Below are 72089 nucleotides of genomic sequence, written 5' to 3'. Positions count from 1 at the left end.
CAATTTTCTACACTTGCTGTAAAAACCTTGCAATATCTGTTACCAACAGCCTCTGACAAGTGAAAAGTTTACTCTTGCTTTAGAAAGAAGGGGAGCTATGTCTCTAATTCAGACAAACCTTCGCCAAGGAAAGATTTCATTCGTAGAAGGGGGGTTACTATTATAGGCATGAAAGAGAATGAACAAAATGCGCTCCCCTAGTGTAGAACCTCCGATAATGTGAAAACAAAGAAAAAAGGTGGGTAATTTACACTCACCAATGTGGGTTGTGCAATGAGTAAGCACAAAGCACTGAAGAGTTCAAACAGTATTTCCTTTTAAGGCTAGGATTCCACTGAGGTTTTTTCTCACCAGCAAAAACGCCAAAATAAAACTTTTTCCTGCATTTTGGCAGTTTTTCTGGCGTTTTTTCTGGTGTGTGGGAACAGCCAATTTTGTACCCTGTGGTAGTTTTTTCACTGCCTTCAGGGTACCACTCTGTGGGTCGGATGCTGAGCATCCATTCCACAGAGTGTAAGGAGGTGAGGAGTGATGTATAGCATCACTACTCCCCTCCCCCCAGCCGTATAGTATAGCCGTATAGTATACAGGGGTGCATAGTGTACCTGTGTATACTATACAGGAGCTGGGAATCCAGTCACTATACTGACAGGACTCCCTGCTCCTATAGCCTCTTTGGGAGGTATACAGTATATACAGCTATCTATAGATAGCTGTATATAGTGTATAAAGAAGCCAAAGTCCACTTACCTCCCTGGCTTCTCTCCCTGCTGATTCTGTGTAGCTCCGCCCCTTAGTGCACAACTCAATAAGGGTTTAAGTGAGCCAGCAATGTGTATACTATGTAGCTGCGAGCACAGCGGAGTCCCAAAATTCACATCACTGATTCATATTTGCCGCTCAGAGCAGTGATTGGCCAGATAGTGCCAGCCAATCACTGCCCTGAGCGGCATATATGAATCAGTGATGTGAATTTCTATTCACATCACTGGCCGGCCGTATAGAACAGAGAGGCAGAGCGCAGCAGAGAGCCGCTCCGCATCTCAGGAATATAAAGGACATTCCCAACAGGTGTCAGGAGTGACACCCGCTATGATCTGTCTATTAGTACAGGTACTACAGCTCCCAAAATGGAACCGTCTGTGCCATGCTTGGAGTAGTAGTACCTAAATAATGTATAAAGAAAAGAAAATTTAAAACAAGTAAAAATCACACACACTTTATAAAACACCTAATTAAAATACATTATTAATAAAAAGTTGTACAAAATGATTTAAAAAAATATTTTATTTTTACAATTACACAGCCCCTTTATATATTTTTAATATTGCCGGCTACATTTTTATGTCCCTGCCCGCTCACATAAATTGGTCCCTGATTGAAAATTATTAAAAATTTCGTAATAAAAATTATAAATTTAGTTCCTTACAATTTTTTCCATCCCTACAGTAACTTTTTTTTTTTTTTTTTTTTTTTTTATGGCAACCTACGAAATTTTATAAAAAAAGATAACTCCATCCCTTTTTTGGATCGCTAAAGTCCAAAAAAGAATAAAAACGCCAAAGTTAAAACCCACATGCCTTTTTTTCTTGGAAATTTTTCACTCCCATGGACTTCTATGGGAGAAAAACGCCAAGACTTTCCTGAAAAAACACCAACGTTTCAACAAGAGGTCGTTTTTCAAAAACTGCCAGGGAGCCCAAAATAGCTGAAAAACGGCCAAAGGATTAAAAAAAAATGCCAAACTGAAAAACGCCAAGTGGATATGGCATTTTGCAGTTCCCTTTTGACTTGCGGCTAACATCTGGCCGCTGCGTTTTTTCACAGAAAAAAATGCTGTGCGGCAGAATGAGCTTTTTTGGGGGGCATTTTTAAATGAAAAACCTCAGTGGAATTCCAGCCTAAGGGTTGCAACTATATCTGTTAAAGCGTGAGAAATGCACAATGCAGAATTATCTGAAAGAAGTTACAATGACTGGATTAAATCAGCGCTACCCGGAGCCACGGAGAACATTCAAAAGAATCCTTTATTCCATTTAAAAGTACAACTTCAGTTTCGGAACCATTATTGAAAGAGCTTTATTATCATTCAGTCATTACAAGTCATACAATAAATTACAATCACACAAAGCATGACAGTACAAAACACAGGAAAGGTTCCCTAAGTTATACATCGTTCAGCATGCAACTCTAACACTCCGCTCAATCCTGTAAGAGAAAAGCACAAGAAATCGACAAAACCAAACAATACAATCTGTGATCGGGGTAGGTGCGTGGGCTATGGGCGGAGCTGTGGGCATGGGTGAGTGGGTGACTGTGGGGGTAGTGAGGGGGCGGATCACAGGGCCAAACTACTGGGCTATAACTTCAGGGGGACACTCCTCCTCTTCATCGACAGCCGGGCTGTCCAAGATGGAATAGTCTTTCAGCAGGAATGAACCTGTGGCAGTGTCGGACAGACATGTTCTCCCTGTTGATCACGAGGTGGTTCCTGGCAAGCCAAGCAGTGTCCTTAAGACAGTTCATAGGGCGCCAGGCCTCCTGAATGGCCTTCACGTCATGGGTCCCAGGGAACAGACCGTAAAGCATCGAATGGTACAATAGGCAGTTCCTGGGTACAGAGTCCCTGAGTTCATGTTCCAGGGCATCCAACAGACCCTGCGCAAAGGAGCACTGCCAAAACACGGGCAACAATGTTTCCTCCACGTAGGGGCACCGGGGGCAGTACTGGGTTCTGCACAGGTTGTGGGCATGCATGAATGACCTAAGAGACAGTCCTCCTTTATGTCCATTGGTTAGCAGTGCTGAAGCCACGTTGGCCCAAACATTCTCTGCCATGGCCGCGGGGAGCCCTAGAATGAGCTCCAACAAGTCCTTAGCTCGAATGAGCTTGTAGATAGTCTTTGGCTTCCACAGGTCGGGTTTCATTCACTCCAGCTCGTGCTGCGGTCAACATCCCCATAGAACCAGGGAGTATTCCAGTTGTAAGGGATGGAGCTGTCCCACTTGTCCCAGCTGAGCCCCCTCCAGAGGGGCAAAAGAAACAAGGGAGAGATGGACCTGCCCGCTCAGCTAGTCTTTTTCACAAGAGCCCGCTGCACGCTGACACATGCAAAGGAAGCCCACAGCAGAGTGGGGATATTGGGAACTCCTTTGCTCCTTGTACATTACAGTCCACTTGACTCTTTCCATTTTGCCCCAGATGAAGCGAAACACTGTCCGGGTGATGGCCTTGCAAACGGTGGCGTGGGGAGGCCAGGCCTGTGTGGTGTACAGTAGCACAGGCAAAACTTTACTCCGCAAGACCAGTGTTTTGCCCTCCATCAAGAGCTTTCTGGAGCTCCACATTCCGATTTTAGAGTTCATTTTTGCCAGTTGGTCTTGCCAAGACTTGAGGGCCGCTCCTTCCTTCCCGAAGCAGACTCCGAGGATTTGGATGAAGTCTGGTTTAACAGTAAAGGGGAAGGGGACGGAAGAAGCCTGGTGCCACTCCATGAAGAGCATAGCCTCTGACTTCCCGTAGTTGACCTTTGCCCCCGAAGCTTTGCCGAAATCCTCGCAGGTCTGGATGTGTGCAGTAATCGAACTCCGATCAGCGCAGAAGATGGTCACGTTGTCCACGTAGAGCGAGTACTTGGCCTTGTAGCAATCTGGCCCCGGTGCGGTGATCCCTCTGATCTCTCCATTCTGCTGGATAAACTCTGCAAAGAGCTCTATAACACAAAAAAAGAAGAGTTGAAAGAGAGCAGCCTTGTCTGACCCCGGATAGAGGTCAGTCTTCCAGCCGTGCTGAAAATATCTAGATACATGACATTAACATAAGAGCAAAACATCTTACCCAGACCCAGCTTGTGCAAAACCCTGCCCATGAAAGCGTGAGAGACACGGTCAAACGCCTTCTCCGGATCCAGACTGACCAGGGTAGAGCAGGTTCGACGGTCCTGGATGTAATGGACCATGTCTCTCACAAGGACACAGCTATCGGCGATCCTGCAGGTCTGGTCCAGATGGACGATCTGCCCGATGACAGATTTCAGCCTGTTGGCCATCACCTTGGCGAGGATCGTGTAGTCCACATTCAGGAGAGAGATGGGATGCCAATTTTTCAGGTCTCTCCACCTTCCAGTTATACGAGATCATGATCATCCCTTCCCTCAATGACTGAGGCATTCTGCCCCCCTCAAGCATCTCCTTGGACACCTCCAACAGGTACAGACAGATCAGGTCCCCCAGCGCTACATTGAGCTCAGCCGGGAGACCATCATTGCCCCGAGTCCTAATGGTCTTAAAGGGGTACTCCGCCCCTAGACATCTTATCCCCTATCCAAAGGATAGGGGATAAGATGTCAGATCGCCGGGGTCCCGCTCCTGCAGCACCCCGCTATCATTACTGCGCAGAGCAAGATCGCTCTGCACGTAATGACGGGCAATGCAGGGGCCGGAGCATCGTTACGTCACGGCTCCGCCCCTCGTGACGTCTCGGCCCGCCCCCGTCAATACAAGCCTATGGGAAGGGGGCGTGGCGGTCATCACGCCCCCTGCCATAGACTTGCATTAAGGGGACGGGCCGTGATGTCATGAGGGGCGGACGCATGACGTCACTTCTCCGGCCCCTGTATCACCCGTCATTACGCACAGAGCGAACTCGCTCTGTGCAGTAATGATGGCAGGGTGCCGCAGCGGCGATCCCCGGGGTCCCCAGCAGTGGGACCGCAGCGATCTAACATCTTATCCCCTATCCTTTGGATAGGGGATAAGATGCCAGGGACGGAGTACCCCTTTAAAGGATTTAGCAACAGAGAGCAACACCCCCACCATCAAGGGATCGTCCATAGCCGTGGCACCTGCGGGATCAACATCATTAGCGACCCACACCAGTTCCTTCTTCAGGTACAACAAAAAACAAACAAAACAAATTCTTATTACTAAAATACCCAGCTCCCAACACTCCCTGTATACATTAGTGAGAGCTGTTAGTGAAATATGGAGAATACCTCTCACAGGACCTCAGTGCAAAAACAGAGTAGGAAATTCTGATTAGAAAATATAATAATAGTTGCACAAGGAAAAGTATCTGACTGATTAGAAAAAAAGAATAATAAATAATCTCATTTTTTAGTATGTTTTTTAGCACAGTTAGCAAAATACTTGACATTAAAAACTTAGCCAGTAGAAAAAGATTTAAAAACCGCATGTTCGTCTATTTTAATCCATTTTCAGCATAAACAATTTATGACATTGCATAGAAACAAACCTAGCCGACCATTATTCTTTTGTGCCATTAGATGAGAAGTGGTGTTATCATCTACGACCTCAGGTAGACAGCTAGGTGCAAGATGGTTTTTAATGTTTTTGCACGGCTATAGGTGATTTTCAGTTTCAGGGGCAACTTTTCACATAAAACAGGATCTCTTATTAATATAGGGCAGTAAGTGGATAAAATATTTTTAATCTTCTTATGAGAACAATGAAAACTCGTAATAAAAATTATCTTTAAAACCATCAATTTTCTATCTGTTTGATTTTTGGGGCACATTGTTTTTCAACTAGAACACATTGTGATGTTTTTTTTGTGATTTCTGATATGCATTTTTTAAAATCTTTTTCGGGTAACCTTTTTGTAAAAAACCTCCAAAACCTTGGATTGAACAGAAAAATCCATATCAAAGGTACAGTTCTTTTGAACACGTTGGTATTGTCCATAAGGGACATTGTATAACAAGCGTGGATAATGTCAGCTTGCAAATTCTAGAAAACTGTATCGGCAGTGGTGAAGTGGATCCACTGAGCCTGTGTGGATGATGGCGTGGGCCGTACCAGGGAGCAGAGTCAAAGGTGCCGCTGGTTTTCACCAGAGCCCGCCACAAAGATGGATGGACTTGTTGCGGCAGGCGGCACCCAGGTCGCAACCCCTTATACGAATCGTCCACACAGGCTGCCGAGGTGAAGCGTGACACAGGAAGGATAAGGCAAACTCGTAGTCAGGGACAAGCAGGAAGGTCAGGACAGGCGGCAGTGGAGGGTGGTCAGGAAACGTAGCAAGGAGGTCTGGTACACAGTAAGGCAGAACACAAGTATGGAACGCTTTCTCTAAGGCTGTGGGGCGCAAAGATCAGGCAGGAGTCAAGAGGAAGTGTGGGGTTAAATAATGTCAGGACCAGACAAACACCAATCAATGGTGTTCTGAAGCTTTAAATCACAGAAAGCCTGCGCATGTGCGCCCTAGGAGGCGTAGATGCATGCGCCGGCGGCCAGGGTCAGCGGGTCTGAGGTTCAGAGACGCGGGGAGGTGAGTGAAGGCCCGGCATTCGCATGCGGGCGCATCCAGCGATGCGAACCGCAGCGGAGCCTGCATGGAAGGACAGAGCAGGAGTGCGCTCCTTTTTAATTTTCCCCTTAAAAAATTTCCAAGTCTAAAAGTACTATAGAGTCCATAGAAAAATTAATAGTAAAAACTAGGCCCCAACATCTGTAGTGGGTAAGATTTTTGAGGGTTTTCTGAGAGATGCTATTCTGGAATATCTTAATGAAAATAACCTTCTAACAGAGCACCAACATGGGTTTATGTGGGATCGGTCCTGTCAGACTAATCTGATCAGCTACTATGAGGAGGTCAGTTATAGATTGGACCGGGGTGAAGCTGTGGATGTTATATATCTGGACTTTTCTAAAGTGCTTGATACTGTGCCACACAAAAGGTTCAGACATAAAATGAGGATGCTGGGACTGGGGGAGGACATATGTAAATGGGTTAGCAACTCGCTCAGTGACAGGAAGGTGAGTATAAGTGGAACTTACTCTGGTTGGTCGACAGTTGCAAATGGGGTACCACAGGGGTAAGTACTGGGTCCACTTCTTTTCAATATGTTTATTAATGACCTTGTAGAGGGATTACATTAAGAATTTCTATATTTGCAGATGACACCAAACTGGGGAGGGTGATTACCACAGAGGATGATAACATAATATTACAGAGGGATCTGGGGAAGCTGAAGGCTTGGGCACAGACATGGCAGATTAAGTTTAATGTGGATAAATGTAAGGTTATGCACTTGGGCCGTAACAAAATGTACAATTATATGCTGAATAATAAGACACTAGGTCAAACTTCTACCGAAAAAGACTTGGGGGTACTGGTGGACAGTAAACTCGGCAATCAGTGCCAGGCAGCGGCTTCCAAGGCTAACAAAGTCATGGGATGTATCAGGAGATGTATAGAAACTCGGGACAAGGACATAGTTTTGCCTCTGTATAAATCACTAGTCAGACCACATATAAAGTATTGTGTCCAATTCTGGTCAGCTGTATATAAAAGGACATGGGTACAGAGGAGGGTGACAAAGATAATTAATGGTATGGGAGGATTACAGGATCAAGACAGGTTATCAAGCTTGGGGTTATTTAGTTTAGAAAAAAGACATCTTAGGGTTGATGTGATTACAATGTACAAATATATGAATGGACAGTACAGAGATCTTTCTAGTGATCTTTTAATATCTAGGCCGGTAACCATGACAAGGCGGCATCCTCTATGTCTAGAGGAAAGAAGGTTTCACATCATCACAGACAGAGATTCGTTACTGTAAGAGCAGTGAGACTATGGAACTCTCTGCCCCAGGATGTTGTGATGTCTGACTCAAACAAGTTCAAGGGGGCCTGGATGTTTTGCTAGAGAGTAATAACATTACAGGTTATCGATACTAGATTTATGTGGATAGAATGTTGATCCAGGGATTTATTCTGATGGCCATATTGGTATCGGGAAGGAATTTTTCCCATTATGGAGCAATTGGCATCAGCCTCAAGGTTTTTTTTTTACTTCCTCTTGATCAACACAGTAGGGTTTAGGTTGTACTCAATGGACTCTTGTCTTTTTTCTACCTTGCAAAAGATGTTACTTGTTTGCCATGGTTTTTATATGAAGAAGTAGAGAAAATTCAATGAGGAAATTCTGCTGTGTGAACCCAGCCTCAGCAGAATCCCGCTGATCTCAATAGGATGGCAGTTCTGTAACAGAACGTCAGACACAGATACAGATACCGCTGAAAGAATGAACATGTACATACTTTTGGTGAAATTCCGCCCAGAAAGCCTATTATAAACGTGACTTTGAATTGCAGGGGTTAATTTTCACAGCAAATTCTGCACAAAATGAACTACGATTTCGGGTTGTGCAGATCCTCTAACTAAATTAAGCAACTAATTTCCTAGCTGTATTTTTGAAGTGTAAATTGCCATTAATGCAAAATTGCATGGAGCTTAAAGGGGTATTACGGGCAAAAACATTTTATCCCCTATCCAAAGGATAGGCCGTCACGCCCCCTCCCATAGACATGAATGGAGGGGGCGTGGCGTGATGTCGCGTCCCCAGTCCCAGAAGCCTGGAGGTTTCCGAAACTGCAGATTCAGCACCCGCATAGAATGCGGGTGTTACAGGGAGATCGCAGGGGGTCTCAGCAGCGGGCCCCCCCCCGTGATTAGACACCTTATCCCCTATCCTTTGGATAGGGGATAGAATATTTTTGCCCGGAATACCCCTTTAAAGTGCTCGATGGCATTTGTCATCTGTCCACTAAAAAATATATTTATATGAGGATAATATACACTTTAATATGTGCATCAGCTCACATTATTGACATCTGTTTTTTATTTCAGGCTGATATACGATCAAGAGAATTCTGTGTTAAAATAACCAATGAGAAGCAGAAGCCTCAGGACTTACATCAAGATTGTAAATCCTGTGAACAGCAGGACGAGAATTAAAAATGCAAGCCTGGTTCTAATGTATATCAGAAATGGGATTTACAGTATTTATTTTCTATATATTTTAACATTTTAAATAAAAATGTATATTCATGATATTTATTTTTGAATAAAGAGGTTACACCAGTCATTGACTTGTCTTTTTTGGTTGTTAGTTGAAAATCATCTTAATACTTCAATCTATTACCAGCTCTCATTGTAAGCATTTATACACTCTCTAACAAAATTCAGAAGCATTTCTAAACTAAGAACCCTAAAGGGGCAATGCTTTGGGCAAACCCTACTTATTAGGGTCTCATACAATAAGCTGACATTAAAGGTGTTGTCCCACCTTGCTCTTTCAGTTTTCCTTCCAGCTCCCACCTGTGGTGGTCAGAAAATCTGGAGCAGTCTAAGAGGGGAAGTAACACAATTTGCAGAACTCCTATTGACTTTAATGGGGGTTGTGCAAACAGCGTAGCCCCGCGAGCTACGCTGTTTACGTAATTCCAGGAGTTACGTAAACTGCGTGGTTCACAAATCTACACCATTTGCGTGACTCTTTATAGTAGCCAATGGAGTAACTTCCCCGTTTTGGCTGCTATGACTCTTCTGACTACCTCCTGCGGCAGCAGATATGCAGTAGCTCGATAGAAAACTGAAAGAGCGAAGTCGGACAACACCTTTATTGTTTCCCTGTTTCTGACTTAGCTCCATAAGATTCAGATGTATTTAGGGAATCATTTACAGATATAAAAATAGGAGAATATAAGTCACCATTTTGTCATTTCAGGCTAAAGCCAGGACAACAGGTATTTTGTGCAGATAAATTCATATCTGGCTCCTAATACCTGGATAAATGATTATTACAGGTATTATTATTATTCTATAGAGCAAGATATCAGAGATACCAAATCTACGAAAGACTGACTCTCAATGAAATTCAAAATCTTAATTTATCTACTGTACATTATGGGAGGGCTATCCTTCTATTGTATTATTTTGTAGATAAATAAAGATTTTGCATTTTATTGTCAATCTTTTGTGGTTTTAGTATATATGGAAGATTGACATGCTGAATTGTAGGATCTGGAAGATATCAGAGAGCCCATGTAATTTACCAGGTTTCTATGCAGTCGTTACAGGAAGTTTCACTATCCTGTTTCCCATTTGCCAGTGTGTCCTTGTTTGTACCCAGGGGTGTTGCTAGGGGGGGCTATAGCCTCGGGTATCAGGCCAAAAGCCAGATTTTTTTAATTTTTTAAAAATAATTATTTCTGTCTTAAAGCAGCGGTGGCTTCTGAGATGCGGCAGGACGTGATGTGCCGCGTGTAGGCATGTCAGATGCCATGCAGGAGCCTCCCTCTGGGCCATTACACCGGCCTCCAGGTCCCATGAGATCGGGCAGCTGCAAAGGCTGTTGGGAGCAGACTTGCCCTGCGCAGGCACACACGTCTGCTCATAGCCTGCAACTGTTGGTGTAATATAATTCCTTGCGTCCTGGACAAATCACACAAGCACCAAGTGAGGACAAGGAGTGATGATCGGCATAGTCGGCACTGCCTCAGACCCGATCCCCCAGATCCTGATGAGCAGTGGTGATCTCCTGGTCAGGAGGGTGAGTGTACTGGCGCATACACACGTGTGATGTCTGTATGTATTATAGATGTGTACATGTATGTATGTATGTATTTATGACATGTATGTATGTATGTATGATAGATGTGTGTATGTATAATAAATGTATGCATATATGATAGATAATTGTATGATAGATGTGTGTATGTATAATGTATGTATGTATGATAGATATGTGTATGATATATGTTTGTATGTATAATAGATGTATGTATGTACGATGTATAAATGACAATGTATGCATGAAAGATGTATGTATTATAGATGTGTGTATGTATAATAGATCTATGCATTTATGTTTCATAGATGTATAGAAGTATGTATGTAGGATAGATGTATGTATGATAAGTGTGTGTGTATGTATTTGTGTATGTGTGTCTGACATACATAGACCAGTCATTTACACATCTATCATGCATACATATCCACACACAGACATCTATCGTACACACATCTATCATACATACATTGATATGCACAGGACTTAGAGGTCTGGGGGAGGAGAGGAGTCTGGAGAATGACTAAAGGTTTGGGGGGGGGGTGAGTAGCCTGAGGGACATTTGGGTCGGGGGATGTAGGAAAAGGACAGAGGAATTTGGGGAAGCAGGACAGAGGAATTTGGAGGAGGAGGACAGAACAATCTGGAGGAGAAAAGAGGAACCGGGAGTAAGACTAAGGGGTCTGGATGAGGTGGACGGAGGAGTCTGGAGGTGGCAGACAGATGGGTCTGTAGAAGGTGGGGGCAGAGGAGGACAGAGGGGTCTGAAGGAGGAGAACAGAGGGGTTTGGAGGAAGAGAAAGAAAGGGGTCTGGAGGAGGAGGAGGACAGAGGCACCTGTGGAAGGGGGGGGGACAAGAATCTGGAGGAGAAGGATAGTACAAGGGTGGGATTCATCTGAACTAAGAAGGAACTGTGTGTGGCAGTATTACTATTATTAATATGCGGTACAAAGAACAGACAGTAGACAGCACTCACCAATCCAGAAGTCCGGTTTATTCAATCCAAGAACAAAATAGGTATGGGTGGGTGGAATGGGGGAGGCGGGGGAGAGGTCCGGGACAGAACAGTTTCGTGCAGTGACGCACTTCCTCCAGCCAGAGTATGGCTTCCGCTAGCGCTACTTCGTCATTTAGGGGGGATGTGCGGCGGAGCTCCATGGCAATAGAAGGAGCCAATTCGATGCGCGGCGGAGTTCCATGGCAATGGAAGGAGCCAATTCATATCCTGAAGTGTGAAGGATAGCATTAACTGCTGTATCCTTACAGTGTGGGGTTGAAATCTCAGAGTTAGTACTCGAGTAGCCAATTTCACAATTCAATAGACTTCTCTTTTAAGTAACATTTTTCTTCTGTTAATGTTACTTAATAGAGAAGTCTATTGGATTGTGAAATTGGCTACTCGAGTACTGCGGGGTCTAAACAGACGCCAAGATGTGTCACTACAGTGGGGGATAAAAGTTTGGGCACCCCAGGTAAAAAAGATGTATTAATGTGCATAAAGAAGCCAAGGAAAGATGGAAAAGTCTCCAAAAGGCATCACATTACAGATTAGACATTCTTATAATATGTCAACAAAAGTTAGATTTTATTTCCATCATTTACACCTTCAAAATAACAGAAAACAAAACAAAACCTGCCAGCGTCATGGATTGTTCTCAGTCATCATCTGGGAAACGAGGTGATGCCAATCTCAAATGTTTTAAATGCCCAGACTCATCTGACCTTGCCCCAGAAATCAGCACCATGGGTTCTTCTAAGCAGTTGTCTAGAAATCTGAAACTGAAAATAGTTGACGCTCACAAAGCTGGAGAAGGCTATAAGAAGATGGCAAAACATTTTCAGATGTCAATATCCTCTGTTCGGAATGTAATTAAGAAATGGCAGTAATCGGGAACAGTGGAAGTTAAAGCAAGATCGTGAAGACCAAGAAAAATATCAGACATAACAGCTAGCAGGATTGTGACAAAAACAATTCAAAACCCACATTTGACTTCACAATCCCTCCAGAAAGATCTGGCAGACACTGGAGTTGTGGTACACTATTCCACTATAAAGAGATACTTGTACAAATATGGTCTTCATGAAAGAGTCATCAGAAGAAAACCTATTCTACGTCCTCACCACAAAAATCAGCATTTGAACGTTGCAAATGAACATATAGACAAGCCTGAAGCATTTTTGAAACAAGTTCTGTGGACTGATGAGGTTAAAATTGAACTTTTTGGCCGGAATGAGCAAAGGTACGTTTGTAGAAGAAGGGGAACAGAATTTAATTAAAAGAGCCTCTGTCCAACTGTTAAGCATGGGGGTGGATCAATCATGCTCAGTGGAACAGGGAACATCTCACGAGTTGAAGGAAAAATTAATTCAATAAAATTTCAGCAAATTTTGGATGCTAACTTGATGCCATCTGTTAAAAAGCTGAAGTTAAAGAGAGGATGGCTTCTACAAATGAATAATGATCCTAAACACACCTCGAAATCCACAGGGGATTACATCAAGAAGCGTAAACTGAAGGTTTTGCTATGGCCTTCACAATCTCCTGACCTCAACATAATTGAAAATCTATGGATAGACCTTAAAAGAGCAGTGTGTGACAGACAGCCCAGAAATCTCAAAGAACTGGAAGACTTTTGTAAGGAAGAATGGGCAAAGATACCTCAAACACGAATTGAAAGACTCTTGGCTGGCTACAAAAAGCATTTACAAGCTGTGATACTTGCCAAAGGGGGCAATACAAGATATTAACTCATTCAAGATATTAACTCTGCAGGGTGCCCAAACTTTTGCAGACACCATTTTTTTGTTTTCTGTTATTTTGAAAGTGTAAATGATGATGGAAATAAAATCTAACTTTTGTTGACATATTATAAAAATGTCTAATCTGTAATTTGATGCCTTTTGGAGATTTTTCCATCTTTCCTTGGCTTATTTATGCACATTAATTCAAATTTTTACCTGGGGTGCCTGAACTTTTGATACCACTGTATATTATTAAAAACATGCTTTTTGTTTAAAATATTATATTTATAATATCTTTATTTTTTAATATGGTGTATTTTATATATTACATTATCCTGTATAGAACTTTGTGGTTTTTCCTCTGTGTTGTGCATGCATATATATATACAGTGGTCTCTCAACATACGATGGTAATCCGTTCCAAACAGACCATCGTTTGTTGAAACCATCGCATGTTGAGGGATCCGTGCAATATAAAGTATAGGACAGTGGTCTACAACCTGCGGACCTCCAGATGTTGCAAAACTGCAACACCCAGCATGCCCGGACAGCCGTTGGCTGTCCGGGCATGCTGGGTGTTGTAGTTTTGCAACATCTGGAGGTCCGCAGGTTGTAGACCACTGTTAGAGGAAGTTGTACTCACCTGTCCCCGCCGCTCCGCACCGTCACCGCTCGTCACCGCTGCCCGGGATGTCGCCGTCCATCGCTGTGGCCGCGTCCCCAAGGTGTCCCCGACGCTCCGGCAAGGCCTCTGCTTCCCAGGCATCCGCGCTCTGCGTCGCCGCCATCACGTCGCTACGCACGCCGCTCCTATTAGATGAAGGAACGGCGTGCGCAGCGACGTGATGACGTCGATGGAGAGGGTCGACGATGCAGGGATCCCGAAGAGGACGGGCCGGACCCCCGAGGACAGGTAAGAGACATCACAGGAGCTCACGGGGCACCGTAAACGGCTATCCCGCGGCAGCTGAAGCAGTCTGCGCTGCCGGATAGCCGTTTATGCGATGGCCCCGACATAAAAAAGCATTGTATGTTGATGCTGCCTTCAACATGCGATGGCGTCTGAGAGGCCATTGCATGTTGAAATTATCGTAAGTCGGGGCCACCGTAGGTCGAGGGGTCACTGTATATTTATCTGATATATATGTGTGTCTTTTTTGTGAATCCCAAGCTTTTGGCTTTCTCTGCATTATTAATATTCAAATGACTTTCTATACGTGTTTGTAAGTCTAGTGTATTCTAAACAGCAATTTACACTGTTATGTCTATTTACATGTGCGTGTGTTTTTATCACACGCGCATCCATACATATATTATCTGCTGTCTGCCTTCTTGCAGAATAGTTTAATTTCTTTTTTACAATTTATCTGTAAATTTATAAAACTAAATTATTACTTACCTCGCTATTTCAGAGTTGTGCAGACATTTTATGTACCACATTGCTGTTTTTACACATATTCTATGTTGCCCTGTTCTTTTGAGTACAATCATGGTTGCCATCGGCAAAGCAGCATGGCTAAAAAAGTTTTTACATGTAAGGAGTTAAGATACTGGATTGGCCCGCACTCAGTTCACCTGGGTGTGGGCAGATCCCGAACTCCCCACATGGATATATGTGTATAAATCACTCAGTTTTAAAATGTACGACTAAGGGTGCAAATGGACACCTGAAACGTGTTACTTTTTCCTGTTTGTTGGCTTTTATTCAATAAAGAAGATTTGGCACTATTCCTCGCTGGATAACCTATTTATCCGTTTTACCATTCTTCTTATCTGTTCTATACTCTCTTATCTGTTCTATATGAAAAAAAGGAAATAAAAACTTTCATCAGCATAAATTTTCACAAAAGCTACAGAAACAAGAGACAACATATTGATAAAAATAGATAAATTTAAGACCCATCACAGGTAACCAGAGAAATGTTATGTGTTCTCAACAAGGCTTCAATGTAAAGTTACTGATCATGTGTACACACCATTATATTTTGTGCACATTCCTGTTTCCATAGTTACAAATTGTGTCACATATCAGGAAGTATTATTTGGAAGGAAGTAAAAAGCCGGATGTTGCTCTTTTACAGCCCTGATCGGAATTCTCATGTTTTTTGGCATATTTCTTGCTGAAATCCAAACATATTATGCAACAAAACCTGAGCTTTACTGGCAGAGGGAAATTTTTTCCAGTTTTTTTTTTCTTGGATCAAAATATTTGGCTTTAAAAAATGGAAACTATTAGTCGCTGAATATTTTATACAATCCACAGTTTCTACTCTGTTCAATGAGTAATATTTGACAGAAGTTTAAAGCCCCTGTACAGAGAAGCCATCCTGATCCCCTCCCTGATCCCTCACCCTATCACCTGCTCCATCCTGGACATTACCAACAGCATGTAAATCCGGCAACCTGCACCTTACTGTCTGTACAGCGACTACAAGTACTATTCGGACAACTGGGTTTACCCCAGCCCCCCCCCCCCCCCAAAAAAAAAAAAATTTAAATAATTAAAAGATTATAAAGTGATAAAAAATCTTTTCCCCCAAAATAGTAAAAATAAAAAGGTAAACTTGTAACTTGTCCAGCAAAAAGTAATGAAATGTAAAACATGGGGGACATTTATGAAGACTGTCCTGGTGTACTGGTCTAAAACAAAAGCCCACCAGCACACAGGCTTGCTGAATTTTTGCAGGGTCCCCTCATACCTGCATCTCCTCAGCAGGAGGGGCTAACTAGAATAAACTGGTTTAAAGGAGTACTCCGCTGCTAGACATGTAATACCCTCTCCAAAGGATAGGATCTGTTGCGGGGGTCCGGCCACTGGGGATCTCCGCCTCAGCACCCCAGTAATCTAGTGCATGGAGTGAACTCCGTCCGCTCCATGTCGAAGGCGTGACGGCTATGTACTAGTGGTCCTGCCCCCTTCCATAGACATCAATGGAGGGGGCATGGCGAGACGTCACGATCACAGAAGCCTCAGGTTTCCTTGACCGCAACGCTGCAGCACCGGCCAGACCCACAGCAGCCAGACCCCCCCGAGATCAGACATGTTATCCCCTATCCTTTGATCTCCACAAGCCAAAATTGACCATACAGCAAGCTATTACCACATGTGGGGTATATTGCCATACTCAAAAAAATTAATGTGTAACACACTTTCTGTTGCCTCTTCTCCTTTATTTTTTGGTCAAATGAAAAACTTTAGGCTAAAAAGTACAATGTTTTTTAAAACAAATACAAGCATAAAGTAGACATATGGCAAATTAAAATGTGTTGACTAAGATTTACCACTAACATAAAGGACAATGTGTGAATAAGAAGCAACCTCAGAATCAAAAGCATTGAAAAGTTTCCCCACATACTGACAGATGTCAGTTCAAAAAAATGATACTGTGCCAAAAAAAGCCAAAATTGGCTGCAACGCAAAGATTTAAAAATGTGTGCAGCAACAAGACATAGGCATGAGAAGTATAAATGATACAATGGTCTCTGGCAGACTCTAAGCAGGATGTAGTTGAAGGGAACCAATAATCAGATTTTACCCTATATAACGCTTGGCAAAGCGTTATATAGGGTAAAATCTGATGATTGGTTCCCTTTAACTGGGCACTGTCATTAAAAAAAAAAAAAAAATTGCATATGAAACAGCAGGTAAAATAAATAAGATTTGTAATTTACTCCCAGTAAAAAATAATAATAATATATATATATATATATATATATATATATATATATATATATATATATTTATATTTATGACACTTCCATGGCCTTATAATTCTAGCCTCTAGGTGGTCTCCCTTCTTGTCCAGACCACATTCTGTCAGCTCAAAAGCACAGACTTTGGTCTCCTGCTGCTCCTGCCTGTGTATGAAACAGGGAGAGTGAGTGCTATTCACTGCCTATGGCCAGACAGTACTTCCTGAGTTTGGTCTCCTGCCAGTCCAGCAAGAGACCAAAATCTGTGCTTGAGCAGACAGAATGTGGTCTGGACCAAAAGGGAGACCCCTGGGGGCCAGATCTTTAAGGCCATGAATGTGACATAATTTTTTTTTTTTTACAGGGAATAAATTACAAATCTTATTTCTTGTACCTGCTCTATCATATACAAAAAAATTATTTTAACCCCTTCAGGACGGAGCCCATTTTGGCCTTAAGGACTGGAGCGTTTTTTGCACATCTGACCACTGTCACTTTAAACATTAATAACTCTGGGATGCTTTTAGTTATCATTCTGATTCCGAGATTGTTTTTTCGTGACATATTCTACTTTAACATAGTCGTAAATTTTTGTCGATATTTGCATCCTTTCTTGGTGAAAAATCCGTAAATTTGATGAAAAATTAAAATTTTCTAACTTTGAAGCTCTCTGCTTGTAAGGAAAATGGATATTACGAATACATTTTTTTTTTGGTTCACATATACAATATGTCTACTTTATGTTTGCATCATAAAATTGATGAGTTTTTACTTTTGGAAGACACCAGAGGGCTTCAATGGTCAGCAGCAATTTTCCGATTTTTCACAAAATTTTCAAACTCAGTATTTTTCAGGGACCAGTTCAGGTTTGAAGTGGATTTGAAGAGTCTTCATATTAGATATACCCCATAAATGACCCCATTATAAAAACTACACCCCCCAAAGTATTCAAAATGACATTCAGTCAGCGTTTTAACCCTTTAGGTGTTTCACACGAATAGCAGCAAAGTGAAGGAGAAAATTCACAATCTTCATTTTTTACACTTACATGTTCTTGTAGACCCAATTTTTGAATTTTTACAAGGAGTAAAAGGACAAAATTTTTACTTGTATTTGTAGCCCAATTTCTCTCGAGTAAGCACATACCTCATATGTCTATGTAAAGTGTTCGGCGGGCGCAGTAGAGGGCTCAGAAGGGAAGGAGCGACAAGGGGATTTTGGAGAGTACGTTTTTCTGAAATGGTTTTTGGGGGGCATGTTACCTTTAGGAAGCCCTTATAATGCCAGAACAGCAAAAAAAAAACATGGCATACCATTTTGGAAACTAGACCCCTCGGGGAATGTAACATGGGATAAAGTGAACCTTAATACCCCACAGGTGTTTCACGACTTTTGCAAATGTAAAAAAAAAATAAAAAATTTTACCTAAAATGCTTGTTTTCCCAAAATTTTTTAATTTTTAAAAAGGGTAATAGCAGAAAATACCCCTAAAAATTTGAAGCCCAATTTCTCCCGATTCAGAAAACACCCCATATGGGGGTGAAAAGTGCTCTGCTGGCGCACTACAGGTCTCGGAAGAGAAGGAGTCACATTTGGCTTTTTGAAAGCAAATTTTGCTCTGGGGGCATGCCGCATTTAGGAAGCCCCTATGGTGCCAGGACAGCAAAAAAAAAACCCACATAGCATACCATTTTGGAAACTAGACCCCTTGGGGAACGTAACAAGGGGTTAAGTGAACCTTTATACCCCACAGGTGTTTCACGACTTTTGCATATGTAAAAAAAAAATTTTTTTTTTTTACCTAAAATGCTTGTTTTCCCAAAAAATTTACATTTTTAAAAAGGGTAAAAGCAGAAAATACCCCCCAAAATTTGTAACACAATTTCTCCCGAGTACGGCGATACCCCATATGTGACCCTAAACTGTTGCCTTGAAATACGACAGGGCTCCAAAGTGAGAGCGCCATGCGCATTTGAGGCCTAAATTAGGGACTTGCATAGGGGTGGACATAGGGGTATTCTACGCCAGTGATTCCCAAACAGGGTGCCTCCAGCTGTTGCAAAACTCCCAGCATGCCTGGACAGTCAACGGCTGTCCGACAATACTGGGAGTTGTTTTGCAACAGCGGGAGGCTCCGTTCTGGAAACAGTGGCGTACCAGACGTTTTTCATTTTTATTGGGGAGGGGAGGGGGGCTGTGTAGGGGTATGTGTATATGAAGTGTTTTTTACTTTTTATTTTATTTTTTGTGATAGTGTAGTGTAGTGTTTTTAGGGTACAGTCACACGGGCGGGGGATTACAGTAGTTTCTCGCTGGCAGTTTGAGCTGCAGCAGAAAGCTCAAACTTGCAGCCAGATACTTACTGTAATCCTCCGCCCATGTGAGTGTACCCTGTACGTTCACATTGGGGGGGACATCCAGCTGTTGCATAACTACAACTCCCAGCATGCCCGTTGGCTGTCGGTGACTGCTGAGAGTTGTAGTTTTGCAACAACTGTAGGCACACTGGTTATGTATCACTGAGTTTGTGACCTAACTCAGTGTTTCACAACCAGTGTGCCTCCAGCTGTTGCAAAACTACAACTCCCAGCATGTACAGTGCATGGTGTACGGTGACTGCTGAGAGTTGTAGTTTGCAACAGCTGGAGGCACACCGGTCGTGAAACACTGAGTTAGAAAAAAAAAAAAAACTCTGTTTCACAACCAGTGTGCCTTCAGCTGTTGCAAAACTACAACTCTCAGCAGTCACCGACAGCCAACGGGCATGCTGGGAGTTGTAGTTATGCAACCAGCATATGCACCACTACAACTCCCAGCATGCACTTTAGCTGTTTGTGCAAGCTGGGAGTTGTAGTTATACAACAGCTGAAGGTACACTTTTCCATAGAAAGAATGTGCCTCCAGCTGTTGCAAAACCATAAGTCCCAGCATGCCCATAAGGGAATGCTGGGAGTTGTGGTGGTCTGCCTCCTGCTGTTGCATAACTACAGCTCCCAGCATGCCCTTTTTGCATGCTGGGAGCTGTTGCTAAGCAACAGCAGGAGGCTGTCACTCACCTCCTGCTGCTGCCGGCACACAGGTCAGTCCCTCGCCGCCGCCGCCGCTGCTGCTCCTGGGGCCCTGATCCCAACATTAACGCCGGGGATCGGGGTCCCCAGCACCCGGGGTGCACGTCCCTCACCCGCTCATCTCCTCCGGAAGAGGGGCGGAGCGGGAGTGACACCCGCAGCAGGCACCCTGATTGGTCGGCCGGTAATCCGGCCGACGAATCAGGGCGTATGGATACGCCCTCGGTCCTTAAGGACTCGGGATGCAGGGCGTATCCATATGCCCTATGTCCTGAAGAGGTTAATGTCAATGCCCATTTAGAAATCAATAACAAGGAAGTCATCAAGATGGAGATCAAAGAGCTTTATTGATCATTCAGTCATCATTACAAGTCATACAATAAATTACTATCACACAAAGCATGACCGTACAATATACAGCACTGGTTCCCTAAGCTATACACTATACCAGTGTTTCCCAACCCAGTCCTCAAGGCACACCAACAGTCCAGGATTTTAATTTTTCCCTGTTCTATTCCAATAAAGTAACTGAAAAGACCCGGAATGTTGGTGTGCCTTGAGCACTGGGTTGGGAAACACTGCACTATACCACATGCTACACTAAAATTCCACTTGTTATTGAAGAAACAAAGTCGCAAAACCAAAAAAACATTACAGTCTGTGATCAGGGAGGGGGTGGGGTCTATGGGGAGTAGGGAGAGGTGGATTACAGGGCCAAAAGTCCCAAATAACTGAGAGTGAATTGGTTAGTTGAGTGTGCATATCCCTAATACCTATTTAACTTGCAGGAACAGAGTTAAAAAAAAAATTCTTTATGACTAATCTGCTGGATGCAGATGTTATAGAGCAAGTGAAAGATTTAAAGGCGTTTCCTAAGGATATGACCATTTTCAAAGGGTTAGGAGTAAAATAATAAATAAGTTATACTCTACCTCGATCCCTGACAGTCCCATCCTTTATCTTAAATGAAGAGCTGGTCAAGGGTCCCTCACTTCTTGCTCTCCTTCTTCTGATGATGCCCCATTCTTCTGACTTCTGTTGGCTTGACTGCACGGGACTGCACGGAAGTACAGCTTGTAACTGGAACATGCTCAATGCAACCTTTCTACGGTCGCACCACACTGGTTGCTGCCACACTGCTCTGGTTGCTGCCACTTCTGGTGTTTTAAGTGCACAACTCCCATCATGTCCCTGGCTGTCCATACATGCTGGGATTTTAGGATTTGAGGCAGTTACAGACCCACAGGTTGTGGTGACACAGGGGGACATTTACTATTTTGTTTATGCCGTTTCCTGGTGGCAAAAAGGCGCATTCTAGGGCGCAGTGTGTTAATGCGCCTTTTTGATATATGCCCTTTTTAAAACTGACTGTGAAATCCTGCTGTGGTCACTTTCCAAAGTGGTGCATGATATTTATTATTTGCACCTTTTGGCAAAAGGGCACATAAAAAAGTGCATTGTCCTTAAACGAGCCACAAATTTACTCCATGTCGATGCAACCTTTTCAATGTGGATGGAGCCAGCAAAATCAGAAGGTTAAAACAAAAGGCTGCAACATTTATTAGGGCCATGCACCTTTATAGTAAATTTGAGGCATGACAGCCAAAATAGGCTCAACAAATTCTGTCAGGAAAAACGGCATCGTAAAGGCAACATCAATGAATGTCCCCCAGAGTGCTCAGCCTGTGAGCCTGCATTTGATGCAAAACTAAAACTTGTATCATGTCCTTGGCTGTCTACGCATGATGGAAATGTAGAGGTAATCAGATTATGTCGGAAATAAGATTTTTTTTTTCTAATTAAATGTTTACTGAGGAGTCTGGAAGCATATTTTCGAGATAAATGTTTAAAAAAAAAAAAAACATGTTTATTTTTTACTAGTTTTTGACTTAGTAGCAGGAGCCGTCTAATAGACGGCATCCGTTACTAAGCCAGGGCTTAGTGTTTACCCATAAAACAGCTAGCGCTAACCCCTCATTCTTAAAGGGGTACTCTGGTGGAAAACTTTTTTTTTTAATCAACTGGTGCCAGAAAGTTAAACAGGTTTGTAAATTACTTCTATGAAAAAAATCTTAATCCTTCCAGTACTTATTAGCTGCTGAATACTACAGAGGAAATTCTTTTCTTTTTGGAACACAGAGCTCCCTGCTTACATCACGAGCACAGTCCTCTCTGCTGACATCTCTGTCCATTTTAAGAACGGTCCAGAGTAGGAGAAAACCCCCATAGCAAACATATCCTGCTCTGGACAGTTCCTAAAATGGACAGAGATGTCAGCAGAGAGCACTGTGCTCTTGATGTCAGCAGAGAGCTCTGTGTTCCAAAAAGAAAATAATTTCCTCTGTAGTATTCAGCAGCCAATAAGTACTGGAAGGATTAAGATTTTTTAATAGAAGCAATTTACAAATCTGTTTAAAGGGGTATTCCGCCCCTAGACATCTTATCCCCTATCCAAAGGATAGGGAATAAGATGTCAGATCGCCGCGGTCCCGCTGCTGGGGACCCCCGAGATCTCTGCTGCGGCACCCCGCTATCATTACAGCACAGAGCGAGTTCGCTCTGTGCGTAATGATGGGGGATACAGGGGACGGAGCCGCGTGACGTCATGGCGCCGCCCCTCGTGACATCACGGCTTGTCCCCTTAATGCAAGTCTATGGGAGGGGGCGTGACGACCGCCACGCCCCCTCCCATAGACTTGTATTGAAAGGGGCGAGCCGTGACATCACGAGGGGCAGAGCCGTGACGTAACGATGCTCCGGCCCCTGTACCGCCCATCATTACGTGCAGAGCGAACTCGCAGCAGCGGGACCGTGGCGATCTGACATCTTATCCCCTATCCTTTGGATAGGGGATAAAATGTCTAGGGGCGAAATACCCCTTTAACTTTCTGGCACCAATTGATAAAAAAAACTAAGTTTTCCACCGGAGTACCCCTGTAACCCAATAACCACCGGCACCAAGGATACTGGTAAGAGCTGGGTACCAGCAGTCCCTGATCATTGAAAATGATGGTCCGAGACTGGTGATGTAGTAGGCTGGTAGTATTAGGCTGGAGGGACAAAATTAATGGCACTTTCAACCCTGATGGTGGCAGACTGCTACTGCTTGGTTTGTGTCTGGCTTGTTATTAAAAAATAGGGGGTTTTAGTCTCGGCAATCTTTCTTCTGCATTTTTCTCATTTTAAGTTATGTGATTCATTCATCATGTGACTTAAGGATTTTTATTAAAGAATTGCTGGAAAAAATCTCAGACAAACCCCAATTTTTCTCTGATTTCTCTAATGAGCTGCAGAAGAAAAGAGCCCAATTCCTGGACATTAAGAGATGACTCCGAGGGCTCAACCTTGTTTCTTCTATGCTCTACCCTGTCAGGTTACGGGTGATAGCCTTGGGAACGACACACATGTTTGAGTCTCCTTAACAGGCTCTGCAATGGCTGGATGCCAATGAGGCCCGAATCCGCCATGCTTCTGATGAAGCCTGATTCCTGTGGTTCCCTACCATGATTGCTTTGCCCCAGGACGCTGTTCTGTTTCACCACCCTGGGCTAGTTGTGTGTTACTTTTCCTGTTGTTGGCCCATGCTCTTGCTATACTGTCCTGGATGCTGTGGCTGGTGCGGCCTTGGATTTGTACTTAATATCCTGTGCTGGGGGACATTTCGCCTTTTGTGATACTGTGGCCTGTTCTCTAGTAGTTCGCTAGCAGGATGTTTGGAGGATAACCACCTATGGAACATCGTTTGCTCCTCTCTGGCGATATATTGATCGACCCCTGCTGTTCTCCCGTGCTGGAGACAATGTATTTTTTCTTCACGTACCTTGATTTGTTTACCAGTTTTAGTTTCTCTTTAGTTTTTTTCTTTTTTGCAGTTTTTTTTTCCCTGCCATGCGCAGTTTCTCCATATAATGTCAGCCATGATGTCTGCCTTACCTGTATTCATGGTCCTGAGGAGACACGGTGAGTTATCCTTTTCTATGTTTGTATGTCCCAATGGCTAATCAAGTCCATCTCCTTTCCTGGAATGTGAGAGGCCTGGTGGATGCCAAGAAGCGCTGCATGATTTTCCAGAAGCTGAAGGAATTCCATCTGGGCATTTTTTGCCTCATGGAAATGCATCTTGTCCCTGTTGGTACATATGGCTGTTCCCTTTGTATGTCTTTCCTCCCATATTGACCCGGAGGGGCGATATATCTGCACTTACACTGTACTATTTTTAGGGAACAGGTTATCCTTGTAGCAATTTATGTTCCTCCTCCCTACTCTAGCGATATTCTTAGGAGGGTTTTTTTTGTCCTCTCAGGTGCCCACTTTACTTATTGGGGACTTTAATGCTGTTCTTTCACCCCAACTGGACAGACACTATGCTGTGCCTGGTGTCACTCCTCCCGCTCGTTCCTCACTAGCGTGTCTCCTTGAGGAGGTGGGCATCTGTGACCTGTGGAGACTATGCAACCCTAATGTTCGCCATTATTCCTGTTATACTAGATCCCACAAGACCCTTCCCCGTATTGATTTAGCACTGGGTACTTACTCCTTACTGCCTTTAGTGGGGGACTTGGAATACCTTTGTCCCAGTATTTCTGACCATTCCCCTATACGCCACAGACTGTCTTGGGGTGGCCCCTCCGGTTCCATGTCTGCTTTGTGGCATTTACATCCCTTTTGGTTACGAATAGTTGATGTCGGGGGGGGGGGGGGGGCGACATAGACCAGGCCCTCAGAGATTGCTTTTCTCTTAATTCAAGTACTTCGTCGGTGTGTATGGTATGGGAGGCAATGAAGGCGTACGTCAGGGGACTGTATATTCAATGGATTAGCCAACATAACACAAAGTCCAGGGAATATACAGTGACCCACCAATGTAGAGTACTTGAGACGGAAGCATTGTATGTGGCGGACCCTTCCGCTGTGGCTTAAGCGCATTGGAGGGAGGCGCAGACCCTTTGAAGGATCACCTCCTTAATGTTGCTGACAATAAGAGGTTCTTCACCAAGCAATCCTTCTTTCAGGATGGTGAGAGCTCTGGCCACATGTTAGCCAGGGCCGGTTTTAGACTAAATGTGGCCCTGGGTAAAATTAAAAATGGGGTCCCCGCATTGTGTGACCAAAGATTTTCCTGGTTTCCTCTATTTTGTGATACAGAATACACAGCACTAGGTTACTGATCACACACCATCTGAATACGGTCTGAGATCCCAATGAGGAGAAAAGCATCAAAGGCCATAACACAAACGTATCAGGGTCCAAATCTAAGATCTAATGTAAACATTTTTGTGTTTAAGAGAATGTTCACATGTTTGTAACTAGCAGTAGGTTTCCACTGCGAGTTACACTACCATTCACTTGTTTGGGTACATGGACAGTCCGTAAGAATGGCAGATTTGCAGACCCGTTGAAATTAATGGTAGTGTAACCCGCAGTCGTTTTTCTGCAGTGGGAAACCGGCTGCTAATTACAAGCGTGTGAATGTACCCTGAAAGAGTACTTCAGTAAAAAAAAAAATTTATCCACTATAGTGTCACCCCACCTCCTCCACAAACTGTGAGCACAATTTCAACCTAAAAGTAAAAAAAGAAGTGATATGTCTCTTGATCCCCCCACAGCTGCTGTGCTTACCCTCCTGGTCCCTTCTCATTACTGCTAAGGAAAATTTACTCATGCATTTTGTTTTATGTGTGTATTTTCGTCCATAATCTTCGAAAAATCAGGCGCAAAAAAAATTTTTAATTAAAAAGTTAGTCTGTTTTTTGCAGATTATAGCCAATAATCCGTGCATAAAATATGTTGGCAAACTTTCCTATGTGTGAAAACAGCCAGTGTGTAATAAGAAATGTATTTTGGGGGGGTTGGGTATCTTCATTATTATTATTATTACATTTTTTATATTTATTGTAGCAGAACACCAGGTACCCTGACACACATGGCAGTCCTGAGGGCCTTCACAAGGCCCTAGGCTGACATAGACACCCATCAGCACTTGTGATCGTGTTGCCAAGAAGCTGATAAATGGTCCACATAAACTCCCTTTATGTGAGGGGTTAATCTACCAACTGATTTCTCGGCTTCTGGTAGTTACAGTTGGTGACTGTGCTGCCCTATTCTAGCCCTGCCATAAAAACATGTCAGGCTAGAATTGGTACCCTTTTTGAGTTTTACCCGGTAAAAGAGTTCAAAAGGGGTCTGGATGCATTTTTGGAGAATAATAACTTCGCTGGTTATGTATACTAGATTTATAGGGACAGAACGTTGATCCAGGGATTTATTCTGCCTGATGAAGCTGCTTTCCTGCAGCAAAACGCGTTGCATCTTGGGAAATAAAATACCTTGATTTTACCTTGCTTCTTTCTGCTTGTATCCTGTGCCATGTGGAGCCGGCATCCACTTTGAAGCCATACCGATTGTTTGACCTATCCAGGCTGCCATGCTGATTTGCCTCCCCCCCTCCTCTCTGTCCAGACATGAACTTTTTGAGCTGGGTGCAGTTATTGTACTCCAACCCGAGAGCCGGGGTCAGGGCTAATGGTGGTCTCTGAGATGGTTTTATCCTTGGCTGGGGGTGAGGCAGGAATGCCCGCTATCACCATTGCTCTTCACCATAGCGATTGAGCCAATGGTGTCCCTGCATCGTTCCTCGCTGGATATTAGGGCGTGATGATGATGAACATGTCTCTCTCTATGCCGACAATATGTTACTGTACACAAGTGATTATAACTCTTCGATAGGCCCTATTATGTATATTATAACTACTTTCGGTGGGTATTCTGGTCTCACTATCAATTGGGGTAAATCTGTTGTAATGCTCAAGTCCCCATCTTTACATTCTCCTCCGCTGCCCCCCCTTTTCCGTTCCCTCATCTGGAAAGGGGGTTAAGCTCGGATCCAGTTGTAGACGCTCCAACGTAGTAAAATGGAGGGTGGGCTGTCTGGCCCTTATGCCTACATTCCCTACACTGGCTTCCCAGGTGCAACATTTAAAGGGTTGGGGGGAGTTCGGTGGTTGTGGGTTGTCTGGGAGGCTGGTGGAGTGCCTTACCGGGATGTCTCCTCCTTTGGGTGCTCTCGAGCTGGGCTCCACTCGTGGCTCTGCTCGTTCGCTCCCATTGATGGCCCGGGTGTTGGTGCGGTGACATTATTACTACAGGTGTTGGGTTTTACTCCCTTTAATCCACTGTGGAAAAATCCCCACCTTCCTGAGATTTTTTTCTGGTTGGAAGGTTTCTCACCCTGGGTGACGGCGGGTGTACGCATTCTGACTGACATGGTGGCTGATGGCTCTATTCTATCCTTTTCTGATCTTCAGACTATGTTTGATCTTCCTCATAGGGTCTTCAACCAATACCTACAGTTGTGTCATGCGCTAGACCGACAGAAGGGTGGGAGACCACTGACTATCTCTACTCACTATCTCTTGCAAGACATAGGGAAGGTGGGCACTGAGAGAAGGGCTATATCCCTGGCTTACCGTAGCCTTTTGGACAAGCATTTATCTACCTATCCTTTTACGGTCATGGACGAGTGGACAGAGGAGGTTGGCCCCTTTACTGACAAATTGTGGAATGATCTGTTGACTACCGTTCCTCTTTTATCTCTTAGTGAACCGCATTGTCTATCCCAATTGTACTTGATACATAGAGTATATCGGACCCCAGTCTTTTTGCATAAAATTGGATGGCTCCTTGGCTCAACATGCCCCAGATGCTCTATGGATGAGGCGGGTATACTGCACGTTTTGGGGCTGTAGAGAGTTGGAGGGGTATTGGTGGGGTGTCTTAGACTTAGTCCGAGATGTTTATTCTATCCCACTCCCACTAACTCCTGCAGTGTGTGTACTGGGTTGTCTGGATGGTACTCAATAGGAGGGATTACAAATCATGGTCTATTCCAATAAGTAAAAAGAGTCAGACAATCCCTTTAATTCACAATATCATCAACACCTATTACAAAAACCTAAATAATAAGGCTCTACCAAAACTAGATGCTACAGAGGAAGAGGTCAAAAGAAGCATAACGTGGGAGCTTAGCTCTATAGAGCCAGACAAATGAGCCAGCAAACAGAAGTCAGCGACAGTGACACAGAAGTAAAGTTTCAGCAGGGCTTTTCCTTTTTAGTTTTTTTAGCATAACAAAAAAAATGCCTTTACATCCAGGCACAAACTATTAAGTAAATCCTGCTGGTCCGAGCTTAAACTTATATAAAGTTTCCTTGTCTAAACAGATGCCTTAATATGAGTCACCCAAAAATTGTCATCAAAATGTGTCACAAGTTTTAGGACTTCAACTCATATCAGAGGTACAGGTTCCTCCTAGCCTCAGCCTGCATATTAAGTTACATCTTGTCTAAAAGCTCAATAACTAGCTGTTTTCAGCACCTGTGCTGATTTAAGGCCAAACTAAAACCCTGGACTGGCCATGAAGGGAATGTATGACAGGTACCTTTAAAGGGGTTCTCCGGTGCTTAGACATCTTATCCCCTATCCAAAGTATAGGGGCTAAGATTCCTGATCGCGGGAGTCCCGCCGCTGGGGACCCCTGTGATCTTGCACGCGGCACCCTGTTTGTAATCAGTCCCCGGAGCGTGTTCGCTCCGGGTCTGATTACTGTCAATCATGGGGCTGGCGGCGTGTGACTTCATGCCTCCGCCCCCGTGTGACCTCACGCTCCGCCCCTCAATGCAAGTCTATGGGAGGGTGCGTGACAGCTATCACGCCCCCTCCCGTAGGCTTGCATTGAGGGGCGGAGCGTGACATCACACGGGGGCGGAGGCGTGATGTCACACGCCATTGGCCCTGTGGTCGCCGGTAATCAGACACGGAGCGAACACGCTCCGGGGACTGATTACAAACGGGGTGCCGCGTGCAAGATCACGGGAGTCCCCAGCGGCGGGACTCCCGCGATCAGGCATCTTATCCCCTATCCTTTGGATGGGGGATAAGATGTCTAAGCCCCGGAGTACCCCTTCAAGGAAATATAATGATCCCTGACCACCATTCCTGTCACTGTCTCACAATAGATTATTAAAAAATAAATAAAAGACCAGGTCCTGAAGTCCCAATAACTCTCAGAGTAAACCATCTATACAATGCATTGTTATTTGGGTTAAAGATTATATTAAGAGTTCCATACAAAACCTTAAGCATACCTTGTTGCCTGGAGACCTGAGTGGTGATCTGTCAGATGAACATTTTTAGACCCATTTATCCTCTGATGCAGAGGAAAATAAATGATTCTTTATCCATAGGAGAAAATCTAGAAATTGTTTAGGTCCATCCGGTCAGGGGACAAGGATGTTGACATCGAGGGACCTCCATAATTTGTCTCTAGGGATTCCAGGGACTTCACAAAGTAGACCAATCATTAATGGATACAATTATTTAAATATGTGTAGAATCCCCTCCCCTAATAAAAAATAAAAAAGTAAAACGTCTGTTTTTCCCATTTTACCCCCCCAAAAAGCGTAAAAAAATTTATACACATATTTGGTATTGCCGCATGCATAAAAGTCTGATCTATTAAAATATATTGTTAATTATCCCGTATGGTGAACGGCATAAACGTAAAAAAAAAAAAATTCCCAAATTGCTGCTTTTTAGTCACATTTTATTCCAAAAAAATTAATAAAAAATGTATAAAAAGTGAAACCTAAGCAAAAGGGGTACTGATAAAAACTACAGATCATGTCGCAAAAAATGAGCCCTCATAACACCCCATATACGGAAAAATTAGAACGTTATAGGTGGTCAAAATAGGGCAATTTCAAATATACTAATTTTGTTAAAATGGTTTGAGATTTTTTTTGAGCCGTACAATTATAGAAAAGCATATAACATGGGTATCATTTTAATCGTATTGACCCACAGAATAAAAAACATGTCATTTTTACCGGAAAGTGTACAGCGTGAAAACAAAACCTTCCAAAATTTTCTAAATTGAGGTTTTCTTTAAAATTTTCCCATATAAATAATATTTGTTTGGTTGCGCTGTACACTTTATGGTAAAATAAGTGATGTCATTACAAAGTACAATTGGTGACGCAAAGAACAAGCCCTCATATGGGTCTGTGGATGGAAATATAAAAGAGTTATGATTTTTAGAAGGAGAAAAGGAAAAAACGAAAATGCAAAAATAAAATTGGTCTGGTCCTAAAGGCCAAAATGGGCCTGGTCTTTAAGGGGTTAAGTCTCTTAAGCATGGAATTTACCAGAGCTCCACAAGTTGCCACTGGATTCCTCTTCCACTCCTCCATGACAACTTCATGTAGCTAGTGGATGTTAGAGGCCTTGTGTTTCCCTTCCTTCTGTTTGTGAATGCCCCACAGATGTTTAATAGGGTTTAGATCAGGTGACATGCTTGGCCAGTTCATCACCTTTACTCCCAGCTTCTTTAGCAAGGCAATGGTCTTGTTGGAAGTGATTTTGGGGTCATGATCATGTTGGGATACCAACCTTTGGCCCAGTCTCCAAAGGAGATGATCAAGTCTTCTTCAGTATGTCTGTGCTCTGGATATGATCTTCTTATAGACTAGGCCATATAGAGCAACAATTCTTTTTTTCAGATCCTCAGAGAGTTCTTTGCCATTAGGTGCCATGTTGAAATTCCATTGACCAGTCTTAGCGAGTGTGAGAGTGATAACACCAAATTTAACTAAGACATCTGCTCCCCATGCACATCTGAGACATTGAAACACTTAAGAGTCACATGACATCGGAGAGGGAAAATGGCTAATTGGGCCCAATTTGGACATCTCCACTTAGGGGTGCACTCACTTTTGTTGCCAAGGTTTAGAGATTAATGGCTGTGTGTTGAGTTGTTTTTTTGAGGGGACACAACATTAAACACTGCTATACAAGCTGAATAGAATAAAATATTGACAAAAATGTTAGAGGTGTACTCACTTATGTGAGATACTGTATATTATTTTTTTTTCCATTAAGAATGAATATTGTCTTTTTTGTTTGGTATATGATTATAGTTTATATTTTACTACTCATGTTTTTATTTCAGGTTTAAGGATGATGTCATAGTGGGTGGTTACTACATTTTAGGCATAATAGACAGTTGTTCATACTGATTCACTAACTAAAGTTAAGAATCCTAAGGTTTGGAACACAGTAAATGTTACGCCGAGCGCTCCGGGTCCCCGCTCCTCCCCGGAGCGCTCGCAACATCCTCGCAATTGCAGCGCCCCGGTCAGACCTGCTGACCGGGTGCGTTGCGATACCTCTCCCAACCGGGATGCGATTCGCGATGCGGCAGGCGCCCGCTCGCGATGCGCTTCCCGGCTCCCGTACCTGACTCGCTCTCCGTCGGTCTTGTCCCGGCGCGCGCGGCCCCGCTCCCTAGGGCGCGCGCGCGCCGGGTCTCTGCAATTTAAAGGGCCACTGCGCCACTGATTGGCGCAGTTAGTTTAATTAGTGTGTTCACCTGTGCACTCCCTATTTATACCTCACTTCCCCTGCACTCCCTCGCCGGATCTTGTTGCCATCGTGCCAGTGAAAGCGTTTCCTTGTGTGTTCCTAGCCTGTGTTCCAGACCTCCTGCCGTTGCCCCTGACTACGATCCTTGCTGCCTGCCCCGACCTTCTGCTACGTCCGACCTTGCTCTTGTCTACTCCCTTGTACCGCGCCTATCTTCAGCAGTCAGAGAGGTTGAGCCGTTGCTGGTGGATACGACCTGGTTGCTACCGCCGCTGCAAGACCATCCCGCTTTGCGGCGGGCTCTGGTGAATACCAGTAGCAACTTAGAACCGGTCCACCAGCACGGTCCACGCCTATCCCTCTCTGGCACAGAGGATCCACCACCTGCCAGCCGAGCCGTGACAGTAAAGCACTTTCTAAACCCGATTTTATAACTCCTTTCGATGCTTTTAAAAGGATTTGCAATAAAGATGAAGATGTTGGAACCCCATGATTACCTTGGCTCTTAGACTTTCCTATATGGGAATGTTTGCTTCTTTTACATGGATGATTATATTATTACTGAATGTAGTTATTTTTTCTTCCATATGTCATGTGAGGTCGTCAGCAGATTTACCAGGGTAACTGTGGGCATCAGCTTCCACCATGGTTACCATGCAGCTTTCCTTACCGCCTATTTGCTTTCCTCATGTCAGATTTTTTTTTTTAATGTGAGTTAAAAAACATGAGCTTACTGAAATGAGAAAAAAAAAAAGAAGCAAATCTTGTCGCGTATCCAAGGACTGGTGTTTGTACTGCTGCCTGTGAGTAACAGCTGAGCTTTGCAGCCCTATACAGACATCGTCTCACCGTCCAAACAACAGACACAGGCTGCTGGGATGATGCCAGGTTACAGGGAAATACTGGGGCTTCTGTTCTACGCTCTGTCTCAGGTAAGACCACCTTTGCCCAGTATTAATGCCTGACAATTGATTAGTCATTTTATGTGCCCTGTGTCAAGGTTTGATGCTTTGCATAGCTTCATTCCAGTTAGGAATGAAGTTAGTTTTGTTGGGTTTAGTCTGATTGGATCAGGGTTTTAATATAGATCAGGGTTTTAATATAGACTATTCTGCCTAAGTTGGGGTCAATCTGTTTGGAGTTGGACTGATTAAAGAGTACCTGTCACCAAACTAAATTTTTAATACACTGCTCAAAAAAATAAAGGGAAGACGTAAACAACACAATGTAACTCCAAGTCAATCACACTTCTGTGAAATCACACTGTCCACTCAGGAAGCAACACTGATTGACAATCAATTTTACATGATGTTATGCAAATGGAACAGACAACAGGTGGAAATGACCAAGACACCCCCAATAAAGGAGTGGCTCTGCAGGTGGTGACCACAGACCACTTCTCAGTTCCTATGCTTTCTGGCTGATGTTTTGGTCAGTTTTAAATGCTAGCGGTGCTTTCAGTCTAATGGTAGCATGGGATGGTAGTCTAGAACCCACACAAGTGGCTCAGGTAGTGCCGCTCATCCAGGATGGCACATCAATGAGAACTGTGGCAAGAAGGTTTGCTGTGTCTGTCAGCATAGTGTCCAAAGCATGGAGGCACTACCAGGAGACAGGCCAGTACATCAAGAGACGTGGAGGAGGCCGTAAGAGGGCAACAACCCAGCAGCAGGACCGCTACTTCCACCTTTGTGCAAGGAGGAGCAGGAGAAGCACTGCCAGAGCCCTGCAAATGACCTCCAGCAGGCCACAAATGTGCATGTGTCCACTCAAACGGTCAGAAACAGACTCCATGAAGGTGGTATGAGAGCCCGACATCCACAGGTGGGGGTTGTGCTTACAGCCCATCACCGTGCAGGACGTTTGGCATTTGCCAGAGAACACCAAGATTGGCAAATTCTCCACTGGCGTCCTGCGCTCTTCACACATGAAAGCAGGTTCACACTGAGCACATGTGACAGACGTGACAGAGTCTGGAGACGTCGTGGAGAACGTTCTGCTGCCTGCAACATCCTCCAGCATGACCTGTGTGGGGTGGCATTTCTTTTGGGGGCAGCACAGCCCTCCCCATGCTTGCCAGAGGTAGCCTGACTGCCATTAGGTACCGAGATGAGATCCTCAGACCTCTTGTGAGACCATATGGTGGTGCGGTTGGCCCTGGGTTCCTCCTAATGCAAGACAATGCTAGACCTCATGTCGCTGGAGTGTGTCAGCAGTTCCTGCAAGAGGAAGGCATTGATGCTATGGACTGGCCCGCCGGTATCCCAGACCTGAATCAGATTGAGCACATATGGGACATCATGTCTCGCTCCAACCACCAAAGCCACATTGCCCCACAGACTGTCCAGGAGTTGATGGATGCTTTATTCCAGGTCTTAGAGGACATCCCTCGGGAGACTATCCGCCACCTCATCAGGAGCACGCCCAGGCGTTGTAGGGAGGTCATACGGGCTCATGGAGGCCACACACACCACTGAGCCTCATTTTGACTTGTTTTAAGGACATTATATCGAAGTTGGATCAGCCTGTAGTGTGGTTTTCCACTTTGATTTTGAGTGTGACTCCATATCCAGACCTCCATGGGTTGATAAGTTTGATTTTCATTGATAATTTTTGTGTGATTTTGTTGTCAGCACATTCAACCATGTAAAGATGAAAGTATTTCAGACAATTAGTTCATTCATTCAGATCCAGGATGTGTTATCACAGTGTTCCCTTTATTTTTTTTGAGCAATGTATATTGTTCCTTACGTAATTATAAGACACTTTGCTATTTACTTGCTATTAAAATTCTCAACCTTTATTTGTTTTTAATGTTATTGAAAAAAACAGAAACTAGGTGGCTCTGTTCTGTTCCCTGTGCAAGTCAAACAGTTAGTTTGGTGTCCTTCTGGCCTGGCAGGAGACCAAACTCGGGAAGTGCGTGTGGGGCATGGCGAGGGACAGCTCTTGCAGGCTTCAGTGACATCGTGCCTGCTGGGGAACGCCCACTTTCTCCTGCCAGGAGCTCACACAATGTGAGCAAGGGAAAATATATGATACAGAGCTTTTTAAAGCTCTGGAAAAATTTTAAGGGCAGGAGGGATGTTAGGAAAAGTTAGGGAATATAATCTGAGTAAGTTTAGCAAATATGGTTTGATGACAGGTACTCTTTAAGTTAGGGTTTAGCTGGTTGGACTGGGAGTACTCTGGTTGGGTTGAAGCTATTTTAGTTAGATTAAAATTAGTCTGGTTGGGTTGAGCTTGGGACAGCTTGGCTGGATTAATTTTAGTCTATTTAGGAAAGAATTAGTCTGGTTGAGTTGGGTAACATTGATTGAATTGTGATAACTGGTTGGGTTGGGGGTTAGTCTTGTAACCAAGGAGATAAAGCTTTGGGGGTGTCTCATATCTGCCTTATTCATGATGGAAAGGTTGCATCATGGGTTGATGATTTAGACCAGGGCTTCACAATCAATTTTTTTTTTTTGGGGGGGGGGGGCTCACCAGCTAAAACACAGCCAAATAAATGATTTTTTATTTATTTTATTATTAACATAACCAGAGACTAGTGCAACCAGAGAAAGGTGTGTGCAGGGCATTATCACTTGTTATAGCTGATGTGACAACCTAGCAATGCCTCAATAACAACTGGAGACAGGGGGCACTTCACTAATAAATTGTGTATGGCATGAACAGACTGTAGGGTTAAGTGCATTAGGGGTGATGGCCATCCAGTTTATGATCTGCTCATTTTCTATAGAGTGTTGGGGATAACAGTGAGTTCAGACTTTGAAGTACATAATGCTCTTTTTCCACATCAGATTTGCTCACAGTCTTGCAGAACCCCATGTACTTGTCTCCGGATCCCAGTTCAATGTCCTCCTAGTTCACGCCTAATTGTGGATGGCTGTGGTTGCTGCAAGATCTGTGCACGTCGCCTTGGGGAACCTTGTGACCAGATCAACCTGTGTGACAAGATGCAGGAACTGATCTGCGATTATTCTACAAGCATTGATGGAAGAGGAGGAACCTGTAACTGTAAGATCCCACCCATGCAGATCCCTACAGTCAGCATTGCCAGACAGGCTGTCCTTGTCTCATGCTCATTGCTCCAAGTTCACTTGGTGTGATAAAACAATAAACTTAACTAAAATTCTAAATTGCATTAAAACATAAAGGTACAAAATCATCAATCATATAGTCTAGATAACAGGGGAATCACAGGATAGATCATAGTCCTAGTATCAGGCCATATTTCTGTCATGAAGAGACAAACAGAAGGTAGACACCTGAAGAAATGGTTTGCACACCTTGAAACGCATTGCATGTATAAAAAAATATATAATGGGGCTCAAGGATATGGACAATATTATAAAATATAAAAAATATTTATTAAAAGTATTTAAAATAAATCCAATCAGTATACTCTATTTACAGACCGGGCTGCACCACACAGGGCCCTTGTGAGTGCAAAACCTGGTCAATAATTGCACAGAACAGTGGATAGAATTCTAAATATATAACAGAACTATTTGCAATATTATGTAGTAAAATATTAATATCATTGCAAACATGCGTCAATCATCTCTTGACTGTTAGATATCGCCCCCATCCAATTACATTTATACAATAATGTATGAGCTGTAATGCACTATACTCTTCACCCAACCCGTTTGTTAGGAACCTAATCCACGGTTCTCACTCCAGCCTCCGAAAGCAGCCATTGCCCTTGGCAGTTTGCGGACCTTCTGTGGGGTGAGTGAAGTAAACGTTTGCTCACAGTAGCCAAGCGTTGTGCCTCCATTAGCACAATGACTATAGGTGAGCGCGTTTTGTGCTCACATCTGGGACATTGCCGTGATAGTGAGGGAGTGCCCCTTTGTTCTTTATATATTTCTGTCATGTAAAATAACTATGGGGTTGTGTGGTAGAGGTTGTGATGCAAAGGGCAGATGGCATTAACCCCTTGTATTCGTGACACCAGGGTGTGGTTTATCCTCAAAACCACCTGTAGGTATACTGCTGGATCCTGGGCTAGGTACTGGGGCAATACTGACTCCGACGCCAAGTTACGAACAATGGTAGATTAACTGAGATTAGACATCTGGAAAAGTCTATACAGTTCAGCCAGGCCCACGGAAGTGACCAGTGACTTCAGAGACCTTAAGGGCTTGCTGGGGCTTGTAGTAGAGGTGGACAATTTAGTGCAGGCCACGTTGACTAGACCGATGACTTTAACTTGACTGATTTGTGACTGACAAGACTGTGACTGTGGCTTACTTGCAGGTTTGTAGCTTGTGGCTGCAGACTGGACTTGAGGCCTCCTATGACTCTGGACACACACTTAGGCATGACTTGACTGGACCTCAGCAAAGACTAAGAGAGTGTGCAGAGGCTCCACCCAGGGTTTATATGGGGGAGGCTCTGGTGGGGTCCCATTGGTCACCCCTAGTTCACCTGGTCACTGATACCTCCTGGGTAACAATCACATGACAAATCACATGGTAAACAGTCTTAAAGGGGTTCTCCGGTGCTTACACATCTTATCACGCCCCCTCCCGTCGGCTTGCATTGAGGGGCGGAGCTATCACGCCCCTCCCGTCGGCTTGCATTGAGGGGCGGAGCGTGACGTCACACGGGGGCGGAGGTGTGGCGTCACACGCCGCCGGCCCTGTAGTCGCCGGTAATCAGACCCGTAGCGAACACGCTCCGGGGACTGATTACAAACGGGGTGCCGCGTGCATGATCCCGGGGGTCCCCAGCGGCGGGACTCCCGCGAGCAGGCATCTTATCCCCTATCCTTTGGATAGGGGATAAGATGTGTAAGCACCGGAGAACCCCTTTAAAGATGTAACACTCAGGAGACACTCCAGGAGGCTGCCTGACAGGGCAGCAAGGGTACGGGTAACACCTCCCGTATTGGGCCCCCACAATGGTTTTTCATTTTTAGGCCTAGGCCCCATAGTCAAAGAGAAAACTTATTGCTTCATCATACCAATAAAATTGGGCCAATTTTATGCTTCCATCATTTCTGATTCAGCTTGACTGTGCCCTAGTGCACAGAACAAGGACCATTAGGGAATAGATGGGTGTGTTTGTTGTGAAAGACCAGACTAACCTGCACAACGCCCTGACCTTAACCCAATCTAGCACCTTTGCGGTGAACTAGGTGGAGATTGCGAGCCATGCCCTCTCATCCAACATCAGTGTCTGCCCATACAAATGCTCTTATAGATAAATGGGCAAAGATCCCCATAGCCACACTTTAAAATATAGTTAATAGTCTTCCCAGAAAAATGGTAACTTGCCCAGCTCCCTATTAATGCTTAATGATTTAGAGTGAGATATCCTAAATATCTTGATGGAACATGGAGAGATTACTGTACTTTTGCCCATATAGTATATTTTTTTTAAGAGACCATCTAAATGCCCAACATAAATCAGTACCTAAATTATCACAGAGCCTATGTAACCATCTTATTGCTCATCTTGATTTCACTTAATTCCAAATAAATGACATTGATCTTAAAGGGTTTCCCACTGAAAAATGTAATTTTTATAATGTGCCCATGCTGCATAATAAAACAACAAAAAAAAAAGCTTCTAGTTACCGCCCTTGCAGCCTCCGGTATCAGCGCCGGTCTCAGCCACACATTGCTGCCCAGCCATTCACTGACTAGGGCGGGACATCGCTTCAGCGTCGATGTGATGTGGTGTCTGCAGCTCCATTATGCAGCCTGAGCACAATGATTAGTGGACAACCCCTTTAAATGATGTTGATTTTTTTTTCATACAGTATTGGTGCTGTGTTCTTCAAGGAGCTTGGCATGACTTTGACAAGGTAATATTTGCTGATGTTCATGATATGGATTTTTCCCAGATAACCAGGGTGGCAGTTGTAACATTGATGGGAAAGTCTATGAAGATGGAGAAACCTTTCAGCCCAGCTGTAAAGTCCAGTGCACTTGTATGGATGGAGGTGTAACCTGTATTCCCCTGTGCAGTGAGGATATCCAGCTCCCGAGCACCACATGTCCCTTTCCTATAAAAGTAGTTGTTCCAGGGAGGTGCTGTCATGAGTGGATATGTGATGGACCCCAACAGTCCAGGCTCCTCAGCTATGTGGAACAAGGTAAATGAAGAAGATTTGTGATGAGACATTTCCTTCTTGTGGTGAATACATTGGCAGCGGCTTCGCCTGACTGATGAATAAAATACAAACCTAGAGGCACAGGCTTCTTACCTCTGATAACTTGACCAGAATTTATCTGTGCATGATACATACAATGGATGGATGATTAGCTCCATGTACGTAAATATTTTAGTCTTGTGCCCGTTCCTGGTCTAAAAAACATGCTCAGGAGCGCACTTTATAGCGGTTGGTCCCGTCAGCTATCAGCAACCGGGAGCCATGGTAAAGGCTGAACATCAAAAAGATTACATGTAATTGTCTCCTATGGCAGTGTCTCCAACCTATTTTGGCTTGGGTCACCCCTCAGAAAGGTTTTTTTTTTTCACAGGGTACCCCTACCAAATAATTTTTGCTGAAAGACAAAACATTGCTAAAAATAAGCAATACACAATACCTATATATCTGTTGGCTATAGTGGATTACAGGAATGCCATATGCAGCAATTCACAGATGATGTCTTCTCTGATCTAGGCCATTCACTTTCCCTTTTCTTCTCTACCTGGCCCAGACCGCCATGATGATTTCTTTGCCACAACTCTTCACCACAGAACCTGCCAAACAAACATATTAGGCTCCATACTTTTCCAGCATCCACCTCCTCTTTCACCCACCTATAGGGTTGCAAACAGTTATAATTCTGCTGTTATGCACAGTAAAGTGGATAGGTAAGTATGTTGGTGGGGAGATTGGTTGGGGAGGGGTAGGTAAGTTTTCCTCCCCCAATCACCATTGGGTAGTTAAGCTGCTCCAGTAGGTAGTTGTTTTTCCCCATTAAGTAAGTGCCCCCTGTATGTAGCTTGCCACTTGTATTTAGGACCCTACCAAAAGTTGCATTACCTCTGTAGGTAGGCCCCTCCTGTAGGTAGTTTGCCCCTGTAAGTGGCTTGCCCACTGTATGTAGGGCCCTACTAAGAGCAGGTGAGCCCCATGTAGGTAGGACCCTCCTGTAGGTAGTTCACCCCTGTATGTAGGACCCTCCTACAGGTAACTTGGCCCCTGTAAGTAGGACCCTCCTGTAGGTAATTTGCCCCTGTATGTAGGACCCTTGTGTAGATAGCTTTTCTCTTGTATATAGGACCCTCCTGCAAGTAGCTTTCCCCCTGTTGGTAGGACCCTCCTCTAGGTAGCTTGTCCTGTGTATGTAGGACCCTCCCTTGTAGGAAGTTTGTCCCAGGTAGGTAGGACTCCCTTGTAGGAAGTTTGCCCAATGTAGGTAGGTAGGACCACCTTCTAGAAATATTGCCCGGGTAGGTTGGTAGGGCCCCCTTGTAAGAAGTTTGTTGTAGGTAAGTAGTAAGTTTGCTAGGTGAGTAGGTAGTAAGTTTGCCAGGTAGAAAAGTAGTATGTTTGCTAGGTAGGTAGGTAACACGTTTGCTAGGTAGGTAATTAGTTTGCTAGATAAGTAGTAAGTTTACTAGGAAGGTAATACTTTTGCTAGGTAAGTAGTACGTTTGCTAGGAAGGTAGGTAGTGTGTTTGCTAGGGAGGAAGGTAGTAAGCTTGGTAGGTAGGTAGAGAGACCGAAAATAGCCCAACCCGTACCCAGCTCAATAAATGTAAATAAAAACAGGGGTATAAAAAAACAAATATGAACACCAATATGCGCACAAAGTGCACCTGAAATAACCCCAATAAAAGTCAAGTCAATAAATAGATAATTTAATGTGAAAAAAAATATATATTTTTTTATTATTAGTTCATTATAACAACAGTTTATTGCACATAAGGACAGAATTAAAAATACAGATAAAAAAATGATATAAAAATATATATGTAATGATATATGTGTCTTAAAAGTAAAACTACAAAGAGTAGGAGAGGAGTCCAAACAATATGCCGAGTAAAAGGTATATATATATATATATATATATATATATATATATATATATATATATATACAGTGGTCCCTCAACATATGATATTAATTGGTTCCAGGAGAACCATCATATGTTGAAACCATCATATGTCAAGTACATATGTCTATGTAAAATTGGTAATTGGTTCTGGGGCCTCGGAACCATTGTATGTTGAATACATATCTCTATGGGAAACTGCTAATTGGTTCTGGGATGACCATTGTATGTGGAGTGTATGGGGAGTGTTTAACAAACAGGGTGCCTCCAGCTGTTGCACAACTACAACTCCCAGCATGCATGTACAGCCATTGACTGTCTGGGCATGCTGGGAGTTATAGCTTTGCAACAGCTGGAGGCACACTGATAGGGAAACATTGATGTATGGGGTGTATAGTGTGTATATGTATTGTATGTGATGTGTGACATTGCATACAGTACTGTACAGTTCTTTAAATACCTTCAGGGGGGGACAGAATGTCCTCCATTACGATCCTGCCGACTACAGCTCTATAGGAAAGGAAGGGGAGGGCAGCCAGCAGCTCATTGGATGCCTGCAGCAAGATGCTGCAGGCTATTGGCTATGGCTGCACTGGGGGGCGGGGCTTACACTGAGCTCACAGTGGAAGCCTGCATGAGTTAGCAGGACAGCATGTGAGTAACAGGAGGCAGAACGGGGCACATGGGGCACATTAAACAACTATCTGTCAGTTGCTGAAGTGGTCAGTGCTGTCAGATAGCTGTTTGTACGATGGCCCCGACACACAGCAGCATCATATGTCGATGCTGCCTTCAACATACGATGGGCTCTGAGAGGCCATCATATGTTGAAATGATCATATGTCGGGGCCATCATAAGTCGGGGGGTCACTGTATATATATATCCCAATCAAAGGTCTGTGCAAAATGATTATCACTGCTGTGTGGAGGGGAGGAGGAAGAACAGTGAAAAAAATTAATGGGATATAGAAAAACAGAAAGCCAGCCTAAACTGCAGCTTGGCTATCTGGCATATGCTTATGTGTAATAAACTGTTGTTATGATGAACTAATTATAAAAATATATATATATTTTTCACATGAAGTTATCTATTTATTGACTTGACTTTTATTGTGGTTATTTCAGGCGCACTTTGTGCGCATATTGGTAGGTGGGCAGGTAGTAAGGTTTCTAAATAGGTAGACAGGTTGTTAGGTAGCCAGGTTGCTAGGTAGATACGTCAGTTGATAGGTAGGTAGGGGGTAAGGAGATGGGGTGGTTAGGTAGGTGGGGGTTTAGGTAGATGAGTGGGTGGCTTACCATTGACAGAAGGACCAAGGACTTACGGTGGTCTACAAGCTGGTCCTAACAGCAAACAGACAAGCAGCGCCCACTGCCTGCCCTTATGTTGCATGTCACTGGGCTGTGACGTTGGCTCTTCTCCGAGGCAGCCACTGCGGTACTTTTAAAAGGCTGCAGTGGCTGCCTGGCAAATGACTGAGGAGAACGCTCCTCTGGATCCTCTACATGGCAGGTAGATATGTAGGCGGGAAAAAATACTCAGCGCAGGCTGCGGTCGAGACCCAGCAGGCGCCTGACATTTGGGCACTGGTCTTTTCTTTCAGGGCATGGGCCCTACATTTTTTGACCTACTGACGCCCTGCTGGGGCACTACTGGCTACAGAGGGAATTAATGGCTAATGGGTGTGGGCTACCTACCTAAACCCCCATCTGGTAGGTAGCCCCCCCAGCAGGCAGAAGAGAGTAATCCTAATGCCTCATTACTTGCCTACTTGGAAAGGTACCTAATTTATTGGAGGGATGAACTTCTTACTAAATGGGGGATTATTTGCCTGATTGGGGCAACTACCTTACTGTTGTAATAGACAAAGTTAATGGGGGCTCTACCTAAAGACCCACTTTTACTGTGTGGGGCATCAAGAGGGACATTATTACCGTTAGGGGGACTATGATGGGGAGATTGTATAGAGGTGTGATGCATTGGAAAAAAAGGAGCTTAAGATGTTTTTCTGCCATATTCTGAAGAAAAAAATAGAAAAAGAATATAAAGGAAAAATAAAGGAAGTCAATACAATTAATTTCATGGCTATTTAAAGGCAAGGAAGAAAAGACGAAAGGGCAAAAACAAAAATTTGCCCAGACCTGAAGGGGTTAAAATAAGACATGTTTCAGACTAAATTTCTTTTGGGATGCAGGTGTCACATCATGACTAATTGATAAGATGCCCTTAACACAGGGTATGTTACTCTATAAAGATTCCACAATCAAAGTCACCTCTCTATATGTTGGGGACCAAGTGGATCTCTGTAGAATGGAAATTAGGTTTGTGGTCCTTCAAGTATGAAGCAATGGAGCGTCACATTTTTAAAGTTGTATATGTGAGTATTGGGATAGGTTGCTTGTTAATGAGTGAATAATAAAGGGATACTCCACTTAAAGCCATTTTACTGGTAAAGTTTACATCATTGGCGAAATGACCCCACATTTATGAACAAGACACAACGCCACACAACATCTGCAGCTAAAGGGAGTGATCTCCATAATTGTTATAACAGCTCAATGAATCACTTATAAAGTACAGTATATAGTATCACCGTAATGTGGTGAGAGACTCCCAGATAAAACATAGTGGCTCTAGGCTCAGCTGTCATCCCTGGAATTTGTTTGTTCTTGTTTTTAACGGGTTTCTCCATGTTCTCCAGTTTCCTCATACTTTCCAATCCCTCCTATGGAATTTGCTGCATTGTCTGATATGGAGAAATTAGACTGTGAGAATCTGAGGACAGGAAATGGTGGAAATCCATGTACAGTGCTCTGAAATATTGGATAAGCAATGTAAATGAAAAAATATGGCAAATAACTGTTCCTTATGTTGCTGCGCTTTGCCAGGTACGATGGAGGTTCGCTGCCCAGAGTGGAGCACAGAATGGGGAGCTTGTTCTCAGGACTGTGGCATTGGGATCTCTTTACGTGTGTCTAACCAAAATCCATTCTGCAGATTGGAGAGCCAGAGCCGCCTGTGCATGGTGAGACCCTGTGGAGACTTCACAGCTGGCTTAGTAAGTGTTAATAATGGGAGACTAAATACCCCCCACATGTGCACTAACCTTTACCTAAATGTATATGCACACATATATAGATTGACCTTAATTTAATCCTATATAAATTATATATATATATACCAACCTTAACCTGACCATAATAACCCTACATGTGGAAGAGTTTTTCCTTCCATGGAGTCTTTAGGCACATGAATGGGTTAATGTACTTCATTTTCTTGATAACACGTGATTCATCCAGCCATTACCACTGTTCCCTCTAAGCTTTATGCTCTAGAAAGGATAGAATAAAAAATTGCACACCTTGCAGACAGGTAGATCTGTTTTGGTGCTTGTCGACCTTATTAGAATGTTTTTTAACTCCTTTCTTTAGAGAGAGCACAGCTTAGAGGGAACACTGTCCATAAATCATATGCCTATGTATACTTTATGGTCCCATAGACAAATATATAGCATGCCGCAGTAAAAAAATAAAAAGTTTATAAAGCGTGGAGAACCTGTGCTGTCTAAGGATATGAATTTCTGTTCAGAAGAATTCTGACGGAAATTACCACTTTTCTTTTACTGCAGGTTGATTTAAATGGATTAATTAAAAAAAAGAAATTACGCTGCGGAAATCCTGCTTTCCGCATTCCTTCAAAATATAAGACTAGTCTCATATTTTCCTCAAAATATGGCAGAATCCCGTTGAAATCAATGGGGCTTGAATTTCAATGGAATTCTGTGTTTAGATAACAAAGAATTTTGCCAAAATTCTGCATAAATTTCAGCAGAATTCCGCATTTCCGTTCAGCAAACTTTGCTGAACAGAATTTCTCTGGAATTGCGGAAATTCTGTGGTGTGAACATACCCTCAGGGATAAAAATTTCAGGTAAAAGATTTTTCACTTGCTGATTGTTCTATGGCAGCACATGAATGGGACTACAAAGCAATGAGAACAATATAAGGGGTTGGGACTTGGATGCCCTAATTATTTTTGGATGGGCCCAACTGCCCAAGTGCCAAGCACTCTCAAGCTCTTTTTGATAACTTTCAGTTTTACATAGTGAGTTCTGTTGTTGTTTTGGTTAATGGAGGAAGAAAAAAATTAATATCTTTGTGTAAACTTTATTAAACTTGATTTATGGAAGGGCGGCAGAGTACAGATAACTTTATTGGGGGGACCCTTTTTTGTTTTAGAAACTACCACTGAACCCCCATCCTATCTGAGGCAGCTTTCTTATGCGGTAACGGGGTATGATGCAAAAGGCAGAGGGAATTACCCTAGGGGCAGATGGCATTAACCCCTTGTATTCATGACACGGTTTATCCTCGATACCACTCGAAGATATACCGCTAGATCCTGGGCTAGGCACGGGGGCAATAATGACTCCTAAGCCAAGTTACGGATAAAAGTAGCTTTACTGAGGGTAGACAGATGGTAAAGTCTATACAGTTCAGCAAGGGCCCACCGATGTGACCATTATACCATTTGATTGTTATAATACAGCTCCATAACCTGGATTGGACATGGTAGTGTGTCCTATCGGGACCCTCATGCCTCCTCGACGCCGTTTTGTAGTATCCACTACTTCATCAGGAGGTCCTGTTTACCTCATGAGCCCTTGTATTTACAGGGGTACTCCACTGGAAAACATTTTTTTTTTAGTCAACTGATGACAGAAAGTTAAACAGATTTGTAAATTACTTATATTTAAAAGTCTTAATTCTCCCAGTACTTATCAGCTGCTGTATGCTCCACAGGAAGTTCTTTTCTTTTTGAATGTCCTTTCTGTCTGACCGCAGTGCTCTCTGCTGACACCTCTGTCCATTTTAGGAACTGTCCAGAGCAGGATAGGTTTGCTATGGGGATTTTCTCCTTCTCTGGACAGTTCCTGACATGGAAAGAGGTGTCAGCAGAGAGCACTGTGGTCAGACAGAAAGGAAATTCAAAAAGAAAATAACTTCCTGTAGAGCATACAGAAGCTTATAAGTACTAGAAGGATTAAGATTTTTTTTAATAGAAGTAGTTTACAAATCTGTTTAACTTTCTGGCACCAGTTAATTCAAAAAGAAAAAAAAATTTTTTCCAACAGAGTATCCCTTTAACTAGGAGTTCCTCCAATCCGCGCATGCACCAAGTCCCGGACACGGAAGTCCTGCCACCACCACGTCATCGGGCCTCAGCTGTCACAAGACTGTTACAACTTCCGCCCTAACTAGTCACTTTAGCATCCGACCTCCGCCTGGGCACTCCTACATATACCTAACCTCTAATGTAGTTCCCCGTAAAACCATTAGATGTCACCAGAGACCAATCCTTACATATACCATTATTCAACGCTACAAAGAAATAGGTATATAAATCAAAGGTGGGTTACAATTCATAGATGATTAATAACAATATATATATATATATATATATATATATATATATATATATATACACAAAACAGCAAGGCGACTGCGGCACACAAATTTGTGAAAAAATAAAGTTGTGTTTATTCCATGAACAAGAGCGACGTTTCGGTGTTCTCACAATGGTGTTGTGAGAACACCAAAACGTCGCTCTTGTTCATGGAATAAACACAACTTTTTTTTTCACAAACTTGTGTGCCACAGTCGCCTTGCTGTTTTGGATGCGTGTTGGGCCTTGACCGGGACCCCATAGACTGGCGTGCACCTATTATTTGATTGCCTGGAAGTGCTACTTTCCCCCTTTTACTATATATATATATATATATATATATATATATATATATATATATATATATATATATACACACACACATGGGATCACATAGGACTATATTACATGATTGTGCACCACATTATAGATTAATCTAAATATCAAATCAAAAAAATCACAAAGTTATTATTACTATCATACATTATTATAAAAAAATATATAATTTAGAAAATTATCATTCTTATTACCACTTATGAATACATTAAATTAATATCCAATTGCCATGTCTCAAGTAAATATATCACCATTATCAACATCCATAATAAACCATATAAATGTGCATTTCCAAATCAAACATGATTATACTATATATGAATATCCATTAATTTTTTAATAAAGTGTGTGTTTGTGTTTTTCACTCCCCCCCCCCTATTTTTTTACATTTTTTAAGAAGTACTACTACTCCCAGCATGGAACAAACTGTTCCATGATGGGAGTAGTAGTACCTGTACTAATGGACAGGTCGCCCGGATATTACTCCTGACACTTGATGCGATCATCCATAATATAGCAGAGATGTGGAGTGGCTCTATACAGCGCTCGTATCACTGCTCTGTACTCCGGTCCGGCCAGTGATGTGACTAGAAATTCACCTCATATTTTCTGCCCAGAGTCTCGCTTCTCGGCCTTTTGGCTAAGATCAAGTGTAGTATCTGTTCTTATCAGTTTTTCATGCCGGTGTACAGTAACGCCGGTATGGGGCTGGTGGGGATGGGTGCTGCATGGAGGATGCAGGTGTACCAGGGCTTTCCGGGGCTGGTTCTGAGGAATCAGCTCGACGGCTGCCCCGATGTGACCTGTTCCCTCCAGGTTTCGCCATGAGGCTGAGAGGGTCTAGAGCCGAGGTACTTTTGTGCCTCGGGGAGTGGTGACCCCAAGGTGCCGAAACTCACTGGGAGGATAGACTCACTGAGTTGAAGCACGGGCACCATAATCTCTTCACCTTGTGGCACTCACCTCTTGATTCCCGGCCTTCTGGCTAGGATCAGAGAAATTTTTATAGATCCGGCCGGATGTCCGGGCAGTATATCTGCACACATTCACTTATTTATTTCTTTTTTGTCTCACTGTGTCACTTTTTGCGTGTTGTGTGTTCACAGGATTTGTCAGGATGCGGTAGCCCTTCTGGGTGTCCCTCCTGGCGGTCTAGGGGAGGTGTGTGTGGCCATTAGGTTCCGCACCTCCCTGCAAACACCCCGGGTACTCCTGCTTTGGCAGGGTACCTACCGTAATCGGCTCTGCGGGCAGATACCTTGGCTAACGCCAAGGGGGATGCCGGGAGCATTTGTGGTCCCCTAGTAGCTTCGGCGAAAAGGGACATCGAACCTGGAACCTCGCAGGTACCTTTTGGTCCGGAGGCGAAGGGTAAGGTTTGTTGGGGGGCCTCTCTCCTATCGGAGAAGGGCTTGCGATAGACCGCATCCTTTGTGCACGTTTTTTTTTAGTGTAACACGTTTGCACTTTTTCTTGCACTTTGGGTGAATCGAAAGCACGTTCCTCAGCTTTAGATAAAAAAAAAAATAAAAATTTCTGCCCAGAGTGGAGATTGGTCGGTTGTTGGCAGCCGATCACAGCTCTCAGAGGGAAATATGAATGAGTGATGTTCTATTCATATCACTGGCCAGCCGGAGTATAGTGCACAGATGCGGAGCGCAGGAGAAAGCCGCTCTGCATCTCTGCAATAGAAAGGACGATCGCATCGGGTGTCAGGAGCGATACCCGCTGTGATCTGTCCTTAACTGCAGGTACTACTACTCTCATCATGGGCACACTCTGCTCCATGTTGGGAGCAGTAGTATCTGCAGTAATAGATCGCAGCGAGTGTCACTTCTGACACCCGCTGTGATCCTCCTGTATAATGTATAGATGTGGGTGGTCAGACGCTCTTCTATGGTCCCCTGCACTGACGTATATATACACCTATTCATATTTCCCACAGAGAGTTGTGATTGGCTGGAACCATCTGGCCAATCACAGCTCTATGCGGGAAATATGAATAGGTGAATATATACGTCAGTGCAGGGGACCACAGAAGAGCAGCCGCATCTATAAATTATACAGAAGGATCGCAACGGACCTGGGGCGATCTGTCAATTAGTACAGGTACTACTACTCCCATGGAACACTGTAGTAGTAGTACTATCTAAAAAAAATTAAAAAATAAAGGGAAAAAAAAACACACACACACACACACTACATTTTTATTATTATTGGCTAAATTTTTAGTGCCCTGCCTGCACACATAAATTGATCCCCGTTTTAAATTTTATAAAAATGTTTTTATAAAAAAGATAAATTTCGTTAAATACAATTTTTTCCATCACTACTCTATCTTTTTTATTATTATTTTTAAATGGTACCCTACAAAAATGTTTATTAAAAGGGTAGCGTTATCACTTTTTCGGATGCTAAAGTCCAAAAAAGAATAAAAACTGCTGGCAAAAACGCCAAAGTTAAAACCATAATGGCATTTTTCTTGGCAGTTTTGCTCTCCCATACACTTCTCAGGGAGGAAAATGCCACAATTTCTGTGCAAAAAATGCCAAACTAGGTTTTGTAGGGCGTTTTGGAAAACCAGCCTCTGAGCCCAAAATACCGTATTTATCGGCGTATAACACGCACTGGCATATAGCACGCACCCCCATTTTAACAGGAAAATTTTAGTAAAAAAATGTATTGTAAAATGAATGACTTGGACTAAATGCCACATCATCCCCCCAACTTCGTTTTCTTCTGCACCTCAGTTTGGTCCTGTCTCCTCCAGTGCCACATCATTCCTTCCCTTTTATCAGTCCCTGTGCCACATTTACGCCTCTCATCACCACCCCCCATGTCTCATCATTTCCCCCTGTCATAGACCACCACTAGCCATACAGACATTAAGCATTTAGTGCCTCCCCCCACCATAATTCCCTCCTGTCTCATCATCCCCCACCGTGTCTCATCATGCCCCCAATCATTTCGCCCTGTCTCATCATCCCCCACCCTGTCTCATCATGTCCCCCATCATTCCACCTCATCATCCCCCCACTCTGTCTCATCATGTCCTCATCATTCCCCCCTCATCATCCCCCCCACCATGTCTCATCATCCCCTACAACCTGTCTCATCATGCCCCCCATCATCCCCCCCTCATCATTTCCCCCTGTCTCATGATCCCCCCATCATGTTCCTCCTACCAGTGGTCTTCAACCTGCGGACCTCCAGATGTTGCAAAACTACAACTCCCAGCATGCTGGGAGTTGTAGTTTTGCAACATCTGGAGGTCCGCAGGTTGAAGACCACTGTATGATATTCTTCCCCTCCCTCATCATTCCCCCTTTTCCCTGCTTTTCATAGTTTTTTATATTTTCCTTACCTGGCTGCGCTTCGGCTGTCTTGCGGGCTACGGTCAGTGAAGCAGATGAGTGACGTCCTCTCCCGCCTCCTCTGCACGGCATCAGGGATGTCACTTTTCGGCGGCGACTACAGGAAATGAAAAGTGACGTCACTGATGCCGCGCAGAGAAGCCGGCAGAGGACGTCACTCATCTGCTTCACTGACCTCAGCCCGCAAGACCCGACGCCTGACCTGACCTGCCGAAGCGCAGCCAGGTAAGGAAAATAAAAAAACTATAAAAAGCAGGGAAAAGGGGGAATGATGGGAAAGGGGGGAAGTAAGAAAAATTTTAAGTAAAACTGTCACTTGTTTTCTCCGGCACTATCCACAGGTACTGGTAGATAGTGCGGGAGACGCTGATTAAAAGGTAGGGCAGATCTGGACAAGGTAGGGCTCATTTTAATCAGCGTCTCCCGCACTATCCACCAGTACCTGTGGATAGTGCAGGAGAAAACAAGTGACAGTTTTCCAGGGCGGGGAGGAGACGCCGCTGGTCACTGATTTAAAGTGGCTGCGGCCGCTTTAAATCAGTGACCAGAAGATTTATCGGCGTATAACCCGCAGGCAGGCTTTTTGCCTTAAATTTAAGTTTTAAAAGTGCATGTTATACACCGATAAATACAACGCAAAACTGAAAAGCACCAAGTGGATCTGGCATTTTGCAGTTTACTATTGACTTGCAGCTAACATCTGGGCACAACGTTTTTTCGCTGAAAAAACGCAGTGCGGAAAAATGGGTGTTTTTTACAGGGTTTTTGCTAGAAGATCTTCAGTGGAATTCCAGCTTATAATAAGACCCAAAAGACTCTTTATAAAAAGGATGCGAAGCTCAGTCTCTCATTGTTTCTTTCTGTGGCAACCATTTGGACATATCTTCTCCCCTATTACCTGGGTAGATTCTGTCTATTAATAATCTTGTGGACAGGTAATGGTGTCCACAACCTAGTATATACAACTCCCAAGGAATGTACAAATGATAATAGGAGAAAAAATATAGGTGCTAATAAAATATAGCTTTTAATATATAGGTAAAACACGCTGATTAAACAAAGTGATGTATAGATGTATAGATAAGTGACAGGGCAAAAATGTCAGCCCTGTAACTCAAGATAGACACAAACAAGGCTGTTAAAATTGCATATGTAGAGATTGCCCCACAGATGCAAAAGCCTAATTAAATTGTATGCTGGTAATAGATAAATTTAAAAGGGGAGTAAACCGGAAGCGGATAAGTCGTCAGACGCCACTCTCCTCTGACATGTGTGTTAGTAGCCGGCTTGTACACTAGGCTCCCCGCCACTGCGGGTTATACACACATCGCTAGGATTTATCCCAGATAGACGCCATAACTGTGAGTAACTATCTTTTTTGCTTTACAGGTACCCTACTTTTTACGGCAATGATATGTATACTGAGGACCATTGTCTTTATGTGCTTCCTTGCAGGTTGCGTCCGGGTCCTGTCATCTATATGCTGTATAGAGTACTAGTGCATGACATCTAGCACGCTCTTCTCAGGGGTCGCTATTGTATCAAGCTACCCCTGATGTTAATTACTATATGCAATGACTGTATTGTTCTATGCCAGTTAGCCCCTGATGAGGTCACATGTAACAATGTGCTGAAACGCGTTGGGAAGAGCTAGTAATTCTATCTAATTATCTATTACCAGCATACAATTTAATTAGGCTTTTGCATCTGTGGGGCAATCTCTACATATGCAATTTTAACAGCCTTGTTTGTGTCTATCTTGAGTTACAGTGCTGACATTTTTGCCCTGTCACTTATCTATACATCACTTTGTTTAATCAGTGTGTTTTAACCTATATATTAAAAGCTATATTTTATTAGCATCTATATATTTTTTCTCTCCCCCCTATTATCATTTGTAGATTCTGTCTATTGCCAATTTTTGCTTTAAAGGGGTTCTCCGGTGCTTAAACATCTGCTCCCCTATCCAAAGGATAGGGGATAAGATGCCTGATCGCGGGAGTCCCACGCGGCACCCCGTTTGTAATCAGTGCCCGGAGAGTGTTCGCTCCGGGTCTGATTATGGTCGACCGCAGGGAGGGCGGCGTGTAACGTCACGCCTCCGCCCCCGTGTGACGTCACGCTCCGCCCCTCAATGCAAGCCTACGGGAGGGGGCGTGATAGCTACGGGAGGGGGCGTGATTACAAACGGGGTGCTGCGTGCATGATCCCAGGCATCCCCAGTGGCGGGACTTCCGCGATCAGGCATCTTATCCCCTATCCTTTGGATAGGGGATAAGATGTTTAAGCACCGGAGTACCCCTTTAATTCATCCTCATTCGGTACGCTCCCTACATTCTTTATATATCTAATGTGCTCCATAATACCTACTGTGCATTCTCTCTTGGTCATTCCTATGTTGATCTTATTACATGGGTAGTATGAATAATAGATTACACCGGATGGCCTGCAATTTATGCAATGTACAATTCTATATTTCTTTTGTTTTCCTGTACTCTCAAAATATTCCGATCTTTCCATAAAAGCGCATGCCCCACAATCCCCACAAGACACATTTCCCCATTTGGGGTCTTTTTTTCCCCATGGCTTTGGATTATTTAGAGGGGTATAATGACTTTGAACTAAAAGATCCAGTAGGTTTGGAGATCTTTTAGGGATTAGGGATGGATAAGCTAATAATGGCTCATACAGTTTTTTTTATCACTTCTCAAAATTGGCCAGTATTTCTTAAAGAAAATTCAGTATTTCATAATGAAAAAGCCAGTCAAACAACTGCCCCCCCTGTCTGCTTGGACACATACTAGTCCTGCTGTGTCCATGCCTCATCACCTATGTCATGGACACACTTCCTTGATTGACAGCTGTGAGCGCAGGGCTCACAGCTGGAGGAAAAATCCTCCCACTGTCAGCTTGTGTCCTGCTACTGTCAGTGAGGACAAGCTGGGAGTTGTAGTTTTGCTAATGCTAGGGGAGATGTGAGCAGACGGCATACTGCCACGCCCCCTCCCTTTGAGAGGAATTCAGACTAGTAAGCTAAATTAAAAATGGAATAAAATAAATAAATAAAGGTGCTAGACACATAAAAATTAAATGTACATGGTCAGGATTAGGTACTGAGTGATGTGTTAAAAAAAAATGTTTTTTTGTTGGATCTGACGGGTACACTTTAAAAATACCGCTGATGTTAGCCCACTGTTTAATAAATCTTGAGATCATCAAAGGTCGCCTATCCATGTTATTTACTTCTCTTCTCGTTAAACTTACAACATCACTTTTATATTCTCTGTGTTCCCTGTTATCTGCCTGTTTCTTAAAAATCTCTTCACTAGAGCAAATCTTACATGCCCTTTAAAAAAATGTCCTTAGGAATTGCCGTGGGGGGATTGGATGTGTCTGCTCCTAAATATGCATTTACTGCAGTTTCTTTCTGAAATAAATCTGTATGATCTTCTGTCATGTCTGTGTTGGTCTGTGTTCACACACAGCTATTGGATTTGGTTGTGTTTGAACAGTTTTATGTTTCCCAGTCAGGGAATAGTTAAAGCCTTTGGTTTTCTATCCAATAGCTCTTAGGGTGTGTCTACTTAAGATCAGCTCAGTCTAGATTCTGAGCTGGTGATTTACATCTTGACTTCCTGACATGCTGCTATGGAGCTCTTGGTGAAACACTCCTTGTTTTGAGCTTTTAATCTACTATCTCTGTTTTAGCATGCACCTTGCATTCATCTTTGATATGTTCTGGGCTTTTACCCATGGTTAGATAGCATGCTCTTAGTAGATTTTAATCCGTGTTTGTGTAGTCGGTTTTAGGATTTGTATGTCCTTTCTGCTAGTTATCTGTTCACACTCTGTTTCCACTCCATGGGGACAATCCTGTGTCTACTACAGGTTTTCTGAGGAATTGCAATTATTCCTGTCTTGTGTTCAGTGTGAACAGTGTTCTATAATTATATTCTGTTGTATCCGTTATCTAGAGTTGTAACTAGGTATCCCTGTTACCAGTCCATGGGGATCCCTGTTACCGGTCCATTAGGGATTGTGATTATTTTGGTTTAGCAATTGATCCTGTTTACCTTTGTGTAGGGGACTAGAAAAGTGGTGAATAAATGCCAGATCCACTCTCTCTCTGTATGGGACCTCCTCCAAAGTGCCTTTCTAAATATACATGAGTATAGCCTTTTCCAGGGCTGCTTTCTACTCATGTGTGAGAATCTTGGTAAGCAGATACTGTATCCCTCCGGCAGTATTGAGAGAAAATCTAGGCTGTATTCTGACCTGTTTACGTTCAGAACCCATGATTCTGGAATGGATTTGGTCCAGACACTTGGTAAGGAGCTTAGGCAGCCTCCCGCCTGTAGGTCTGGAAATGCACACCCTGGAGGACTTTTGAGTATGGAGCTTGTCCCTGGAATTAGGGCACATGGAAGACAGGGTCATACTAATGACTTACCTTTGGAGCCACAGGGGCAATCAGAGCCTCTCCTCTAGGTTCCCTGGCATCTTTTGGGTCTGGATTAACCCTGAAAGGATTGTTTCATGCTTCCCCCCAAAAAACTGAAACACTTGCCCTTTTTGTCATTTAAGGCTTCCATAAGGCAAGGGTCATGGAGAAGACCACACAGGTTGTACTTTGAGGCGTTATCTGCCTTTCAAAGTTGAGACTTCAGAGGAGGCAATGCCGATTAAAGCAGAGGCAGCAGCAACAAAATATGATCACCTGAAGGTACACTCCATCTCCCTATCTATTACCGATACCACTGTCCTTTTGTGGATAACTTGTCCTGAACCATGTCTACACTAGGAGCTGATCCCCACTGGTTCTAAACAACAGGGAACATGGATTTAAAAAAGATATGACAGGGCCTTTTTGCAGGATGTTTTCACTCATCCACTTTAAAGCCCCTAGGCCCCCTATATGTGGATACTGGAGCTTCCCCTGGATCAACATCCTGGTCCCCTGACCAGATAGATCTAAGCAGCCTCTGAGTTTTTTCAATGAGAAAAATATGTCTTCCCGCATCTTCCTCCTCGTTACTTGGCATCAAGGAATGCACCTCATTGATAGAATGGTATCCTTCCCCAGACATGGAAACCAATCTTTAAGGGGACTTTTTCTGGCAAGGGAATCCTTCAGCTCTTTCTTAGTGGACTGTACAAAGTCCTTAACTCATATCACAACATCTTAGATGGACGGTTCAAAGTTCAGGTTAGGGTGGCAACTGGAACACCCATTGAATTCATAGGAATCCCGAAGAGGAGTACCACAGTCTCTGTGTGACAGGTGCCTATGTTTGAAAGAAGCCTTGTTGCCACCAGCCCAGTAATAAAATGTAACTTTATTAACATCAGTGCACTAGGAGGAGGAAAAAACTTACCCTGCATAAGCAGGAGAGAGAATATCTCAATAAAAATTATTGTACAACTTCATATCATCTTGGGTTATTGAGGGATCAGTCCTGACAAACTAACTTGATCAGCTCAAGACGAGGTTAGCTCAGGACTAGACTGAGGCAAATCACTGGATATCATATATCTTGATTTTCCAAAGCATTTGATACTGTGCCACATAAAAGGTTGGTGCATATAGGTAAAGCCAGGGCTCAAGTCCTGGAGAAAAAAGTGAGGGAACTCACCCAAGATTTTCACTCAAGGACTGGTCCTGCAGGACTACTGCTAATGGGAACAATGTTTCTGCTGTGGAAAAAGTGCAGGAACTCTGTACTCATGCGTTTCTGCAGGAGCCCTGGGTAAAGTGTTTAACCCAATAGAGGACTGTGCACTGTTACAAATGAATCTGGATAAGTTGGAGGCTTTGGCTAAGAAGATGAGGTTTAACACTGATAAACATTTGGCAATGCACACGTGGAGGAACAATCTAAACTGGTATTATGTATTAAATGGGAGAACGGTGGGAATGACTAACATGGAAAAGGATTTAAAAGTTTTAGTTAACAGTAAATTTAACTGTAGAGACTGTAGAACAAAATCATAGGGGCATCAAAAGGGGCATAGATGCCCGCAACAAGGAAATATTTCTACCACTGTACAAATCACTAGTCAGACCACACATAGAATACTGTGTACAGTACTGGGCACCAGTGTACAAGAAAGATATAGTGGAGCTGGAGTAATAAATGGAATTGAAGGGCTGCAGTACCCAGAAAGATTATCAGAATTAGGGTTATTTACTTTAGAAAAAAAGGCAGCTTAGGGGTGACCTCATAAATATGTATAACTATATCAGGGGACAGTACAGAGATCTCTCCCATGATCTATTCATACCCAGGACTATATCTATAACAAGGGGGCATCCTCTACGTCTAGAGGAAAGAACATTTTTACACCAGCACCCCTTTTGTGCTGGTGTAAAAATGTTCTTTTCTGTAGACGTAGAGGATACCCCCTTGTTTACTGTAAGAACAGTGAAACTATGGTACTAAGTGGTCATGGTGAACTCAATAAAAAAGTTCAAAAGATGTCTGCTAGAGAGTAATAATATTATAGGTTAGAGCCATTGTCTGGACATGGATTGTTGATCCAGGGATTTATTCTGATCTGCCATCCGCTAACATGTTTACATAGGTTGAAAGTACCATAGTTCAAAACTTTTAACGCTGAGGACACTTGACCCACTACACAGACAGTAGTTTGCAAGCCCATCCTCCAGTGTGCAACACTCTGCAAGTCCGCACTGTACCAGCCCTACTGACATAAAAGTCTCTGTCTTTGATAGCCCCCTTCTACATCAGGAGTCCTCTAGCCTTCAAGTCACTCCTGGTATCACTGGTGGAGGCGTAACTAAAAGCGTTACTCTCGTGGAAAACACTTTTTTTCTAAATCAACTGGTTCCAGAAATTTTACAGATTTGTAAATGACTTCTATTAAAAAATCTTAAGCCTTCCAGTACTTATCAGCTGCTGTATGCTCCACAGGAAGTTCTTTTCTTTTTGAATTTCTTTTCAGTCTGACCAGAGTGCTCTCTGCTGACACCTCTGTCCAGTAGGAGAGGTTTGCTATGGTGATTAGCTTCTACTCTGGACAGTTCCTGACATGGACTGAGGTGTCAGCAGAGAGCACTGTGGTCAGACTGAAAAGAACTTCAGAAAGAAATAAAACTTCCTGTGGAGCATACAGCAACTGATAAGTACTGGAAGGATTAAGATTTTTTTTTTTATAGAAGTCATTAACAAATCTGTTTAACTTTCTGGCACCAGTTGATTTGAAAAAATTTGTTTTCACTGGAGTACCCCTTTAAGGCTCCTTGGCCCCAGTGTAAAGAGCCCCCACCTGCCATGTGTCACTAATAAGACAAGCAAAATGAATATGTAAAGAACGAAAACAATAAGGCACTCTAAGTGCCACTACTTCTTGGCGTTGCATTCTGGGCACAGCACCACTTTGCACTGTATATATATATAAAAAAATATACACTATGTATATATGTAGCCGAGGGGCTGATCACATCCAACCATTCCTAAGGGCGGTATGTTAAAGCAGAAGAGAAGATCTTGGAGAATCTCAATCATTTACGGAGGAAATGGATATTCCTTCACTGCGCTCCTCACTGTCAGTGAAATTATAAGATCTAAAAATGGACAAGAGTATAAAAATATATATATATATATTTTATACCAATACTGGACATTTAAAAAAAGATTTCATTTGTGTGTGAGCTGTAGAGTATGTCATAATAAAATTTGTTTTCTGGATATTTTTGTAAGCAATCTTCATGTGTTAGACTTTTTTGGATATCCATTAGTGATGAATATTTTTTTATAGGATATTAGTTTGAAGTTGGAACATGCTGTCTTGTGCAGTTTTTTCTTATCCTCTTGATTTGACTCAAGGGGACATTAGTTTTTCCTTTTTTTTTGTATTGCCAATGAGTAAACATCAGAAAGCTGTTCGAAATTTTTTTTTTTTAAAATAAGTCAAAGTAATGAATTCTTTCCTTTGTAAACTATTTTAGGTCCATTGTTTCCATGGAATTATTTTGTGTTAAGATAATTCCTGGTTCATTGTTGTTAATAAGTTGTGTCAACCAATCAATTTCATTTGTAGTCCATCACTATATAAAGAAAAGATCATCTATTCAGCTTGTAAAGGATGACATGTTCTTGGAATAAGGGATGTGAGGTGATGATGGCTTCACCAAAATAACCCATAAAGAAGTTAGTGCCCAAAGTGGTCCCATGGGTTTGATTATATGTGACCCCATTGTACTGGAAGAAATTGTATCAAAGACTTCACTTAGGCAGTCCAGAAGGAATTTCTTCTGGTTGTGTTCGATAGTAAAATCTTAGGAATGTCTTGATGCAATGAATGCCCAGGTCATGGAGAATATTTGTGTAGTGGGGGATGGCTTTGGCTGAACTCTTGGCTAACGGGTCCAACAGGGACAGGAAGTCTGTTACAGGATGTACAATGGACAGGATGTAGGGTAACGAGGACAGCAGGGCAGACAGTTTGCACCAGAAGCAAAAAAAAGCATAAAGAGAGGGCTCAAGTCCTGCAAGAACTGAGTTTCTGCACTTTTTCCACAGCAGGAACACTTTTCCCATTAGCAGGAGTCCTACAGCCCTTTAGTGGAAATCTTGGGTGAGTTCCCATACTTTTTCCCCAGGACTTGACCCCTTTCAAAAAAGACCACAGGAACGTAGTAAAATATCTTTATTTAGCAGTATATGCTCATTCATTAGACAGGTCATCATCAGAAAACCTATTTAAGGTGGGTGATAGAAGGTATAAAAGAGGTTCCTAAACATTACAAGTTTAACCCTCTTTACAGGAATTCTCTGTAGGATTTAATGTTTGCTCCATATATCATATGTACTCTGATTTGGATTTTTACTTTAGATAGGAGCATCTTGTGTCCCGAACCTACAATCCTCCCATCCGTTAAGGTTGGAGTTCCCAGGCTGTGTCAGTGTCCGCAGGTTTCTCCTCAAGTTCTGTGGCTCGTGTGGTGCAAGGAAATGCGTCCCGCATCAGACCACAACAGAGACAGTAGAATTTAAGTGTAAAGCTGGATTAACCAGGAGATTAATGATGTTCATCATTTCATGTGTCTGCTACTAGAGAATACTCGTGTGCAAGCAAGTCAAGCAAAACATACAACGGAGCGCCAAATGGACAAATCCTGTGAAGAGGACAAATCCTGCCAATGTAATGTACCCATGCCCTGGATTTATAGAGGCAGAAAATGTCCTGATACCCATCCATGAGTCGGCTTCCAGCCAGAGCTTTGATGCATGCAGTACTACCATCGTTGTCTTCTACAACATGGTTGTATGATCATCCAGAATGTACTTGTCTTTATCTAGGGACATACATAGTTTTGTATATGAGCTATAAACACAAAATTAAAGTGAAGGTTTATTTACACACTGGCCTTGTAAATCTAGTAAATAAGTTCTACTAAGTTGTCTCAGGTCAATTTTCAGTGAGGGTGGCAAGGTGGGCTTTGGGGCTGATGGCAGTGAGTGACGCTAGTGCCGTGCCTGGAAAGTCACACATTTTTGAGCCAATAAAGCTTGCACAAAAATACTTTCACTAGTTGTCATTCATTTGACCTAAAGTCATCTCTCCGGTTCCCCACATACGCATGAATTTTTTACTCATGTTCATGTGTTCTCAAGGGAAAGAGTAGGGGTAAGCCATTGCCAGACAGCTCTAAACAAAAGGGTCAGGCAGTTGAAACATGCCGGATCTTTCTCTCAGGATGCCCCACACACATCAGACAGTCTGCAATTTATCGGGTTTGGACGGCTTTTGGCTAATGTGTAAGATAAGAGTTAATGGCAGTAGCAACTGAACCCTTCTATGCTTAGCTACTTTTACTTGCATGCTGAATAAAGTGTTTTTCTGCACCAAGATCGGTGAGTGTCTCTCTCTTTTCGACTTCAGATTATAAAACTGTACTAGTGTATTTTTCTGCACCCTGTAGTGCATAATAACCATTTACTGCCAACCCGTGCCATGACCATCTGAAGTTGCTGCAGAAAATATGGTTTATCTGGTTGTGTGAACTTCTGTGCCTCCTCACCTTATATAAAATTTTTATTTTTGAGTTTTTCTGGGTACTGACCTTGCCATCTTCCTTATTTACATTGAAAATGTAACTTGTCACTTCCTGGTAGCTGTCTAGCTAGATTGTATGTAGATTTGTACAGTACAGACAACAAGCCAGACAAAGCAACAAGGTATAATCTATATATATATATATATATATATATATATATATATATATATATATATATATATATATATATATAAAACTCAATGGCCTTGATTTACTATTGCAAACCTCACGTCTTGTCCGGTTGTGCGCCAGAATTTGTGCCAAAATTGAAAAAAACACGACTAACTCTTCATTTTACTGAGAAAACCTGAAAAGAGGGCGTGGCTGCAGTGAAAAGGGGGGTGTGTCCCCGACATTTTCACAAAAACCCTACATGTTTACTAAGGTTTCCACAGAAAATGTGGCAGATTTGAGGTGAGGAAAACCCTACAGATCAGAGCATGTGTAAAAACAAGGAAAATGTAGGGAAAAATGCAAAATGTAGGGAAACCTTAGTAAATAACGTGAAAAAAAAATTGTCGGGAAATAAAACCCACAAAGAAACCTACACTCCGCTCTTAGTAAATCGGGGCCAATGTGTGTATGTATGTATGTATGTATGTATGTGTGTATGTTCCAGCATCACGTCCAAATGGCTAAAGATATTAACATGAAACTTAGCACCAATGTTACTTATATGTCAACAACAAACATAGGATAGGTAATTTAACCCTTACTCACCCCCATTTGCCAGGGTTGGGGTTCTAGTTTAAAGTCCCATACAAGTCCATGGGAAATATATGTTACTGCATAACTTCCAAACGGCTGGAGATATTTTGATAATACTTGGTCACATGTTATATATATATATATATGTCCACTAAAAATATAGGATAGTTAATTTAACCCTTAACTACCCCATTTATGAGGGTCAGGGTTTTTGTTTAAAGTCCCATGCAAAACTATGGGAAATGTATGTTCCCACATAACTTCAGTACGACTGGAGATATTTCAATAATACCTGGCACACATATTACTTATATGTCAAATAAAAATATATGATAGTTAAATTAACCCTTACCTATACCCTTGTATAAAAGATGGGTTTTTGTTTCAAGTCCCATGCAAGTATATGAGACTTCCATTACCTTACTTCACAAGCTCCGCTCTGCATCTCCTGGTGAATGTGTATAGTCCGGCTTGCAAGCCACACCCCATCTCACAAAGATACGCCCACCATTTAAGCCCCACCGCTTTTATTCTCTACCCTTTTTGTTCATCGGTCTGGCTTGCAAATCACGCCCAGTCCCACAAAGCCATGTCCCCTTCTATTTTCAGCTTACAATATCTTTATCACAAATCAATCCCACCTGAGGACAAGATATAAGGATGGGACATAAGGACGGGATAAGAGGATGTGGTAAGCTTGTGGGGATATAGGGTATATGGGGTGTAGCTGTGCAGTGATGAAAGGGTGCTGGTTTAACCCTTAACTGTCGTGACGCCAGGGTGAGGGCTCCTCAATATATACTTGACCTATCGCCACCCGTCCCAAGAATGATAGGGAGGAATAAATTATTGTCCAAAACCGGAGAGTCAGAAAACTGTAGAAAACTTTACTGCAGATTTTATGCAGAGGTAAAACAGGAACAGTCTTTACATATGTACAGTCTATGAGGATCCTGACAGTTGGTTGGGACCTTGTGAGTATAAACTCTGGAGATTGATTTATGCTGTTCTGCTGGATTAAGGGGATTGGTTTTAGGTCCAGCAGTTACGCAAGCTTTAGCGGGGATTTGATTTAATAACTCACAGTTAGTAAATTGCGGGATTGTTAGGCTTCAGGCCTGGTTTTGCCTGGTAAGTCACACGGATCTTCTCTCTCTGATAGTCCGGAACCCAAGAGATGCTGCTTGCTTTTCAGCTTAGGAGCAAGAGCGCAAGAGAAGAGCAAAAGAGCAAAAGAGAGCGAGGATTGGCTGGCAGCTCCCTGATATGGGCAGGGGCTGGCCTTGAGCTAATTGGTTCATCCCAACTTTCAGTCCTTTACACAAAGGATTATGGTAGAACATGTGACTATCCACGTGACCTGGAAGGTCCTTTAGAATACCATAACAGTAGAAACATTAGTCTTGTGACCAAAGGTCCTGCAGACACTATATAGATCAATATATTACAATAATTATATACATGTAACACATAAAATTAAAGAATGAAGAGGTAACTAGGGGTTATCTCAGCAAGCGGACCCCAACGGTACCAAGGAACTCTGACTTTGGGGACCGAGCACACCAGGTACAGTAGGAAATACAGTACTGGGACACCACAAACCCCCTTACTTAAAAGAAGTCGACCCCGACGTCTGTCCCCTAAGGCAGAGGGACGAAGTACGAAAGTTCTTTAACAGTCCTGGGCATAATTTTAAATGTCCATTAGGCAGGCTGTATGAACACAACAAGAGAGTCTTTCCGCATAATAAATGTCCTTGCAAGCTCTGAAGAAATTATTATTATATTTTTTTTTCTTTTATGTTTTATGCAAACAAAATTATACAATTTTTGATGTACAACCATGAGTACTGATAAACTCATGAACAGGATTGCATTGTTCATGATTTTAGTAACAGGATGACATTATCAAACATTAGATACATCCTAACATTTTTACTTACTTTACTTTTTCTCTTTCTCTTGACTGACTAGAAGTATTATATACCAGATATTATAAATCTCACTTGACATTTTCATTTACCACATTAGTTACTTATTTAGTACACTGGAGTTATACTGGCTTGCCTGAGGCTGTCTGACCAATAACTAGCTACTAGGGTCCATTAGCTACACACACTTATCCCTAGAACTCATCAGATAAACCTTACCTAGGTTACCTTTATTAAATACGTGTGTACACTTAGGCTTATAGGAGCACCTTCTGGCTAGGAAGAGCATCCTGAACACGTAAAAAGAGGAGAGAACAAGTTAGTGTGCAAACAGTGGTAGGAACTGAATAATGACATAAGCTACAGTCCCAAAGTTTTGTATTTTGGTTACTTAAAATGTGAGATATTTTGTTTTGTGTACTGAATTTAGTATGAGATAGGTACACTGAAGTGACTGTACTATGTACTATGTGTACATGAATTATTTGAAGAGTCAGTCTTGGTATCTGAGGGGTAGATTACCCTGAGTAGACCATTGAGTAGGTGTTAATGATGGGTGACAGGAATGTTACTCTCAGTGAAGCTGAGAGAGCCACCTACGTACAGCTACTACAACACCTGTAAATTTTGAGTACACGTGTACAGAGTGAAATTATTTGTGTATTAGTACCATTTACATTTGGTTCGACCTTGGAACATACATTTATTAGAATTACAACAATTTCAAGGTGCAGTCACCTGATATAAGTGCAATTGAGCAATGAAAATATATTACTGTTGGATTATGTACTTATTAACAGGCGCACAAGGATCATCAGTCCACCTGTGCTAGGAGTCCACAGAACACGGCTAGCACAATTTAGCCCGGCACACACTTACGAATCTCCTAAGGCTAGGAGTCTCTTGACCAACAGGCCAGGCACAAGCTTGATGGTTGCATAGATAACTCAAAACCCTCTTAGCAAAGTTGTTCTAGGTGCTTCCTTGAACGTTGCAACAGTCTGGAGACAAAACTGAAATTAAACATGAGAGTCAACCCTTAACCCCTTAAGGACAATGAACGTACTCCTACGCCCCCGTTTCCGAGTCCTTAAGGACCGAGGACGTAGGAGTACGTCCTGTCCTTTCCCGGCCCCCCGCCGCTATCCGGAGGGGAGCCGGTGCCCGATGCCTGCTGAAATCGTTCAGCAGGCATCGCGGCATATCGCCCAGGGCGGGTCATTATGCCCCCCCATGTCGGCGATTGCCGCAGATCGCTGGACAATTCAGTCCAGCGATCTGCGGCGATTCCGGGTCAATCGGGTCTCCAGTGACCCGGTGACCCGGAATTACTGGCTGATCGGGGCCGTCTCTGAACAGCCAGAGCCTGCAGGGGTGAGGTGGCACTGGTGCCACCTCACGATCGCCCTTATTCGTCGGCTGGATTACCGGCCGACCAATCAGGGCGCCTGCTGCGGGTGTCACTCCCGCACCCGCTCCGCCCCTCTTCCGGAGGACGTGAGCGGGTGCGGGACATGCACCCCTGGTGCTGGGGACCCCGATCCCCGGTGTTAATGTTGGGATCGGGGCCCCAGGAGCGACGGCGGCGGCGGCGGAACTGACTTGTGCGGCGATCAAGCAGCAGCAGGAGGTGAGTGACAGCCTCCTGCTGTTGCTTAGCAACAGCTCCCAGCATGCAAAAAGGGCATGCTGGGAGCTGTAGTTATGCAACAGGAGGAGGCAGACCACCACAACTCCCAGCATGCACTTATGGGCATGCTGGGAATTATGGTTTTGCAACAGCTGGAGGCACATTCTTTCTATGGAAAAGTGTACCTTCAGCTGTTGTCTAACTACAACTCCCAGCTTGCACAAACAGCTTAAGTGCATGCTGGGAGTTGTAGTGGTGCATCTGCTGGTTGCATAACTACAACTCCCAGCATGCCTGTTGGCTGTCGGTGACTGCTGAGATTTGTAGTTTTGCAACAGCTGAAGGCACACTGAGTTAAGTAGCAAACCAGTGTGTCTCCAGCTGTTGCATAACTACAATCCCCAGCATCCCCAGCCAAAGTAGTATGCCTCCCACTGTTGCATAACTACAACACCCAGCATGCCCTTCCGCTGTCCGTACATGCTGGGGGCTGTAGCTTTTGCAACAGCTGAAGGCACACTGGTTGCAAAACACTGAGTTTGTTGCCAAACTCGGTGTTTCACAACCTGTGTGTCTCCAGCTGTTGCAAAACTACAACTCCCAGCATGCACTGATAGACCGTACATGCTGGGAGTTGTAGTTTTGCAACAGCTGGATGTCCCCCCCAATGTGAATGTACAGGGTACACTCACATGGGCGGAGGATTACAGTAAGTATCCGGCTGCAAGTTTGAGCTGCAGCAAATTTTCTGCTGCAGCTCAAGCTGCCAGCGAGAAACTACTGTGAACCCCCCGCCCATGTGACTGTACCCTAAAAACACTACACTAACACAAAATAAAATAAAAAGTAAAAAAACACTACATATACACATACCCCTACAATAAAAATGAAAAACGTCTGGTACGCCACCGTTTCCAAAACGGAGCCTCCAGCTGTTGCAAAACTACAACTCCCAGCATGCACTTATAGACCCTACATGCTGGGAGTTGTAGTTTTGCAACAGCTGGATGTTTCTCCCCCCCCCCCCCCCCCCCCAATGTGAACGTACAGGGTACACTCACATGGGCGGAGGATTACAGTAAGTATCCGGCTGCAAGTTTGAGCTGAGGCAAATTTTCTGCCGCTGCTCAAACTGCCAGCGAGAAACTACTGTGAACCCCCCGCCCGTGCGACTGTACCCTAAAAACACTACACTACACTAACACAAAATAAAATAAAAAGTAAAAAACACTACATATACACATACCCCTACACAGCCCCCCTCCCCTCGCCAATAAAAATGAAAAACGTCTGGTACGCCACTGTTTCCAAAACGGAGCCTCCAGCTGTTGCAAAACAACTACTCCCAGTATTACCAGACAGCCACTGACTGTCCAGGCATGCTGGGACTTTTACAACAGCTGGAGGCACCCTTTTTGGGAATCACTGGCGTAGAATACCCCTATGTCCACCCCTATGCAAGTCCCTAATTCAGGCCTCAAATGCGCATGGCGCTCTCACTTTGGAGCCCTGTTGTATTTCAAGGCAACAGTTTCGGGTCACATATGGGGTATCGCCGTACTCGGGAGAAATTGGGCTTCAAATTATGGGGGTATTTTCTGCTATTATCCTTTTTAAAAATCTAAAATTTTGGGGAAACCAACATTTTAGGGAAAATTTTTTTTTTTTTTTTTTTACATATGCAAAAGTTGTGAATCACCTGTGGGGTATTAAGGTTCACATTACCCCTTGTTACGTTCCCCGAGGGGTCTAGTTTCCAAAATGGTATGCCATGTGGTTTTTTTTTTGCTGTCCTGGCACCATAGGGGCTTCCTAAATGCGGCATGCCCCCAGAGCAAAATTTGCTTTCAAAAAGACAAATGTGACTCCTTCTCTTCTGAGACCTGTAGTGCGCCAGCAGAGCACTTCTCACCCCCATATGGGGTGTTTTCTGAATCGGGAGAAATTGAGCTTCAAATTTTGGGGGGGTATTTTCTGCTATTACCCTTTTAAAAAATGTAAAAATTTTGGGAAACCAAGCATTTTAGGTAAAAAAAAAAGTTTTTTTTACATATGCAAAAGTCGTGAAACACCTGTGGGGTATTAAGGTTCACATTACCCCTTGTTACGTTCCACGAGGGGTCTAGTTTCAAAAATGGTATGCCATGTGTTTTTTTTTGCTGTTCTGGCACCATAGGGGCTTCCTAAATGCGGCATGCCCCCAGAGCAAAATTTGCTTTCAAAAAGCCAAATGTGACTCCTTCTCTTCTGAGACCTGTAGTGCGCCAGCAGAGCACTTCTCACCCCCATATGGGGTGTTTTCTGAATCGGGAGAAATTGGGCTTCAAATTTTGGGGGGTATTTTCTGCTATTACCCTTTTTAAAAATGTAAAAATTTTGGGAAACCAAGCATTTTAGGTAATTTTTTTTTTTTTTTTAACATATGCAAAAGTCGTGAAACACCTGTAGGGTATTAAGGTTCACTTTACCCCTTTTTACGTTCCCCGAGGGGTCTGGTTTCCAAAATGGTATGCCATGTGGTTTTTTTTTTGCGGTTCTGGCACCATAGGGGCTTCCTAAATGCGGCATGCCCCCAGAGCAAAATTTGCTTTCAAAAAGCCAAATGTGACTCCTTCTCTTCTGAGACCTGTAGTGCGCCAGCAGAGCACTTCTCATCCCCATATGGGGTGTTTTCTGAATCGGGAGAAATTGGGCTTCAAATTTTGGGGGGTATTTTCTGCTATTATCCTTTTTAAAAATGTAACATTTTTGGGAAACCAAGCATTTTAGGTAAAACATTTTTTTTTTTTTTTACATATGCAAAAGTCGTGAAACACCTGTAGGGTATTAAGGTTCACTTTACCCCTTTTTACGTTCCCCGAGGGGTCTGGTTTCCAAAATGGTATGCCATGTGGTTTTTTTTTTGCGGTTCTGGCACCATAGGGGCTTCCTAAATGCGGCATGCCCCCAGAGCAAAATTTGCTTTCAAAAAGCCAAATGTGACTCCTTCTCTTCTGAGACCTGTAGTGCGCCAGCAGAGCACTTCTCATCCCCATATGGGGTGTTTTCTGAATCGGGAGAAATTGGGTTTCAAATTTTGGGGGGTATTTTCTGCTATTACCCTTTTTAAAAATGTAAAAATTTTGGGAAACCAAGCATTTTAGGTAAAAAAAAAAATTTTTTTTAACATATGCAAAAGTCGTGAAACACCTGTAGGGTATTAAGGTTCACTTTACCCCTTTTTACGTTCCCCGAGGGGTCTGGTTTCCAAAATGGTATGCCATGTGGTTTTTTTTTTGCGGTTCTGGCACCATAGGGGCTTCCTAAATGCGGCATGCCCCCAGAGCAAAATTTGCTTTCAAAAAGCAAAATGTGACTCCTCCTCTTCTGAGACCTGTAGTGCGCCAGCAGAGCACTTTTCACCCCATATGGGGTGTTTTCTGAATCGGGAGAAATTGGGCTTCAAATTTTGGGGGGTATTTTCTGCTATTATCCTTTTTAAAAATGTAACATTTTTGGGAAACCAAGCATTTTAGGTAAAACATTTTTTTTTTTTTTTACATATGCAAAAGTCGTGAATCACCTGTGGGGTATTAAGGTTCACTTTACCCCTTGTTACGTTCCCTGAGGGGTCTAGTTTCCAAAATGGTATGCCATGTGGGGTTTTTCTGCTGTCCTGTCACCATAGGGGCTTCCTAAAGGTGACATGCCCCCCAAAAACCATTTGACGCTCCTTCCCTTCTGAGCCCTCTACTGCGCCCGCCGAACAATTAACATAGACATATGAGGTATGTGCTTACTCGAGAGAAATTGGGTTTCAAATACAAGTAAAAATGTTCTCCCTTTTTACCCCTTGCAAAAATTCAAAAATTGGGTCTACAAGAACATGCGAGTGTAAAAAATGAAGATTGTGAATTTTCTCCTTCACTTTTCTGCTATTCCTGTGAAACACCTAAAGGGTTAATACACTTATTGAATGTCATTTTGAATACTTTGGGGGGTGTAGTTTTTATAATGGGGTCATTTATGGGGTATTTCTAATATGAAGACCCTTCAAATCCACTTCAAACCTGAACTGGTCCATGAAAAATAGCGAGTTTGAAAATTTTGTGAAAAATTTCCAAATTGCTGCTGAACTTTGAAGTCCTCTGGTGTCTTCCAAAAGTAAAAACTCATAAATTTTATGATGCAAACATAAAGTAGACATATTGTATATGTGAACCCAAAAATGTTTTATTTTGAATATCCATTTTCCTTACAAGCAGAGAGCTTCAAAGTTAGAAAAATGCAAAATTTTCATTTTTTTCATAAAATTTTGGGATTTTTCACCAAGAAAGGATGCAAGTTACCATAAAATTTTACCACTAAGTTAAAGTAGAATATGTCACGAAAAAAAAAATCTCGGAATCAGAATGATAACTAAAAGCATTCCAGAGTTATTAATGTTTAAAGTGACAGTGGTCAGAATTGCAAAAAACGCTCCGGTCCTTAAGGTGTAAAATGGCCTGGTCCTTAAGGGGTTAAAAGAAGCTCTTCCTAAGATATCCCGCTCCTCTGACAGAACCCCAACCCCTTTTAACTTCTGAACATGGCAAGGAGTCCTTGACGGGGTTGATGATGGTGTCCCACACCACATTAGAGAGGGTAGACTGGGACACTGAAGGGTTGACATTGACCATGTAATTCATGGACGCTGCTACTGATGCCAATGGCACAATGGTTGGTGCCGGTTGATTCAGCCCCACCTCCTTGCATGGAGTGGGCCGCGGCACATGCGTGGGTGCCTGATGAATAGGACAAACCTCCTTGATAGGAGTAGGCCTAGGCACAGTGGTTGGTGCCCGCAGTTTAGGCCTGACCTCTTCGATAGGAGTAGGCCTGGACACATCACAAGGCATGGGAACATCCAGAGGCTGTGGAGGAGGACCTCTGTCTTGGGAGGCAATATCTTGGAATAGTTGGGCTGCAACCGCCACAACTTTCCGCTGCTCCGGTGCCATCTAGGGGCTCTCACCACATGGAATGCTGCTCTCTGCCATGTCTGTACTCTCCTTCTCTTCCTGGTGCAGAGTGAAGAGGTTGCTATGCAGGGCTCCTTTTATAATGGGCTTCTCCAAAATGTCCGTAAGGACGTCATCTGTGCAGCCCCGACTTGCGGTCCCCCGGCAAACAACAGCAGGGAATTTAAGTTCCCCTTTGGCTGCGACACATGTACTTGATAGCCACGCCCAGGGGCGGGTGGTGGGGCAGCACGGACTTTCTTCGCGAGCTTTTCTGAAAGCGGATTAACTCTTGCATTACTGTACAGACCAGAGGATCGGAGCATGAATTCACCCCGTACTTTACACAAGTTTGCAGCCAATACATTTTCACCTCCCCCCTTACTTTTTGTGCGCACTTCTTGCACACCGTACCATAAGCACAGTCCCGTATCCTTGAATGCGATTCATAAAAGCCCATAATATAACTTTTGGCTGTATGACCGTTTGCTATTGACAGTGTCATTTAGGGAGTTGAAAAGCTGAAATAGGATTTATACCTCCAATCTCAGCCACTGACAGTGGGTAACAGTTATCAGCTAGCACCTGGGGGTGAGCCCACTCCATACATTCTTAATGCCACCATGACTTAAAAATACTTTGTGGTAGCATTAAATGCAAACTGTCAGCATGTTCACCCACACTAAACCCAATACACTGGGTTACACTCTGGAGCACACTCTGCTCAATGCTGGGAGCTGTAGTACCTGCATTAATAGACAGATTGCAACAGGTGTCAGAAGTTGCACTCACTGTGATCTGTCTATTAAAGGGTACCTCTCATCAAAAAAACTTTTGATATATTATAGATTAATGTATGCAGAATAACTTTACAATTGCATGTTATTAAAAAAATATGCTTCTTTCTATTTAATTTTCCACTTTGAAGAAATGACCACTAGGGGTCTCCCTACCAGTCCTGGCAGCAAGCATTTCAAACTCATGCTGGAGTCCTAAACACTACGAGCTGCCAGCCTGCTTTGTTCACAGCCTGTTTGGCTGTGAACAAAGCAGGCTGGCAGCTCTGAGTGTTTAGGACTCCAGCATGAGTCAGAAAGGCTTGCTGACAGGACTGATCGGGAAAAATACAATAGAAAGAAGCATATTTTTCATTAACATGCTATTGGAAAGTTATTCAACATTCATTAATCTAAAATATATCAAAAGTTTATTTGATGAGAGGTACCCTTTAATGCAGGTACTACAGCTCCCAGCATGGAGCAGAGTGTGCTCCATGTTGGGAGTAGTAGTACCTGCAGTTAAGGACAGATCACAGCAGGTGTAGCTCCTGACACCCGATGCGATCGTCCTATCTATTGAAGAGATGCGGAGCAGCTTTCTCCTGCGCTCCGCATCTCTGCACTATACACCGGCTGGCCAGTGATATGAATAGAACATCACTCATTCATATTTCCCGCTGAGAACTGTGATTGGCTGCCACCATCCGACCAATCCCCACTCTGGGCGGAAAATATGAGTGAGGTGAATTTCTATTCACATTACTGGCCGGCCCGGAGTACAGAGCAGAGATGCGAGCACTATATAGAGCAACTCTGCAATAGATAGGACGATCACATCGGGTGTCAGGAGTGACACACGGGGGCGATACATCTATTAGTACAGGTACTACTACTCCCATCACGGAACAGTGTATTCCATGCTGGGAGTAGTAGTACTACCTAAAAAGTGTAAAAAAAATTGAGGAAAAAAGTTAAACACACACACACACACTTATTAAAGATTAATAAAAATGTCGTTATAAAAAAGAAAAATTTCGTTAAATACATTTTTTTCCATCACTACGGCATCCTTTTCTTTTATTTAATTTTTTTGGTACCCAACAAATTGTAAAAACATCAAAGGAGCAAAAAATGCAAATGCAAGAAAAAACATAAGAAAAAAAATGCCAAACCCATGGAAATGCACAGAAACTTAGCCTTACTGTGTTGCTTGTCGGATTGGTGCTCCATTAGTGCAGGCAGCCTCAACAGCACAGCATTGAACAGTGTGTGCAATCCAAAGATTGCAAGTAATAGTCACTTAGGCTACGTTTCCACTTTTTTTTACCTTTGTGTGTAAACTGCATTTTTGACCCCTTTGGCAGTTTCCCTGCGGTCGTTTTTTAAAGAATTTGTTTGGCTAAAAATGGAGCAGTGGGAATGGAAAAAATTGTAGGTAAAGTTTAGGTAAATATTAGGTAAATATTTTTTAGAACATAATTTTTTATTAATTTTCAATCAGGGATCAATTTATGTAAGTGGGCAAGGACATAAAAATGTAGCCGTAATTCTAAAAATAATATATATTTTTTAATAAATTTTGTGAAACTTTTTATTAATAATGTATTTTAATTATGTGCTTTATAAAGTGTGTGATTTTACTTGATTTATTCTTTTTATTTTATACATTAATTAGGTACTACTACTCCCAGCATGGAACAGACTGTTAGTACCTGTACTAATAGATTGCAGCAGGTGTCACTCTTGAAACCCTCCTTTATATTCCTGAGACGAGGAGCGGCTCTCTACAGTGCTCAAATCTCTGCTCTGTACTCCGGAGCGTCCAGTGAAGTGAATAGAAATTCAAATCACAGATTTATGTTTGCCACTCAGAGTGGTTATTGGCCAGATGGTGCCAACCAATCACCGCTCTGAGCAATATCTATTCACATCACTGGCTGGCCATAAAGATCAGAGATGCGGAGCGCAGAAGAAATCCGCTCCACATCGCAGCAATCTAAAGGAAGATTGCAACGGGTGTCAGGAGTGACACCCACTGCGATCTGTCCCTTACTGCCGGTACTACTGCTCCCAACATGGAGCACACTCTGCTCCATGCTGGGAGATGTAGTACCTGCATTAATAGATAGATCGCAGTGGGAAGCTGGCAGTACAGCCGCACTTCTCCTGCTTGGCCCTGTATTCTTCTGTGATGTGAAGTTCTCGTCATATCACAGATTCATATGCCTTCCGGACAATCACATCTCTCAGTGCCAAATATGAATCTATGATCTGAAGAGAACTTCACATCACAGAGGAATACAGTGTCGGGCAGGGGAGCAGAGAAGTGCAGCCATGCTGATGGCTTCTATATATTATACAGCAGGATCGCAACGGGTGTAATCAGGTCACTATGATTACAATGATGCCCAATGTATATAGTTGTTTTTTTCTGTTTTACTAAATTTAAAAATTAACTCCTTCGGGATGCAGGTCATGAATGTACACCCTACACTCTGT

General features: G+C 43.2%; 2 protein-coding genes and 1 non-coding gene across 7 annotated transcripts in view; all 3 read left to right on the top strand.

The window, feature by feature from the left end:
* The window catches only part of ENDOV (endonuclease V), a 124964-nt gene extending 116103 nt beyond the window's left edge, over positions 1-8861 (top strand). For 3 of the 4 annotated variants that reach the window (XM_056548188.1, XM_056548191.1, XM_056548189.1), the window contains one exon: positions 8656-8861. In XM_056548188.1, the coding sequence (XP_056404163.1) occupies positions 8656-8763 (108 nt within the window). In that variant the 3' untranslated portion in view covers positions 8764-8861. Of the gene's footprint in view, positions 1-5285; positions 5326-8655 lie in introns of all 4 variants that reach the window. The other variant, XM_056548190.1, reaches the window with a different exon arrangement.
* Positions 8862-32069: 23208 nt separating this feature from the next.
* LOC130296526 (CCN family member 5-like) lies at positions 32070-59343 on the top strand. 2 transcript variants are annotated; one of them, XM_056548145.1, is made up of 5 exons: positions 32070-32233; positions 35105-35321; positions 38164-38415; positions 43217-43386; positions 58340-59343. In XM_056548145.1, the coding sequence occupies exons 1-5, from the start codon at positions 32180-32182 to the stop codon at positions 58559-58561; spliced, it is 915 nt and encodes a 304-aa protein (XP_056404120.1). In that variant the 5' UTR covers positions 32070-32179; the 3' UTR covers positions 58562-59343. The 2 variants fall into 2 exon arrangements, with proteins under 2 accessions (XP_056404120.1, XP_056404121.1); XM_056548146.1 differs by lacking the exon at positions 58340-59343 and adding an exon at positions 54068-54202.
* Positions 46730-46917, top strand: LOC130297189 (U2 spliceosomal RNA). Its single transcript, XR_008849444.1, has one exon. It is a non-coding gene; the product is annotated as a U2 spliceosomal RNA (small nuclear RNA).
* Positions 59344-72089: the final 12746 nt, after the last annotated feature.

The sequence above is a fragment of the Hyla sarda genome, chromosome 12, assembly GCF_029499605.1.
Source record: "Hyla sarda isolate aHylSar1 chromosome 12, aHylSar1.hap1, whole genome shotgun sequence".
Classification (NCBI taxonomy): domain Eukaryota; kingdom Metazoa; phylum Chordata; class Amphibia; order Anura; family Hylidae; genus Hyla; species Hyla sarda.
This window is presented reverse-complemented; position numbering and strand designations above follow the sequence as displayed.

Coding starts and splice junctions, on each gene's coding strand:
- LOC130296526 (XM_056548145.1), top strand. CDS start 32,180: ATGATGCCAGGTTACAGGGAAATACTGGGGCTTCTGTTCTACGCTCTG. Junction 32,234..35,104: donor TGTTCTACGCTCTGTCTCAG/GTAAGACCACCT, acceptor TTTCCACATCAG/ATTTGCTCACAGTCTTGCAG. Junction 35,322..38,163: donor AAGAGGAGGAACCTGTAACT/GTAAGATCCCAC, acceptor GATTTTTCCCAG/ATAACCAGGGTGGCAGTTGT.